The sequence below is a fragment of the Gymnogyps californianus genome, chromosome 29 (genome assembly GCF_018139145.2).
Source record: "Gymnogyps californianus isolate 813 chromosome 29, ASM1813914v2, whole genome shotgun sequence".
NCBI classification, from domain to species: Eukaryota; Metazoa; Chordata; class Aves; order Accipitriformes; family Cathartidae; genus Gymnogyps; species Gymnogyps californianus.
The window spans coordinates 1,809,706-1,881,117 of record NC_059499.1 but is presented as its reverse complement, the minus strand read 5'-3'; the positions used below and the strand labels follow the sequence as shown (position 1 = coordinate 1,881,117).

The window sequence follows — 71,412 nt, the reverse complement described above, 5'->3', positions numbered from 1 at the left end:
AGGGACACCGGTCTGAGTTTCCCCTGTTTCAAGAGACATTTTGTTCTCATTTGTATTCTGACACTATATATATTTAGAGGTTAAAAGTCCTTTTACGAGGCCATTTTTCAGGAAGACATCCAGGCAGCTCTGTCCTGAGGTGTGCACATCAGGAGCTGGGAGGACACACGAAGAAAACAAAGCTATCATGCAGAAGCAAATGAATTCCTTGTGTTAGTGCTCACTGCAGCGGCATCCCAGGAAGGTTCCTTTATTTGCTGTGCAGAGGGAGATGGGGCTGAGGGACTCTCTCAAACCGAAGTGTTGGTGAAGAGGTTTTGGAGCAAATCAACACATTGCTCAGGCCGACCACAGTCGGAGAAGCGCAGTAGTGAAGCTGTTCACCTACTAACAGGCTTGTGCTTTAATGCCTAAACCAGTCTTTGAGGGATGCAGGAGTGTGATGTCAATGACTGAATGGAGTCCTGGACTGATTTAGGAACCAGAGTTAGTGTTCAAACAGCCTCAAATTGTTAGAAACAACAATGTAGAATAGTTTTATTAGATGCTTGAATGAATACACTATATTGGGGAAGAGTTTTATTTGGCTCTTCGAGAAGGAAGTCAAAGCTCAGAAGCATATCCAAGCTCTCTGAAGGTGTAAGCGAGCTGGTGGGCCAGGGTGATGTACAGTTAGTACACTTGTACATGGGGCTTCGCATGTTTTGAGCGAGTTCCCGCAGCAGTGACCTACAAGAAAACTAACTTTTCAAGGGGTGAAGAGGCAGACCCGTAGATTAATAACTGTTTACAGGAGTATTGAGCCCATTTTCACAGTGGTGGTGGGTGCCGGTGGGTGCCAGTGGCAGTGTACAGAGGTCCATGCTGGTATTCATACCGATTAGTGCATTCATAGAGGATGCAGAGAAGACTGTGAATAGTGAGCTGGCAAATTTGTAGGGAAAAAAATGATTCAGGAGAGCCAAATCTAGGGCTGAATGCAAGAAGCTGAAGAGGGTCCCATGATGCTCATGTATAAAATGGCAGATTACATTCAATTCAAATAAATGCAAAGCCGAATTCAGAGGAAAAAGAGTGGTGTGTACAGGGTGTCGATAGTATCTGTGGCAGCTGGCAGTAGAGCTGACTGGAGGAGGTACAGCAGTTCTGGCAAGGAGGCCAGAGCTGGCTTCTCTATAAAGGACGGCTTACGGGGTAGTGCCCAGCTTGGGATGGAGTGAATTGAACGAGTATAGCAGACATCTGTGGTAGAGAGAGAGAGGAAATGTTTTGCCATTTGCCACTGCGTGAGAAGTGGGTGCATGAATGGATGTGATCCATTCACATCTCTTTATGAATCCACCTTCACATGATGCTGAGGGTTGAAAGCAGAGTGTGTTCAAAATGGGATTAGATGAGTTCATGGCAAAAATCACAGTCCAGAAAGTTCAATCCAGGATGGAGACTTCTACATTGCCAGTGATGAGTGAGTCAGAACAGCCTGGTGTGTCCTGTCCATGGGCGAAGGACCGGCACGAATTCAGTTATGCGAAATCATTGACATGAATTCAGGCAAGATGTGGCGTAGTGGGACTGGAGGGGACATAGAAAGGTTGCTTAGTATGTCCGCATGGAAGGCTCACTGCTGCCAGCACAGGTAGTCCCTGAAGCTGTATCTCATTGGGATTGGTGATAATGCTGGTTGCTTTGCTTGGTTTTCTGTGTTTCGCAGCTTCTCTCGGCTTTGGCCCCCGAAGGGGATGGTGGCATTTCCTACATGAGTAGGAAATCACTCCTTGCGTGTGAGGGCAGGAACCCTCTCTGCAGTGCCTGGGCTCATGCCTGTAGGCTAGTGACAAAGGGGCAGGTAACAGGAATATGACATGTTTTTTCCTGAATGACTGAGTCTGTGACACAAGACAAACGTCAAGCCACTGAACGGGCAAATCTGTATCTTGGTTTTGTTTTCCTGTGAAATGAGGTGGTTTTTTTACATGCCAGCTCTGCTTGTTGTAACATCTTCTGCGTGGTTAAAGCAGTTATGTCCCCAGCAGCGTGGTTACACAGGGTCCTCAGCAACCTTGCCAGAAAATAAGACAACAGAGAGCTATCTGGGAACAAACGTTCTCAGAGTTCTCCACTTTTATGGGTCTAAATGACCAACTGCCCCAGTCCTGGTGATGCTGGTGGCCAGAGTGCTGTCTTGCCAGAGGACGGTACTGTCTCAGCTGCACTGCAGAGAAATGGCACGTGCGCTGAAGCACGCTGTAGTACTGGGTGCGGAGCTCTGCCCTGTATCTGAGCTGTTGACCTAAGGTTGCCTCCTGCCCAAGTCATATGCTGGAGCTCTGGAAACAGTAGATCGTAGCAGATTACAGATTGCTAGCATGATTAATGTCTGCCAGTTCTGCTCTGTGGAAAATAAGTTCTGCCCTGCAAACCTGAGTGGTATCTCTTGGCCAGATTACAAACTTTGCTGTTGAAAATATATAAATTTGAGTTCCTTTGCTGCAGAGTCTGATTACAGAGTTAGCCTCAGTCGCACAGCCTAGGAGAAAGTTGTGCACTGGATTCAAATTCAGGTATATTCTAGATCTCCAAGAGCCTTTGGAAATAAGGGAGTGGATTGGCAGGTCCTAAATGAAGACATGAACACAACAGGCATATTGGAAACCTGAGCAAGGCGGACAATCCCTGGGGCACCGTAAGCCGAGTGACGTTGTTTGACAGAGGGTTGTAAACTGAAGGAAGTGGGCAGGCTCACTATCCCAGTAAAAACCAGAGAAACCCTGTGGAAAGAAAGGCCAGACCTAGATAGGACGATGGTAGTACTGCATTGCTGTATCGGGTATGCATCACTGAGCTCCTGGCCCAAGTGGCATGCTGAAAGAATCTGAGAAACAGCTAAAGAAGAAGAGAGTAGATTTTCCTCAAATATATCAGAAACAAGAAGTGTGCCAAGCAGTTGACAGAGCCAGCACATCATCAGAGTATAAAAGGAGCAATTAGAAAAGATGAGCCCATTGCAGAGAAGCTGAAGCAATTATTTGCATTATTGTTGATTGTAGAAGAAAACATGGAGATTCCCATGCTGTAATTAACTGTCGTGGGGACTCATCAGAGGATATGTTCAAAACTGAAAAGCCTGGAGCAGAGATTATGGATCCAGTTGATGAAATGGACAGTGATAAACCATCCAGGCTGGTTGTCTTGCTTCAGACTTCTTAAGAAAGCCAAGAATGAGACTGCTGAATTAGAAATGGTGGTGTGCAAGTGCTTTCTCAAACCGTCTTTGCATCTAAAGGCTGAAGCATGGAAAATTTGAAAAAGAGCTCCAGAAAAGATCTGGTTGATTTTCATTTACCCCATAATACCACAGAATGATATTTGTAGGCAAATGGATGTACATGATTTATGGGGGAAGAGGAAGTGGAGTTCTCTGATGTGGCAGACGAGCAATTTATTTAATAGACTGTATTGGGATTCCCAAAATGCTTTCAACAGTGTCCTTCACCAAAGGCTATAAGGAAAATAAGCAGCCATACGATAAGAAGAAAAGTGCTGGAAAGTATAAATAATTGGTTGAAAGGTCAGAAATAAGATGGGAGTAAATAGTCAGTCCTTCTGAGTGCTGGAGACCTGCAGAGATTGTGAGTTCAAGAGGAGACTGGACAAGTTAATGCAGGAGAGGTGAGCTGAGAGTTGCAAATACACAGAAAACACGTCTGGCTCGAGGTACTGGGAAGGTATCAGGAAAGGTGTCACACATGCCTGCCTCATTCTCACCGTTCCTGTGCATTTGCCTGTGACCACAGCTGGAAGGAGACTGGTAAGTCAGAGAGACTTCTGGTCTGATGCAGTACAGCTACTCCTGCCTCGTTTTGATGCCCTAATTATCAATGACCACAAGTGTTGATATAGAGGGTGATTGCTGCAGGGCTATTTTCTCGTGTATCATATAGAGAGAAAACAGTGGATTAGTGAAAAAGAAAATAGTAGCAACTACTCAGTTGTATGGAGTCATCTGGGCTGGTTGGTGAATTGGATTTGCTGAGCATGATGTGTTCATTTTAGTATGGGTAGTTGCAAAATGACATACAGAAAAACAGCGCTCACATTTACACGGTGGGGACTATTGTTTGGAAGAAGACACAGAAGAAAGCTAAGGATCCTGAAGTATAAATGACAAATATGAGCTTGAGATGTGAGCTGGTGGCCGAGGATAGAAGGATATTTACGCAAGGAAACCCTGAATAAGAGCAGAAAGAGGAACTGTCTTTTCATTCATCCCTATCATATGGATGCTGCATCTAGCTACAGTACTTCCACGTTTAAAAAGTCTGTTTGGAAATGGCAGAGAAAACAGCAACAAGTAAAATTTAGAGGCTAGAAAGTCTGCTTTTGAGAGAAAGTTCCAAGAGCTCGAAGCTCTTTACAAAAATGACCAAAAAATGATCTGATTTTCATCTGCAGTTCACTGCAAGGGCGGAAGATTTCTCACAGTGGAAGACTGAATAATCCCAGCTAGAGACTGAGTGAGGTCAAGTGGCTGAAGTGAAGCATAGATTCAAACAAGAAAGAGGGTGCAAAATATTGGCTATGCAGAGAATTAACCATTTGGATGCTGTGAAGGCTTCTCTGCCATTTGGAGTCTTTGTTCCTAAAAGATGTGTGGCCTTCCAGCTAGGAGGCGTGGGCTGTGCTTGGGGAATCCCTGGCTGAAGTCCATGAAGACTTGGGGCTAAATGATGAGCTTGGTCCTTTGGAGCTCTAGTATCCAGGAACACATCAGTAACTCTTGCTGGTGGTCCCAGTTTTACTCTCCTATCATGAATGCAGGCTTTACTTAGCAGATACCCAGCTGTCCTGAAATTGGTGGGATTAGGATGGCTCTCTCTCCCTTAGCCTTGGGTTGATCTCATCCTTGGCCATCAGGAATTGCTCTCCAAGAGTGATAAATGCCAAGCTGTTTGCAGAGAAGACATTTCTTGGAACAGAAACCCTCTCTTCTCTCTCTCCTCTCTCTCCTCTCTCCTCTCTCCTCTCTCTCATCCCTCCTCTCTTCTCCTTTCAGCTCACATTTTGCCAAAATTCTGCTCTGGCCACAGATAACGTGTGTGAAATTCCAACGCAAAGAATTTTTTTGAGAAATATAGGCTGTGAAATCGGGCTTATAAATGAGCACAAACTACACCCTTAACTGTGGAGTCCTTAGCCTGGCTTAGAAGGCTGCTAATCCCCATCTGCCATAGAGGTAAATGGCCTGAGGAGGCTTGGACTGTTCCCGTTACAGCTGGGTTTTGTGCTTCCATGTGTGGTATTGCTGAAATAATTTGCTTCTCATGTGATTAATTACTCTTGTGTCTACCCAACATGTCTTATCTGCTCCTTCATGTGAAAAATCCCCCTTGTCCTTGACCACCCCAGGTCTTTCTGGAAACATGGAACCGTGTTTTCATGCTCACCTGGAACCAGACCTAGGTCCAGGGTGGTAGACTTTAGCCTGGGCAACAAGGTGCTTTTCTCTTACCCCCTGTGCTTGCTAGACCCTTAGCTCAGGAAGCCGGAGACCTGCAGGGCAGGGGGCTGCATTAGGAACATGCTCTGTTTTCAAGTGGTTTCACTGTTCTCCACTCCAGCGTACAACTCCTTTGGGAAGTCTCTGCTCCAGGAGGCAGCCACAGCAGGTTGCACCAACCATTCCTCTGTTTAACTCCCTCCAAACTCTGCTGCATGATGCTGAATTTGAAACTGGCATGTACAGCTCAGGAAAGAGCCCTTGGAGCCATCAGTGGTTCTCTGAAATCATCAGCTCTGTGTGCAGCAGCAGCAGCCAAAAAGCCAACAGCGTGTTGGGCATCCTCACGGAGACACCAGGCATCATTTTGCAGCTTTCTTGCACCTTGTGTAGCTCTGGTTTCTGCATCTCAAGTTAGAGAGGTACAGAGAAGCAGCTAAAATGATCAAGGGGATGAAACAGCTGCCTTACGAGACTGAAAAGACCTGGACTCCAGTTTGCAGAGGAGAAGGTGGTAAGAGGGGGAATGTGGCTGAGGTTTATAACATCATGGAGGTGGTGAGTAAGATGAAGGCAGCGCTGTCATTCACCAAATCCTGTAGTACTAGAACTATGTGCACTTGATGAATCTAGAAGGAGAGCAGTTTAAAGCAGATGAAAGAAAGTTCATCTTTACACAGCAGGAAGTGAAAGCAAGGAACTTGCTGCTGGAGGAGGCAGAGGAAAGGCAGTAACAGCAGGGTCAAAAAAGGATCAGAAAACTTCACAGGCAACAGGTCCATTGGCAGAGACTGAAGGCAGCAGGCAGGGACATCTCCTCTAACATCCCTGATACAACAACTGTGGATGCTGAGGAAGAGCAAGGAGGATGCCTGCAGAGCGGCCAGGCTTGTGCGCATCCTAAAGAGCAACTCCTTTTGCTTCTGCCAGAGACAGAGCCCTAGGCTGGGTGAACATCTCTGATGCACGTGGGGGAGCTCCTATGGTTGGAGCTGTAAGAGCCACAAGGGCTGGTTCGCTTTCAGGGTTGTGCTAACCTCAGCCAGAGGATCAGGCAGAGCACGTGCTTCTTGGAGGGTGTCGTGAGCAGCATCGCAGCTGGCAGCCTGAAAAAGGGGATCTCTGTGGCTGCTGCAGCACTGCCCTGGAAAGCCACTTCTCCTTTTGTACCAAAGAACTTGCAAGTGTTTCTGTCATGAGACCACTCAGCCACTCTCACAGAGGAAAAGCAAGATTTGTTTGAAATACTGTGCTTTTAAGAAAATACCCTGACCCCAAGATGAGGACAAACATTGTTTTCTCGTAGGAGCAGACACATTTGGAAAGCTAGAGCCAAAATATTTATCAGTGACTAAAACTTTGGATTCTCGCTTTTTGAAAGTTGATTTTAAAACTACCTTTTTAGATGTTAAACTTCTGTGGGAAAATAAAATCATTTGGGAGAGCTACAGCAGTTTTCTGTACTGCGTTTCAGTATGAGCTGTGCTGTGCTGGAGGGAAAGCCTTACCCATTCAGCCCTGAGCAGCATCCTCGCTCTGGTCTTCTGGGACCTCACAGCACTGATGGGGATTTGGCCCTTATCCAGAGCTGAAATCAGCCATGTAGGCAGCAAGTGTGCGTGTGTGTGCATTTGAGTGGGATGTTCTCTGACTCCCACATTTGGCTTCTCTCTTTGGATAAATTCAAGCTGCAAAATTTTGCTTGAATAGGTTTGCCAAGCACATCCCCAGATGGTAGATCATTACCTGCAGCCTTACCCCGTGTGCGCAACAACAGCCAGCAAGAAAAAGCCTTTTCACCATGGCTCACGGTGTTTGAGATGGCTCCTTCACTGTGCTAGCAGCAGCTCTCCACTGCTAACGTAACGGCCTTGTCTGGGATTTTGCTGGAATAACCCATCACTCCTCTGTGGGCATCGCTACGGAGAGAGGCTGAAAGCGAAGCGAGAGGACACAGAGAGGAGGAAGTACATCAGGAACGGCATTTACTTTGTAGATTTTACTGCTTTTTGATGTGTCCCGGCAAGTAGGAGTTTCTGCCCCTCCCTGCCCCTCCTTCCTACCCTGCGGTCCTGCTGTCCTCAGAAGCTGGCACAAGTGGGTTTGTGGTCGTAAGGTGACATGGTCTGAGAAGTTACTCCTACTGCAAAATCACTATTTGTTTGCCACTTATTTTTCATCTGTGCCAGTAGCCCACAGGGGAATGTCTTTGTGGCCTGTCCACCACTGTTCACAGGGCAGTGCAGGACCAACTCTTTCATTCACAGCACTGGCTTTTCTGGCCTCAGATATTTGCCCAGCTCGAGCACCAGTGCCTACAGTATTTGCTCACTCTCCATCTTCGTCCGTACGTATCACCATTGTTCACTGCGTTCTTCCTGGGAAGATGCTCTCTAAAGCACATGGTATGAATCAGCCTTTACAGCTTGCTACCACCTGGCAGTCTGCAAGGGGTGCAGGGTCTGGGAAGAGGACTGGACTCTCTGTTGGCTCATTCTCTGACACTGCTGAGTGCAAGAGCTTTTATTCTGTGTTGTGATCCCCGCTGTCTACGTGGCCTATGGCAGCAGGTTTGGTCATCATTAATGTTGCTATTGTCACTACCTGAGCTATGTATAACTTGCATTTTAAATGGTATCTCATAGCTGCTACATTCTGCATTGAACTGCAAATCAGGCATTGTGTAAAACCAAGGGCGAATGTATGTGCGTGTGCATGTGTGTGCCTGTGCGGTCTACAGAAACCTGAGGTGGAAATGCGATGCAGAAGCCCATCATGATAACATGCCCTCTATGTGGGATGGAGCAAGAGGGAGTGTGTTTGATTGCCTAAGTAGAAAGGCTGCATGGGCAGCCTTTGTTTCAGAAGTTATGTAAGGAGATTTTGAGTGCTGCTTAAGTGCTTTGCTGACTGGTTTGTCCTGACAGAAGTGGCTGCGCGTTCTCCCATGGCGCGAGCTCTCAGGAGATGCCTGGGAGTTTGGGATGCAGTGCCGAGCTGGAGTGTGTAGGCCTGCTATTGACCCTGATGACAGTGAAAAGACAGGGTTCCCATTTGCACATGAATCCTTGCTGTGCAAGTGTGCTGGCCCAGCACTGGGAGCTCCTGGGGATGGACCCTTCTGCTCGAGATCAGATGTTCCTGGGATAATTCAGGTGGGCAGGGACCTCAGGAGGTCATCTGGTCCATAGCTATAGCTATGCGTGTCAGGGTAAATTCATCAAAGATTGTGCTTTTACTCAATACCCATCTCTGGAGCTCCTGAGGCTTCGGACAAGTGCCCCTCCTCCCTGAAGGATGCCCGTTAACTGCTTTTCTTTCCTAAGCTGTCATCCCTGCACTGTCCGCAATCTAGCCATTGCTGCTGAACACATCAAGGACAAAAGCAGAGTTATGAATCCACTCTAGCACAGAGATAAGACTCAGTATAATTAGAAACTTTTTATATGGAGAAATGAATCAAAGGTTCTTCTACTCCTGGGACATTTTAACTCTTCACAGCTTCTATTATTAGTTGTAGAACCATTTTTTTCTCAGTTTCAGGCTAGGAAGACCTGCAATAAGAAAGAAGTCCACACTGAACTGACCCTGCTGAGCTGCTTGGCCCCATGGACAAATGAGTGACGATGGAGCATGGCACACATCTAGGGACATCTCTGGGCTGACACATGGAGCACTGGAGAGCAACTGTAAGACTGCAAAGCAAATATGTCATTTGGCCTTGTGGGTGGGCAGGGCTTTCAGTCCTGGTAAGCAGCTACAGCACTTCCACAGTCAGGGACCAAACTGGGAGCGTTGGATTTTATTAGTTTCCCAATAATATTCCTATTGTCTTTATTGCAGAAGGCCAAGGGGTTTGCATTGACCAGACAGCATGGAGTCTCAGGTCTTGTTTGGGCTTCAGCTGGTTTTAGCTGCATTTAACAGTTGCCTGTTGGTCAGTAACTATTACCTGACTTGTCGTAGCTTGAGCTCTTTGAACACGTGCTAAAGGGCTGGTGAACCCAGGCATTGCAGTGTAGCAAACAACAGCCCTTTATGTTAAGTGAAGCTGGAGGAGGCTACTGGGCAACTTCCAAACTTCAGCTGGGAACCAGTGAGAAGGCAGTGTTAGCAAAACACATGAAAATGAATCCAAGCGTGTGCAAGACTGAGGAGGAAGAAATCACTACCGTGAATGGCAGACTCTTCTTGGCAATGACTTCAGGGTGCTGATGACTTGTCGTAACCCTCTTCTGCTTGGGGAAGACCTGACCTTTCTCCAGTGTGGAGTTACCAGCGGCAAATTGTGCCTGACCAATTTCATTGCCTTGTGTGAGGAGACAACAGATGAGAGCAATGGATGTTGTATACCTTGGCTTTAGCAAGGTGTTTAACATGGTCTCTCAATTCACAAGATACAGATGACTCCAGTGGAAAACTGGCTGGACCACCAACTCACAGAGTTGCAATCAGCAGTACGAAGTCCAACTGGTGGCCAGCTACTAGTGGCTTCCTTTTGGGACCCTGCGTCCCTCTACTCCAGCACTGGTGAGGCCACATCTAGTGTCCCATTTTGGGCTCCCCAGTTCAAGAGATAGATCAACATACTGGAGCAAGTCCAGAGGAGGGCCACAAAGATGGTCAGGGGTTTAAGCATACAGCGAATGAGGAGAGGCTATGAAAAGGTGAAGGGGGATCTAATTGTTGTGTTCTGCTACCTAATGAATAGTCATAGAGAGGAAGCCAGACTCTTGAAAGACAACAGATAACGGTCACAATTTGGAACAGCAGAACTTCTGGTTGGCCATAAGGGAACAGTCTTCCCCATTAGGGTAGTGAAACAGTAGGATGGGGCCAAAGAGGTGGTGGGATCTCCATCTTAGGAGGTATTCCATACTTGACTGCACAAGGCCTTGAGTGATGTAATTTAGCTAGGAAGTCAGTTCTGCTCTGATCAGTGGTTGGATGAGAGACCTCCAGGCTCCACACCAACCAAAATCTTTTTGTGATTATTGTATTGGTGCACTTCAGTGGAGAGTATAGCAGGACATGACACATCCCTCTTGTTTTTGAAAGCTAAGATATTTGATAAGAACCTTACCCTGTTACGAGCACCTTGAGAGGGTTAAGACAAGAACTGAGATCTTAGGAAATACCAGAAATAAGATGACTTCGTCTTTGCCTGTGGCAAACAAACTGTACTATTCATGCTCTAATTTCGTGGACAACTTGGTTTTCTTCTGAGAACACCTGCTGCACTCAGAGCACCATGTAGCGAGCGAAGAGGGTCTAGCTGGGCAGGACCACAACTGCATTAGCAGCATGAGTGCTGAACAAAGTTCAGTGCTGCTGGATGTTCAAGGACTGCCTTTGAGAGAGGCACATCTGGGAGCCAGGTTGAAGGGGGAGAATATGTCTCCTCATGTCATAGAGCACTGTGAGAATTCATAACCTACGTGATATTTCTGAGACTTACTTCTCCGGGTGATGAGCACAACAGATAAATGCAAGACGAAGCAGAAGATTCCCTATTCAGAGCAGGGTTTGATGTGTAGTAAACAAGCCCTGAGGCTGTACGCTGAATGATAAAGATACAAACTGCACTGAACAGTGCAGGAACACAGCACAAAACAATGTAATGTGTAGCTGTCCAGAAAAGACTGGTTAATCTGTCTGGAAATAAAGGTGTGGAGCACAGACAATGCACCATGTCAGCGTGAAATTGGTGAGCGCTGCAGGTACTGAGCTCCATGAAGGAGACAGTGCAGTTGAATGGGAGGTGTGCAGAGCAGAATGGACCGAGACTGCTCAGAGCAAACTGGCTGCAAAGTCCTGACTCAGGAGGCAGGCTCAGGACCTGGGAAGGAGTGGGGTCAGTGAGATAGGCCCACCCAGGACACTGCAACTGCTGAGCACTTCGTTGGCAGGAGGGTACTCAGAAATGCTGCAAATTGAGAGAGCAGGCAGGAGTGGTTCCTCCAATGTGAGCTGCAAGCATCAAGGAGTTCTGATGCGTTATCAAAGGAATCTGTTGTGCCTGGGAATGCAGCAGTGGTGTTTTTGGTGTGATCCTGCCTTGAAAGAAGTCTGGGATGGATGGTCATCCCTTATATGCTGTGTTCAAACCTAGAAAAACAAGGGAACAAACACTAATAGCAACATATGGGCCCAGTCTGGCCGCTGCAACAGAGGTTATACCCATCTGGAGCTCTTCCTTCTCTGCAGGACCATGTGAGACTCCGCTGTGCCCCGGAGCTGACTGGAGAGCACTGACTCTCCTTGGAAAATGCAAATCACCCTCGTTGTTTCTACGTCTTGTCAGGTTGTATAAAGATGCTTCAAGGTCATGCCAGGGCACCGTGTGAGTTGCTCTCTGTATCTGCTCTGCCCTCCCCACCACTGTTCCCCTTCTGCATCAGGGATGAACACAGGAGAGCATTAGACCAAGAACAGACCCACTGAGTTTCCTTATTCATTTGATAAGGCCTGTTAGTACACCTGTACTGATTGGCATTAATTAGCTGTTAATCTTTGCTAGTTCTCCTGTATCAGCCCTCTCAGGACTTCTGGATACGGCCTCAGACGATGGGACCGTCTGCCTGAGCTGCACAGCTCCACTGATACTCTGAGCGATGCCAAAGGTTTGTACCAGCAGCAGGCGCCGACCATCCAGGCACAGGTTATTGTTTATATCAGCTAAATTACCCACTGACCCAGGCCTGCTTCCTGCTGCACTGCTCAGCAGTCCTGCCTATTTACCATTTAGCTCTGAAATTGCAATAACGAGATTACTTGATATAAAGCAAAGCTCCACCAGCTTTCCTGCTCTGGCTCTCCTCCTCCTGTTCTGCACAGAGTGCTCTCTCTCAGGAGGAGTCAGCAGTGGATTTGCTGCTAGAGATTGCGCTCGCTCTGGCTTTGCCTATATCCTTCAAAGAGAATCACTGCAAGGAAGGAAGAGCTGTTAGTTTAATCAGACTGTTTATCCCTTCAAAGCGAGCAGTTCACTTCAAGTAAGTAGGGGAGCTCAGTGGGCTCAGCTAACAGCAGGTTATCCCACCAATTTGTGCTTCCGGAGATGGCTTCTCCCTTCTCCTGAAGGTGCAGGGGAAGTGGTGGGTGAGAGGTACGCTTGGTCCAGACATACAGAGCAGGGATATAGCTGTTGTTGGTGCAAAAAAATGCAGTTATAAAGGAGCCTGGAGCTGTGAGAACATTTGGGAGAAATGTATTAATAGACTGCGCTAGGCAATGAGCATCTGTGGGATTGACAGCAATCAAGTTTTATGGATTGGGACTTGTGGGTCCTTGCAGGGAGGGGGCTGGACATTGTAAGGGTTAGCAGCAGTGAGACAAGCAGTAGTGGGCAAGCTGGGTCTGGTGCCTCTGGTCTGAAAGCAGGTGGTTGTGGAGAAGGGCTGGTGGCTCCATCATGCACAAGGACAAATTACACTCAAATTTACTCTCCCAACAAGAGATTGTCTGATCCTGCTTGGGAACAGGGTGTAAGTGGCACTTCTGATGGAGAAAGGAGAGCTTTTAAAAAAACCTCTGCTATATTTAATTCCCAGACTGAGAAACAAACCCTCAAAGCGGGTGTGATGGCAAAATGGGGGGTTTTGCCCAATTTGTGGCAAAGTGAAGCCCTAACTTGTTGCAAATGTGATGCCTTCACAGGTGGATATGTTCTTCTGTTCAAACATTGGAGGATGGGGCTTCATTTTGCACATAAGACTGTCTGTGGAGGGGGCTGAGGCAGGAAGGGAACAGCTGTAGAGTAAACAGGACTGCATGCGAGAGTGCGGGTAACGTGTCCAGCCTCATTCGCAGCAGCACCACTTCATCCTGCACCAGCAGAGTCCTGGTCACCCCCTGCCCAATTCCTGTCTGCATGAATCTGAGAAAAAAAACTTTTGGTGGACAGTGATTTGGCTGCGGCTGGATTTACCCAGGGTTTTGGGAACACGAAAATGGATCTGCATGCCAACCCCACCCTGCCCCAAGTACCGCTGAGGAGTACAGAGGTGGCAGATCTTGTTAGAGCAGAAGCGTGTAATAGAGCTTGTGCCTTCTTGTGCTGCTCTTTAAGCCATAGCCACAGAGAGTGAGGCACAGCTTTCTCTGGATATGTCCTAATGCATGGATAAAACAGGATTTTAAATCTTACCTGCCCCCAGTTACTCAAGGCCCATGAGGGAGGTTATTCTGTTGCATTAGAGCAGATGGACAGAGTAGCTAGGGACACATCCAGACAAGAGCTGCCACATGGTAGAGGAGAAAAATGTGGAAATTTGAGAATTGAGGATAAGGTTGGGGAAGGCAGTAGGACCTGCCTTAAGGGAGGCACTTGGTCAGCCTGTCTTCCTTGCCCTGTGGTGATGGAGTCAAGGTGCTGCAGTTAAGTCGCTGATGCTGGCACTTGCACAGGATCTTGTATATTAACCGCACTGTTGTTCTGTTGCAGACGTGTGAAAAATTACCCTGCTGAAACTACACTAATCGCAGCATGCAGTATGTATACTTGCAAGCACAGTATGCAAAGTCTGACCCTGCCAGGTAAGGATATGCTACAGTTCTCTCACACTTGCTTATGATTAGTATCTGCACAGTAGCAGCACCAGTGAACCCTGTTTATATTATGCTGGGACTTTATTATATTAGGTGCTGCACAAAGAAATAAAAATGATCCTTTTCCCAAAAGCAGCTCAGAGGGCAAGTGTGGGATTGGAGCTCTGGGCACCCGTAGTCTGTAACATCATCTTCTCTGCGTCTCTTTGGATTTCATGCAATTTGCACTGTACAGATCATTAACACAAATGTGTTGATCAAATCTCTGTGACTAACTAGAAATTGAGATTTTATTCCTCCCTTCTCTCCAGTAAGAGGTAATAGACCCCATGCCCAAAGCTTATTAGGGATCCAGATCGCACCTGTATAACCCTTGGTGAGTTCCTGAAGTGTGTGTGTGTTGATGATGAACTTCTGATTTATAAACCTCCTATTTACAAATTAATTTTCAAGCACAGACACTTAGGCTGACCTGAGAAACCAGCACTGACAAATACCTTTCAAGCCTGTTATATTCTCACTAAATCTACTGCTTTCTCTGGCCTCTGCATTGGGAAAGAGCTCCATGTTAGAAAACATATCAACGGTAAAATTAAAAGGGATAACAGTTTAATTGCTTATTATCTGAGATTGTTTGCAGTTACTACCATCCTTTTAACTTGAGATCTGAGCTAGCAGCCAAGCTGGAGGGCAGGTATTTACCCCAGTTCCTGGTGCCACCACCTTCCTTGCTGAATGTCTTATTGCATGGTTGTGGAGGAGTTACGACAGAAGTGAGGCATGTCTCATGGGAGGGTCAGCTGGTGAGCGCTGGGTGCAGCTCTTGGGGTAGACTCTAGAGGGGGAGAGCTTTGCCGGTGGCTGTCGGATTTGTCATTCATCTGCCATCAACCAACAGCTTTTGAAGACCATAGCAGGAACCTGGGCAGGGGATGGTGTGGTAATCTAGCACCTGCTCTTGCTAGCAGTGGTGCCCTTGTGTTTTCTTTGCTGTGCCTGGGCTTGCTGAGAAGCCAGGACAGGGTCTCATCTGGCTAAGTGATAGTCCCTTCGTTGTGTCTCTATGATGTGAATTACCCACTGCCTGCAGTCGCAGGATCCTGGAGTTTCATCTGGCTGTATTCCCTGGCACCTTGACTTTCAGGAGAATAAATTTTCACCGGTGCCTGTAACTGCATTAATTACTGAGCATGCCTGGGGGAGCTTGCGTAAGCTGACCACTTCTTCCCTGAGGCCATCTGGGAACCGGAAAAAAGGCTGCCTGGAGCCCCTGTGCCCTGAAAAGCTGGATTCCCTAGGAGCATGCCTAATCACAGCAACAGGAAGCCAAGATAAATGTGTGCAATGTCCCAGAGCTTTGAGTATCTGCCCAGGAAATGGGATACCTGCAGGCCTCTTTCTGCCTACAGGAGATAGGAACATCCATCTGGCACTGCATTATGACATTTGAACATACCTGCAGGTAACTGTGCAGCTTGTTCAATCCCTGCTCAAAACGTGCCTGGCCCAGACATGGATGCCATTGTGCTGACGGGCAATGTGCAGTGCTGAATGCTCCAGCATCAATCCAAGCCCTGCGTACTGATGTATACAGCTGGAGCAACCCATGGCCGGCCCTGCTAGATGACACTGCAGGGCTGTTAGCAACTGTTTTTTCCTGTAAAACTCAGAGCCTGCAAGACGAGGCACCTGGTTGAACTACTGAAAGCAGCAGCAGCATATCACATTCTCACAGGCCCCTGCAACTCACTACTTGTGAAGCTGACACAAGAAGACACTTCAAAGCTACGCCGGTGCAGCTCCCAGTAACCTGGTGTGGGATGTCTGTATGGGGTAAGGTGGAGTTTGCTTGCCCAGACAGGGATGTCCAGGGATGTGAGAGGTCCTGGAGCATATAAGAAGTCACCCCAGGGATGGAAGTTGTGACACAGGACCTACTGGAGTCCCATGCCCTTTTGGAATGACAGCTGGAGGCAAAGCTGTGTCTCCAGGGCATCTCAAACGGCACCAGACGTCTGTCTGGGCAACTGAATCCATATTCTGGTTGCAGAGCAGACACTGGCTTCACTTGAATCTCTCTCCAGACCTTGCCAACTAGAGCTCCAGGGCTTGGTTTGGTTACCTTAATACCAATCTCTAAGTACTATCTTAGATTCCCCAGGGTGCCCCACCTGAACATGAGTCTCCTGTAGACCCTGTGTTTGATCTCTCAGCACTGTGTGGATGTCTAGGATACCCCAAGGCATCCAAAGCAGCACTACGAGTCAACACGTACGCAGCTGAATCCCAGTTCCATTGACCGCGGTAGGAAGCTGTACATCCTGCTCCCTTGTAGATGTCCAAATTTGAGCTGAACCCCTCAATTGGCTCTCCCTGGCTGAATGTGATCTCCGTTTCTAAACGGAGTCTGAGGTGGCAGCTGAGATGGTGATGCTGGCACTGGGTATATCCATGATTAGGTGAGATGAATCTTGCAGATGGGATTTAGGATTGTGTCTGTTTTACTTGTTCGTATCTGTCCAAGAGCTGTGTTTTGCAGGATGCTTTGGAGACCTCCCGCTGGTGGTGCGTTTTCCGTGCAGGTTGAGACTTGTGGGTTGTGATGCTTTCAGTCCATTTTATAGGGGTGATGTTGATTTTACCATTTGAGTTTCACAGTCATAATGTCGTATGGGACCAAATGAAATGCTCTTCACATTTAATTATCATTAAATTATTAATTTACCTTTATCACCCAGATTTATCATTCCATCAAGATAACAGGTTATGCTGATGAAGTCTGTTTTCTGTGAAGTCCCGTAGAACAGCCAGCTATTCCCTGACCGACTGACAGGCCTGTAATTACCCAAGTCTTCTCATTTACCTTTCTAAATATTGACCCAGAATTACCTTTTTTCCCTTCTGCTGGACCTCCTGGCTCTGTTCTCACTTCCTCACTTCTACCCATAGATCTGCCTTGGCCGACTCTCATACTGGCAGACCCAGGCAGCCTGCACAGGTTTTTGCCTTTGGTCAGGAGAGGAGCTTTCAGTTATCTCCAAGATTTCTTCCCGTAAGGGAGTCACATTTCTGCCCATCCTGAAAGGTGGGAAGTCACCCCTGGATTTGTTCTTCCTTTTCTGTGAAGCAAGGTGTGACTTCCTTACTGAAAGCAATATTTGTAGGGAAATCTGGGTCACTAGATCAGTCTAAAGGGAATTTGCAATGATTTTGTGGCATCTTTTGTGGAGGAGAAAACAGGTCTTTGGTCTCACAACGATCTTGTGACGGCCGAGAAGTTTTCCAACCCTCCACACAGACAGAACGTGGTGTCCATCCATGCTGATGATGTGATGCTCTCTGGTTGGTGCTCACACATCAGTCCTCCTGGCAAGCCTACCTCAGTTTCTCTTGTGCATCACGCATGGCCACTCCTCATGTTGTGGTCTGGTCAGCTCCTTGGCTGTTTTCTCAGTTATAATCTTCTTGGGAAGCAAGAAGGCTGGAGTTGGGAACTTGGGAATCCAGCTAAGAGGCTCTCTTGGATCAAATTTTTCTCCCTGCAAGCTTAGTAAACCCTTTGCTAGGATTAATAAGCAAACCCAGGTCGGCGCCCAAGTCCCAACCCACATGTATCTTTGGCTGCTGACTCTTCTCACCTCACTTACTGTGTGAGTGATCCTCTCACCTGCCTCTTTCCCAAGTAGCTCCATACAGATCTGCTGCTGAATGGAGACCCTCTCTGTGCCTGCCTTTGCTGGACAGGCAACCAAGGAATTAGAGCAGCACAAATGGCAAGTTTAACCAACTCATTACCCTTCAGTGTACAGTAAATAAAATAATTGGCTTTAGACCCCTCTCAAAACCTCTGCTGTCTTCCCAACAGAAGGGTCACAGTGTTTGAACGCTGTGCACACAAGCATTAGGCAGCACTGGGGAACTGGAAACCACAAATACTTTCTTCTCGGGCAAACATGATAAATGTGTATTTACATAAAAATGGAATCAGGAAAAGCTAACGAGTGTTAAATACCAACTCTGGAGGCTCTGATACGAAGGGAAGCACAGAGTATCAGGAACAGATGGATTTGAAAGCTTGCAGAAAGACTCATCAGAGCAGTTCCAGCTGCCTGAACTCATATATAAGGCAAAAAGGAAAAGGTGGCCAGAAAACATCACCAGCCTTAAGACATGGGCAGTTGTGGTGTTGGCAGGGATTTTACCTGACATGCTTCTGCAGTGTCCTAGAAGGTATTAGCAGCTATTTGACTAACAGGGTCCAGGTGATAGTGGATATTTGGATTTACAAAAAGTGTGGGGAAAGCCCTTCTGTGAGAGCTCTGAAGGAAATTGTGGTCACAGATTAAGGGGAGAGTACTTGCAGGGACTAATAGCATGTTGAAGGATGGAGACCAAAGACTAGAATGTGTGTTTGGTTTTCATGGGGAAGGGGAATTAAGTGTCAAGTGGTGTGAAGATCTGTGCTGGAGCTGGCAGTGCTCAACATATTCACAAGGAAAGGAGATAATTGTGAGTGGCAGTATTTTTCATTGGGGCGGTATTGTTTAGGGTAGACAAATCTAAAGCTGTCTGTGCAGCCCTGCACCAGCTCCCATGTCCTTGGGCTGCATCCTAAGCTCTAAAAGAGATCCTACAGGTCTTATGGCTGTTTGTTGTTCTTGGCCTCACTCGATGCCCTGGCATCCAGCACCCCAAATTTAGCATCACAGGACAAAAAGTCACTGCAAGGAGATCTGTAAGGAGACAAGGACCTGTAGGAAACTGAGTCCTCACCACGTGTATTGGGCTCTGCCAGGGCTCCTCATGTTTGCTCTGGAGAAGATTTGCCAGGACCAATATTCAGCAATAGCTGCAGAATTGGCTCGAGGTGTCTTTAAATACACTGATATGCACTGGATGCTCAACTTAAAAAAAATAATCTTTAAGGCTATTTAAATTTGTGCTGAGGGTAGGATTCAGTACCTGGGGCCACTGGTCTGTGAACACACCCAGAGCTGGCCCTGTAGTCTTGAATAGGCCTCCTGCACTGCCACCATAACCATAAATGCTTACAATTCTCCCTCTCTAGGGCACAGAGTCACTTTTTTTCTATTGCATTTCATATTTAATACACCTTAAAGGCCAACAAGTATGTCAGCACCTTACTACTGCAATGTACTCTAGGAGCAAATGTGATGTATAGATACAACGAATGATACTTGGACTGCATCCCAGTTTCCCCATCCTGCACCTTTTCCCTCTGTATTTTAGGGAATTGATTCCCAGGATCTTAAAGATGAAGGATTTCTCTTCTTCGTGGTATTGCAAGAGGCACAAGAAAGTCTTTGAAATGGGTTGCAGGTTTAATGCTTAGGAGGAATGCTTAATTTGGACTCCCTAGGATATCCTTGATCAGATAAATGATGGACTGCAGCAAGAAGGGACACAAATACTTCGTCAAAAGTTTGAGAAAGCTTAAAAAAAAAATAATCCTCAAAACAGCAAAATAGACAAATTTGAGGAAAAAAAAAAGTCGTCAAGAAACCAAACAAGAGGGTCCCGTTCAGTGACATATGAATTTGCCAAAACTGCAATAAATAGACAGGCAGAGCTGAAGTGTGAAGTGTGGAGGTGTACTCCCGCTTGTAATTATAGAGAAACAAACACACTTTGTCATCGTTGTGGGAGAAAGCATCCTTATGAAATGCCTAGCATCCACCTTGTTGCTGAGATTAATACGCTGGATATTTACATGTTAATGCAACACATCTTTGCTCAGACCATCATAATGCCATTAAAAATAAGTAAATGCATTCAAAGGATTGTTCAAAGGAAAATTACTAGTAGTGGATAAAAAGAAGCCCTGAAAAAAGATACCCAGGAAAAATGGAGAAGGTGAGAGGTGACGGGCACAAGCTGCATTAAGGGAAGATTGGACTAGAAATAAGGAAAAAAACTTGCTATGCAGGGGAGCAGTCAGGGGCCCAGGAGAAGATCATTCCTCCCAGATGTTTGTTCAACCCCATCTTATAAGCAAGTTTATACACTCCAGCATGGCCTAGTTGTATTGGTATGGTATCCACCTTCATCCATATTATTTTAGAGCTGTTATCAAGCTATTTGTTCCCTAATCCGTGTTTCTGAAATGGGCTGTTCTTATGTAGGCTCTGGGCACATATCCTCCCTAAATTGTAGCCTATTTTTTTGCAGCCTATTTCTCCCAATTTGCCAAGGTTATTTTGAATTCTAATCCTGGCTTCTACGTTGATCCACCTGCAGATTTAATAAGAAAATTCTTTATGCCATCATGAAAGTCAGGTATGAAACACTGAATAATGCTAGGCCTTGGCCAGATTTCCTCTTGATATATTTTCCCATTTTGAGCTAAAACCATCTCCCAAGTAGATTTTTTAGTAGTAGATGGTTTTGCACTTGTTTTAGAGAAGTTTAACTTAGATGACTTTCTCTACCTCATCTGTAGGAATCTCATACAAGATGGTGTCATAAGCTGTGTGGAAATCCCTGTACATGGCATCTTCTCTGGAATGTTGGGAGGATTCTTGGAGAAAACTGCTGAATGCTCTGGACCTCCAAGTCTAGAAGCCCTCCGTGATGAAAGTCATCAAGCCCAGCTAATACAAAAATTAACTTCCTAATCTGTTATCTCCTTCCCTTGTATCACTGAAGATTTCACACTTCTGCCACTGGAGTGAACTGGAATAGCTCCCTTTTGAGTAAAGGCTGTAGCAAAAAGAGCCTCGTGCTTGTGACTGTCACCTCTTGACAGCATTTCTGCGTGGTGAAGTGCTGGACCACCCCTTGCGTCACCCTCTGCGTACTGCCAGTGCCTTACAGAGTGGTCGTGGGTGCCTCTCAAGTCCTCTGAGGTTGTGTCTCGTTTGGAGCCCGGACTCTCTGACTTTGGGCTGAATTCCCTGTGCTGTTCTTAACTGTCCATCCCAAGTCACCTGAAGTATTCTTCCTTTCTTTTCACTTCTGTCCTGTGCTTGACGTCAACACAAAGTTTCTAGTTTTGAAAAGTTGGTCTTTTACTAAATTACTCCTGCTGCTTCCTCATCAGAATAGTTTTCAGTTGTTGCTGTTGTTTCTCTAAGTAACCACAAGTTCTCTTTAGCATCTGTGTAGATTTCCCTTTCATGGGCTCTTCCTCACCAATTTTACCAGTTTATGAAGCAGCTGGTGTTTTTCTTGTTTTTCTTCACTTTTGGCCAGAATCAAATCTAGAAAAACTTCAGCTTTAGGGTTTTTGCTTGTCTGTTTTACCTTTTGGATAAGAGCTGTTCTGCCAATGTAGTCATAAAACTTGCCAAGCAATCAGTGATTTACAGGATCCCTGTCAAGCAACTCTGAGTAGCTAAAATCCCTTGCTACCACCAAATACGTTTTTTTGGATGATATTGTGAACCACTCGTTAAAATGGCTAGTCTGTTTTCTCTTTCTAGCTGAATTTCTGTATGCCTCTGCTCTAGTAGCACCCATTTTTCCTTGTTTAATTCTTACTCAGAGACTATTTCCTCCTGCAGTATCATACTCAGTGAATGTACCTCTGCTCTTGAAATCCTCCTTTTTCTCCTTGTTCGCCCTTCCTGAACAAGCTATACAGTTGGATATTAATATTCCAGACATAAGTTATCCCAACAAGCTTGTTATGCCAATTAAATCAGAATTTTGCTTTGTATGAAGAATTTGAGCTCCTCCTGTTTGTTCTGTTTCTAATGTTTGTATACACAGATTTCTAAGACCTTAAACGCGTTGTCCACTGTTGTCCTTGTCCTCTTATGAACTACAAATGGTTCAAAAGCCATCCTGAAATCAGAATGGTTTCTTGCTTGTCAAAAGGTTATTTCAGAACATTACTTCTCTGATGGTTAAAATCCTATTAATTTTCAGCCTACGTTCATGGCAAATTTATATTTATTTATTCTTGTGCCAATTTGTGCTTTGGATGAAATAGGTCTTCTCCTTCCATGGTGTTTACTTCGCTGTCGTATTTATAGCAAGCGTTTCCACCTCTCCTTAGCCTTTGCTTTGTTGCATTGAACAAACTGAGTTCTGTCATTTCTGATGGACTCCCATTTTTGAGCAGAAATCCTTAGGATCAGCGCCTAAGCATGCGCCTGTTCCTTTCCTCTGCTAAATTGCATTGGAGTGATGTTAGTCCAGACCTCAAGATCAGGCAGCCCTTCTTGTGCAATAACCTTCCTCCCCTTTGTATTGACGATGCTTCAACTTTAGGCCAGCTACAAATTTTGTGATAATTCCTGCTGGAATTGCTCGATGAAATATAAACTCCTAGATGGCTGTTTGTTAGCTGATCCATTGCCTACTGATAGAAATTAGTGTCAGGCTCTGGACACCTCGAGGCAGGAGGTCCTTGATTTGCCATCAGCAAGGGCTCCAGGAGACGGGATCGTGCTCGGGGCTCTCTGTTTGCTGTGAAAAGGGGCGCTGCTGGACACTACACTGGGCTGCAGGTTGGGGATGGGATGTGGGTAGCATGCTCATTTGCAGCTCCCTGGAGCAGGAGCTCAGCTGGGCTTGGTCTGTTCCTGAGGCAGTGGCTTGAGGTGGCAGAAACCAAGTGGTAATTCCAGAAAAGGATCCTTTTAAATAAGGCAATTTTAGCTGTAAAACTCGTCAGATGCTGAAGATGAGAAGTCTGGCTTGTCCAAACACAAGTGTTTACTGCTGTCATCCTGGGGCTGCTCTAACAACCAGGAGGAGTGTTAGAAATTAACAGGCTGAAACTGTGTCAGAAACTAGGCAAAGTGGATTAGTGTGGCGATGAACAAGAAGGCTGCTCTCCTGTCCTGGCAGAGCACACCTCTGACAGTGCAGAGTGGTCCTGCTGGTGTGATGGGCATGCCAGGCTTGGGCTGCACTGCAGTGTCACTCCCTGTCCTCCTCTTTCCAGCCCCTCTGATGGGTCTGGCCCCACACGCTGTGCCCACCGCTGCGGGCTGTGCCTGGGATGTGGAACACGTGGTCTTGCATCCCGTCCTCCAGCAGTGGGTCTCGAGTGCCACAGGGCATCTCGAGTGGCCCTGGGTGCTGATGTTTAGGCACTGCAGCCACCCAGAAGGTCTGACCCATGACTGGTCAGCTTTGGGTTAAGCTGCCTGTGTGTAGGTGTGCAGGGATAGGCATCTCCATGGGTGCTGAATGTGATATCTTGACTTCTTTTACAGTCGCTGGAGACTGAGAAGTGTTTCAGCTTGCTCTGGGCACCTCTTATTTGACAGGTGAATTGCTCTGGTTCAAATAAATGTGAAGGCAGAGCTCGCCAGAGCTTTGTAGTGATCTGTCTTGATCTGCTCTTGCAGCCAGCTTTCTTAAGGAACCAAGAGGCTTTTAAAGTCAAACAAGCCAGGTTTTATTGTAATACGAGCTAAAATACTTAACAGAGATATCTCAAAGAGACAGATCAGATCGAATAGGACTAAAAAGGGTTTATTTAACTCTCCCCTGCCCACTTGCAGAAAAGAGTGTTGCCTCCAGGCTTGTCTTTAGTCATCTGACTTTGAGGTGCAGAAAACTCTGCACGGTCCCCTTTGAGTCCAGGGACATTTCTTCCTCTTCCAATAGTGTTTCCTCGCTGCGTGCTCTCGTGGTGCAGATGTCCCAGCACCTCCTGCCACGTCTGCTGAGCCTAGTCAGCTCTGAATTCCCTGTGTCAGTGTGGACAGAACCTCAATGAAGATTTGTTGTGAGGATGGTGGTGAAGGATGCTTCATCCCTGCAGCCTACTTACAATTGGTAAGCATACTCACAATTGGCGACACATGGTCTGCTGCAAAATGTTCCTGGTTCCCAAAGGGAGAGACCAGAGACGCTGCAGGAAAAAAGGTGTAGACTTCTTCGGGGTACCCGTGCATGGAGGGGAGAGGAAGGGGCTTTCATGGGCCTGCGGCGAGGTTCAGCGGCTCTCCCTTGTACTCCTCATGCATGCAGAGTGTCTGCTTCCCCCAGGCGATCCAGCCAGACGTTGCTTTCCCAGATCCATCATTCAAGAAGGGCAAGGTCTGGGGAGCTACAGGCTAGTCAGCTTCACCTCCTGGAGGAAGTTTTCAGGCACATAAAGGACACAAAATGTCTGAGAACAGCCAGCAGGGATTTACCAAGCATGCCTGACCAACGCAATTACCTCCTATGATGTGATGTCAGGCTGTATGGAAAAAGGGGGAGCAGTGCATGTTGTTTATATTGATTTTTAGCAAGGCTTCTGACATCATGAAGCATCCTTATAGCCATACTGGGTAGCTATAGACAGGCTGAATGTATGGTAAGATAGGTGGAAATTTGTCTAGCTGTTGTGTTTAAGGAATACTAGTCAACACTGCTCCTTCTGTCAGTCCCGGCATGGGTACCTGTAAGCCACCTGCTGATGCTGGCATTCCCTCTTTCCGAGAAAGGACTTATGCTCTTCATGTGAGGGTTGCCTTTGCCAAACAGCTCTGACTCACCAGCATCCATGCTAGCCTGCTGGGAGCCCCTTTAAGAGGCCCAGCCCTGCCTCAGGTACCTCTTCTCCATGGCTGTTCTCAGAGCTGGTGGTGGCTCTTTGCCAAGGACACTTGGACATCCCACCTCCAGGCCATGCCCAGCTCCTCCAGGTAGTGAGCTCCAGCCCTTTATTTCCTCTGTGGGCTTTTCCCTCTCCCCATAGGCAATGGTGCATCTCCCCAGAGTCTGTTGTTTCTGTCAAGGGTATCCAGACTGACTCACTCAGGGGTGCAGCTCCCCAGAAAACCATGGCAGAGCAGCCTGCGGTGTACTTGAGGTCTGGTCCTGCTGTCTGGAGAGCCCAGGAGCACCCTTGGCTGTCTTCTCAGCACCACAGCCTGGCTTCTTCTTGATGCCTCTGCCAGATGATGGAAGGAGGATGACTGGAAGCAGGGAAGAGCTAGAGGAAGAGGCCCTCCAGGAGTGTGCAGAAGATCCAGGGGCTGCGGTAACTCGAGGTGACCAAAGTGTCGCTGTGAATGCATTTGCACTGTGCCAAGCTGTCTGTGCAAATAAGGTCCTCTCATGGTGGGAGGGAGAAGCCCTGCGGTGTTTGGCGGACGATGAGCCAGCAGTGAAGAGGCTGCACAGTTTTCTGCTGTGTGAAGAGTTATGTAAGCTCTGAGTAATAACAGAGCTGTTAAATATGACTTCTCAGGGTTGAACGCAAAAAAATAACAAAGCGATCATCCTGGCAGGCACAACAGGAGCTGGAGGGAAACAAAGTGCTGTGAAGGAAGGATCTTCTTGGTGACTCGAGCTCTTGTCTTCCCCACCAGCGGTCAGAGGCAAAGCTGTGTTGAGAATCTGTGAGCTGCAACCTTCCCCAAAGGCCACAGCTCATGTCAGGCCTCTGGTCTGTCTCCACTTTGCTGTGCTTTAGGGAATTGCAAACTGTTACCACCAAACTGCTGTTGGAAAGGGGAGCTCAGCAATGGCCCTGTCCTGCTTTCAGTGTGTGCAAAGGGGTGGGAGGCAAATGAGGGTCTGCAAGGCACCAGGGCTGTTGGGAAGATGGAAGAGAGGCAAGCCAAGGCGACTGGTACTCCTTGTGGTATACTCCTCTAGGACACAGCAAGCGGTTTTTCCTCAAATGCGTAATATATAAAAGCACAACTCCTCCTTGAGAAGAACCTGCTAAAGACCTCTGCGGGTGTGCAACTCTTGCCCAACAAGGCGGTAAACACAACCTTTCTGCTTCCAACTCGCTGAGCCACCGGTCCCCAACACCCTGGGTGCGTCCCCTGTCCCTGGAGGTATGTACGCAGTCTGCCTCCCCTGCCAGGCCGTGCAGGAGGCATTGCTGAGGCTCACCAGGACACATAGCTCAGCACTCTCCCTTCCACCCTGGGGGAAAACTCTGCCGTCTCCCTGCAGATATGGAGGCCAAATGCCTGCTCTAGTGAGTTAGACAGTGTGAAGGGATTGTCACTGGATGGCCATCATGTCTAGATGGGTTTGGTTCAGGCTGAATCATGCTCTCCCAAACTGTTCCTGGATGAGCACAAGGAGGTTTTGCTGGGCAGGGACTGTGCTCAGGAGCAATTTGTGTGTTGAGCTCACTTGTGGAGGTTGAAGAGTTTGATAGCCTGGATATGGGCTGACATTAGTGCTGGAGAACAGTCCTGGTGGCATTTAATTTACTAGTACAAAGAGACATCCTGGCTGGACAAGCTGTGGAGCTGGGCTGGTGAAGGGCTTGGTGCCAGGTGTGGGAACGGTGCCTGCTGCACGGAGCAAGGTGTGTTCGCAGCCAGAGGACTCATGGGAGAAGTGTGTGGACAGCACAGGCTCCTCCATAGGGAAGCGGGCAGCTGACAGATTCACAGCAATGGTTTGTGCAGAGGGATGCACAAAAGGGTAGGGTCTTGTCATGTATGTGGCTTCAAGCATTTGTGTCCCCTAGGACACAAGTCCAGTGTCCTTGGCTGTGCCTGATGGGAGCGTGCGATCTCATGCTTGGCTCAGCTCCGGGTCCGAACTCGCCATGGACATGCTGCCTGGAGAGCGCTGCTGTCTCCAGGCTGAGCAGAGACAAGCAGGGGACCGGTTTGGTCCAGAGACGGCCCATGAGCTCAGCTTTGCTGGCTCGAGGGCAGCAGTTCTGGTGCTTGGCTGTTTCTCTGCAATGGGCTGAAGCCATGTATGCTCCTCCCTGATTCCGGGAAGAGGATGGTGCCTTTGCAGCTGTTTGTTCTTGGGAACTGACAGTCCCAGGAAAGCTGCCAAATCTCCGGCTGATGGATGAGCCCCTCTCAGAGCCTGAAAACCTTTCAGACAAACAGAGCGGAGCTCTTTAGGGAGCTGCATTTGGGGATAATTCAGAGTGAGGGGGCAGAACCGAAAATGGGAGCACTGTAAAGGATGGTGACAAAAATGCTTCTTCACGTGCATGGGAGTCCCCAAAGCTGTGCTGGAAAGAGAGTGTGGGAAACTGGAATTACTGGCCTGAGACAGGGAGAATATGAAAGGAGTTAAGACACAGTGAAGATGTGAGCTCCTGACATGATGGGGAAGCAATGTGCCTTAAGAACAGGCATTAAAATGAGCAAATTTGGAACAAAGAGAATGAAATGATTCCTGTCACAGCTGGAGATCTGGGGAACTCCTGGCCACAGTGTGCCATTAAACTAAGTGACTTGGGAGTTAAACATCATCTTCTCTGGCACTGTTTGTGGGTCAGTACTTCCAGCGAGCCCTTCTTTGTTGAAAGGCGCCTTAAAGGGAAGCCAAATTACCCCAGGGCCTATGTGGATTGGCTTTTCTTGGATATCATGCTTATAGAGAGAGCAACAGGAGAGCAGAAAACAAATGCAAAAATCAGATTGCAGAGGCTGCTGGCCAAGATTACCAAACGCAGGCAAGTCATTCTCTGCCTCACAGTGCTCACATATGGGTCTCTTGTGGTCCTTGGAAATGTTTCCTGGCCATCTCCAGCCAGCAGCAAAGCAAGCAGCTCTTGGTGACCTGTTGGTCTCTCAATCAGGCTGATGCTCTGGTGTGTTATCCCACGTGTGTGCTCTGTCAGTTATCCCACGTGCAGGGAAGTGTCACCGTCCAGCACCGCTGAACCAGGCAATATCCATCCAGGAATGGGAGCACAAGCGGCGCAAGGCATTAGAAAGCATGTCGAGGGCTCCAGTGCAAGGCACAGGGGCTCTTCCAAGCCTTCTGGACTGCAGATTCCTGCAGACAAAGGAGACACCTGCCATTTTTGAAAGTCTGGGCATCACACGTGGGGTATTTTTGGCTTTTTATCCAGACGCTAGGGCGGAGCCCTTTGCCATAGCCAACAAAGTGGTCCACAGGCTGCAGTCAGGTCAGGCTGCTTAGCACAGGGAATTTTCTTAGTCTCTACGCAAGTTTGCTGACAGTTTACTGGGGGAGCAGTACAGCATGGCTTTCCCTCAGTGTCCTTAACTGTGCTGCTACTTTACCCCACCAGGCAATCAGCCTGCAGCTGTTTGCACGTCCCTGTGAGGTCCTCCTCCACCAAAGTCTTTGTGCTATCAAACGGTGCCGGTGAGGGGCCTGCTCTCCTCCAGCCTCAGCTTCCATCTCTCTCTTCCCCTCCAGTGGTCCCTGCAGGATGGGGAGCAGCTTGGCATGATGTCCTGCAGATGTCTGGCCCAGGTTAGCTCTCCCCATGTTCAGCCAGCCGGCATGCAAACTGCTTAGCTGGGCTCATGTTCCCTCGCTTACTCTGCTAAGTAGCTTCTGGAGCAGCTCTGGGAAATTAAAGCCTTAACAGAAGCTGTAGTGGCAGGTCCTGCCTGAACACGTGCATTTTCATCCTCCCTCAGTGATTCTTGACTCAAGTGATGTTCCTGTGGGGTGATGGGAGCGATTTCATCCTGGTTGTCATGGAGGAGACCTGTGGGTCTGCTGGGAGCCCCTGCAGAGCCCCCCTTTGCAGAGCCCTGAGCCTGCCAGCGTGAATCACTCAGCTAGCTGGCCCCACCAGGCCAGGCCAGTGCTTGCAGTGCTCCCGGGAAGCAGCAGCTGGGGAACAGCAGGGAAGGGGGCAGAGCAATCTGTTGCTCAGTGCAAGTACAGGGGCCAGAACTGGGAGCACACAGGCAGGGGGTGGCTGGAACAGGCGGACGGAAACCGGAGCGTAGCGCTGGGTGGTGGGTGGGCTGGCAGAGACCCAGGGCTCAGGGAGCCTCCATGCTGGGGCTTCACACCTGCCTGATGCATCTCCAGGGAGCAAATCATACCTGCTTGCCTGAGCAGTGTTGCATGCATCCTGGGTTTTCTTGAGGACCATAATTGCACTAATGAAATGGCTGTAAAGAGCAAGACGCAAACGTGTCTGTCCTCTGTCATTTATGCCCTGATGGCCTCAGAGCTGGTGCCCATTTTGGAAGGACGAGTGGGTGGGTTGTGCAGCTGAGCTGGCTAGGGAGCACGAAAGGGACACTGCTAATGGCACCAGGAGGTCTTTGGGTTGGGGCCTGTCCTGGGGTTAAACCACAATAGGGCCATATGGCCCATGTGGGACTGGGGCCATGCCCCTTCCAGAGAGGAGTCTGAGTCACACAGGAACCCAGTTCCACTGCCAATCTGGTAGGCAAACGTGTACATCTACTGCAGCCCAGCAGAGCGAGCCCAGCGCCCCAGGCACAGCCAGGCTCTTGTGTACTGCCTGGCTAGGGCTGGCACATGCAGGCTGGGGGGTGGGTGACTGCTTATGGGGCTGCTCCTGCTCCCAGGCAGGTGGTCTCAGCTTCAGAGCAATCTTAAAACTCCTCCAATTGCTCCTGCCTGCCCATGCTGTGCTAAGGTGTGACATATCCTTCTCTTTCAGGCACCACCTCAGGATGAGATGAAGGCACAAGGGGAGCCTGCTCTTCCCCAGCTGTTGTGAAAGCTGCAGGATGAATTCAGCCCTTGTGTGCGGACAGCAACACGTAAGCGCGGATAGCAAACGTGTCTACACGAGACCTGAGCTACCCTAGGACTTACTGGGGCTGGAGAGCAGATCACTCCCCAGGGTTTGTACTGTCCTCACTGGAGATGCCTGCTCAGTTGTAGGCACCTAAAAGGAGATGTCCACAACCTGGGGCTGAGCAGATGAAGCAGATGTGGACAGTCCCACACTCTGTGGCTGGGAGCAGGCATGGTTTTTGGCTGTGGGGCAACCTAGCAAGGTGTGAAGGCAAAGTGACTGTAGGAACAAGGATGGGGTGGCAGCTCCTGGCGAGGAGCAAACTGTTGGTCCCAGCTGGTACTACCTGCATGTCCCATCCTGACAGCACTGCTGCAGGGCATGGGACATGTCCTGGCAATGCTGGGCATAGGATACACTGTGCTCAGATATCCCTTCTTGCTTGGGACAGCATAGCAGCTTGTAGGGATCACTGTCTGGTGATCATCAGTCAGGCGAGGACTTTTGTTCCCTGCAGGCACAAATTATAATCACCAGCCCGCTGTAGGCATGGGCCCAGAGTCAGAGGGTCCTGGGTCACAGTAGAGCAGCTGGCTTTTTAGCTGGAAATGATGCATTGGGTCAAAAACTGACAAGCAAAATAGTTCTCCAGCCCATGGAAATGGATGGACGTGGTGGTGAAAGTGGACCTAATCTGACATCTAGCCAGAGATATACGTTCAGGCTCTGTGCACTGTGTTCCTCCTTGCTTGGCTTTTGCTGTGTGCTCCCCTTGGGATCCATCGGGGACACGAGGCTTGTTCTTGCTCCCTGGCAGTACTCTAAAATTGCTCAGAGCCCATGGCCTTGTGGGGCATGGACTATGGCTTGGGTACCTCAGTCCTAGTGTTTCCAGTTCTTGTTTACATGCTTTCCTATTTAACAAATAGTTCTGCAGCTAATTACTGATGGGACTATTTATAGCAGCCTAGTTCTCCCTAATAGGTCTGTTTGCTGCTCCCTGCCTGCACACTCCTTTGATATAAATAGAGAGCCAGGGAGGTTGTAAAGCTGAAGATACAGTGTATAATGGGAAATACCAGGGAAGGGGATGAATCCTTCTCGCCCCAGGGTCTTGCTGTCCTCTGCTATGTTATACCCTCTCTTGCAGACTCAGCCAAGCCTGTTATGGGAAGAGGAGTGACTCTCGGAGCCATGCCAGACCTGACCATGCCTTGCTATGGGACAAAATCACTGGAGAGACGATCAGCTTGGGGCCCTAGCGTGGCCAGAAGAGGAGTCTGGACCATTGCCAGCAGCAAAACCAAGAGCTCCAGGGATGCATGTGAGTCTGTAGTAACGAGACCTTGGTGGGATATAGGGAAGTCTGTGTGGGTCAGAGAAGGGAGGCGAGTGGATGAGCTGTGTGAGAGGGCAGCACACCTCGGGACATGCAGCATGAGCGGCATTGCTGGAGAGCCAGGCAATCTCGCCTCCAAGGGAGCTCTGTAGCAGCAGGGGATCGAAGCTGAGGATAGGGGCAACGGTGAGTATTTCTGCAATCACTTTGCATTTCTCTGGCTATTAAAGCAGCAGCATTTCCTTGCGTTGCCTCTGCTTAGCCAGGGGCTGGCTCCCATCACTTGTGCATCCCTTTTGCTATCAAACTGGAATCCAGAGCCGCACTGTGGCTCTGCTCCAGGGTGTCTAAGGAGAGATTGGAGCTTTGGTTTCCAAAGTTTTCCTGGTTTTGTAAACAACCAGAAGGAAATACTTGACTTAGCATGGGGGTTAGTTGAGGACACTGTGGATGCTACCAGTCTGCGTGGATTCAAAAAGCAGCTGGACAAATTAATGGATGAAAAATGCATCAAGGGCCATTAAACCTGAAGATACCATCTCGGGCTTGGGAAATCCCTGAGCCACAGGTCACTGGGGGATGAGAAAGCATGCCAGGGACGCTTACCCTGTTCTTACAGCCTTCCCTTGCTGTCTGCTGTTGGAAATGGTGATAGGCAGACTAGAGCTGGCTGTTTTTAAATTCTTCAAGTCAGCTACTAATCCCCATGAGCCACCACTTCTTCAAAACCAGAATTTTGTCTCTGCGGGAGCCCCTGTCGTGCTCAGTTCACGTCTAGCCTGCTTCTTCCAGTGTTGCTGTGAGCCTCTTTCTCCCCTATCAGATTAAAAACAGGAATGAGCCCGAGTGTTTGAGAGAAGAGAGCATGTTATCTGGGCTTGTATGGACACACAGATCTGCATTTCCAAGTGGCCTCTGACAAGAGGCACAAATTTCAACAGACGGGTGGGTTTCCAGAGAGTTTGTCTCTGTTCCCACTGCCTGCTGCAAGTCAACCCCTTGTGCATAACAGTTGCAAACTTATACCCCACTTCGCTGGAGGTGGGCAACCAAAATTATTGACCCCATTTGAAAATGGGCAAGTTAGTAAAGGAAGTGTGACTCAAACGATGTACTTTAAGATATTCTAGCATGTTCCTCTTTACCATGTTTAAAGAGCTGGAACAGCAGATTTATTTCATCCCTGAAGAAGATGCTTGTTTCTGAAGTTATTTCCACAAATTAAGAGCATGTGATGCTTTATCAGTAATGATAATTAAGTGTTCTCATATCGAATAGCAAACTTAGCTGTTCCATGGAACTACTTGTAGGAGAGGGAATTACAGAGCACAGTAAAAGTCAGTGGCTCTGGCTCATTAGTGACAGAAGATTAAATAGTGAATGTACTTGAAGCGTTTGGTACTGTTTCCTGAAAGACAAATCGTTAGCATAATCTGATTCAGCTCAAAAATAACGCCAGGCCTGGCTGAGGTCTGTCTGCGGGCTGCAAACCCATGTGCAATGAACTGGAGCTGTGCGGAAAACTGTGCGGGGACAAAGCTCATTGCAGCTCAGGAAAGTGGGAGCAGAGCAGGATGGTGTCAGCTAGTGGATGTCCCTGAGCAGGGGTCTGTGCACGGAAGGCAATGGGAGGGAGAGTCCTGGAAATCTTCCTCACACAGACAGCTCACTTGTGCCCGCAGTAGCTGCGAGTTAGCCAGATTTGCTCAGATGGTGGTTTCCCAGCTTGCCCTGAGTGCACAGAGACTTTTTGCCTCTCCGCCTTCCCCTGGCTGGGAATGATGCCTCCAGATACCAAGAGTCAAGAAGATTACTGCTGAAAGGTAAATGCTGTTGGTCTTGGGGCAGCCAGTGCTGAGAATAAGGCTGTCCAAACAATGATGAAACCAAATCTCTCTTCACCCCCAAAATGGCAGAGCTTTTGAAACTTGACTCTGGGTTTGATGCTCAGGTCTGTGGTTGCTGAAGATTGGGCTGGACAGAGCCCTGGGGAAAAAGTGCTGCTCTTCACACTGCTCTGGTTTCTGAACACAGGCTCTACACCAATCCAGTGTCGACAAGATAGCAGCCAGATCATTAAGGAGCTCTGCTGGTGTAACCTGCCTCTCTCCAGTTGTCCTGCGTGTTTCTTCCTTGTTCCATATTCCCATGCCAAATTTTTAGAAGTTCTGCAAAGATGGGGTGATGCTTGCAAGGCCATTATTGTCAGCACTGGAGTAAATGAGCAGGTGGAAGCTGTAAGAGTTGCCGGAGAAGCGTGGTGGTGCAGGGACTGTGCAGCCTCGTTGGACTGGACAGCAGTCCAAGCGACTGAATCACTTTGGCGCGGGCTGTCACAGCCCCGAGACCAGTCCTGGAGCTGGGCATCTGTTGCATGCACAGCAGGGGATCCCCAGTTTGCCACTGCTGCCCCTTTCCTCCACTTTTACCTCCAGACCCTGGGCATCCCCCATGGTTGGGGTCTGGATGGCACTGAACTGGGCAGCCTCTTCGCCCCCTCCTTGGGGCTGGGCCATCTGTACTGTGCTGGGTCTGACTGCAGGGAAAACAGCTCAGTTGTGAGAAAAAGCTGCAAGAAACTTTTGGTAGGTAGCTTTCCCCCCGTGCACCTGTTGGACCTGCATTTAAGCTCAAGCCCTTGCCCTTGGTCCTTGACTGAGCTACATGGCAGGTTTGCCTGTGTCTAGCCCCATACCCAGCCTGTCCTGACCCTAACCTGCTTGATTTGCCCTTCTTGTTTGGGCTGTTATGGGAGCATGCCCTTTGCTAGTGTGGCTGCTGCCCTCACTTGCCTTGTCCTCACCTTTGGCTCCCGGCCCACCTTCTGTTGTGGAGCTGCCCTGCTCTGCTGCCCGCCTGCAGCCCATGTCATGCAGGCTCAACAGCCACAGCCCAGCCCAGGAGATGACGGTGCAGCTCTGCTCTGGACCTCTGGGTGTGCAAAGCATCAGATGAGCTCACCCAGACTTTTGAGAGAATTGTCTATTCCGTGAGCTGTTTTCCCCCACCCCTACTATGGCACATCCTATAGGGCAAGGAGAAGCCTGGGCTTATGAGCGCACCTCGAGGGGTAGTGGGCTGGAAGTGACCAGGACAGTGGTGGGGAGGGGAGCAGGGCTGGGCTGAGCGTGGCAGGATGAGAGAGGGACATGCTTCCCCCACGTTTCTGGTGCTTCCCTTCAGGAAGAAGGATGCTGTATGAGGTAGCTGTGAGCTCGCCGCATCCCTTCCCGCTGGCTCCTGCCCAGTCCCTGCTCCTCCATCATCTCTAATTCCCCTGCCTAGCTGCAGGCAGTCTGCAGTATTTCTGCTGGATGTGTGCAGGGCCAGTGGCTGGGCTTGTGCCAGCAGCCTCGCCCTGCTCAGACCAGACAGCATCAAGGCTCTGCACCGTCATTTAAGTCAGGGTCTGATGAGAATGTGACTCAGTTGGCATCAGAGCTGCAGCATCAGGCAAAGCCATACAGATGAGGGTGACTGCAGCTCCACTGGCTCCAAGGTGTGATGCTGGGGTGAGATGTGAGCATTGCCCTCCCCTGCTGTTCCCAGGAGCCCGTGGAAAGGACTGTGATTTGTCCTGCAGTGATAAAGCATTGCATCTTTTCTGCGTGTCCAGGGAAAGGCCAAGAATAATCTACTTTGTGCAGCTCCTCTTGGCCCGACATCTCTCGCAGCTGTTTGCTCTGCAGCGCTTGCGGTGTGGCAGCAGGAAGGAGGGACCAAACACTACCTGTTCATCTCCTGATATAGATAAACAGATATCCAAGGCTCCTACTATGGGCTAGGATATTGTGGATAGCCTGGTCGGTGCCACGCATACTGTGGACTTTCAGCACAGCTCTGAGCGGTGTTTCTTACTGGTGAAATCTCTTTTGGGGTAAGGAAGGGCAGGCTCCCTGGGATGAGTTTGCTCTGCTGCTCTATCCTCTCATTGAGCAATGTCTCAAGTACTGCCCTGCTTTTCCACAGCTGTCCAGGGAACAGCTTAGGGCAGAGTCTTGTCTTGGCTCCAGACTCCTGCACGTGCTGTTCTAGTTAGACACAGATTCACTGGAGTCAGCTCTGTGATGACAGAATTTGCTCTGGATTCAAGTCCCAACTTGGTTTCAGTACAAGCCTTGGGTTCATAACTGACCTCATGCCCTAGCTGCTGTGCAAAGAAACTGAAGGCCACAAATCTGTGGAGCACCCCAGTGCACTTCAGCTCACCCCATGGTCTGGGCATCCTCTGCCAGGATGCACGGCCCCTTGGGGCCTTGCTTGCACCAGGCAACACTGCTGGAGAGGGGCTGGTTCTTCTGGAGGTGTCATCACCTACATCCAGACCTCCCGCTTGTGACAGGAGGGAAGCCAGAGCATCTGAGGACAGGATGGGAGAGGGAGAGACATCAGTGGAGAAGCAGCAGGGCACAAGATGAAGCTGTGATGGCATCCAGCTGTGCTGACCCTGCTGCTGCCCAACACCCAGTGCTGCTCTGCTCCGCTGGAGCCTTGCTCCCCATGTCTGTCCACCTTGGACAGGAAACGAAATGGGTTTGCATGATGAACATTACCACATTATCAAATCATCCCAGCCTAAAATTAGCCCTTAATGCAGGAAGGGGAAGGGCTTTGCAATGTGGAGCTGAATCAATAACAGCTTTTCTCCATCTCGCCATACCTCCCTGTGGCTGTCCCCAGCAGCAGGAGTGACACGCTGTGCCTGTGCTCCCCTTTGTTTAAGCAATGTCAGTATTTGGCTGATGATGTTGAAGCTGAGATCGATACTTACTAGGTTTTATAGTCTTTCGTATGCCAGGGAAAAGAATGCCATTCCTTCTGTCCAGAAACAGACAGAAAGACTTGGTGGTGAGGGAGAGGAGAGAAAATATAGCACTGAATCAGGTGATAATAAACTAATGATAATTGTGAGATGCTGTAAGGGAACAAGGAGAGGCGCAGGCTCTGGCTCACTTCAGTTACCCCTCTTGCTTTCTGGGCTCTGTTGTCCCAGCAGTTTGAACAACAAAGTAGGATGGGGCTGAGGAAATAATCTTCCCGCAGCCTCACTGCCCGTTTAACTCTCAGCTCGCTGGGCGTTGCTCGGTGTGTTCATGAACCCTCATCAAAGATTTATGCCCCTCTTTAGAAATGCTCTCCCTAAGCAACTCCTATTAACACAAGAGGTAAAGCCCTTCAAGGAGTGTGAGCTTTCTCCTATAAGCAGGAGAGGAATTATTGCTGTAGCCTGCAAAGAAATGAATCCTGCAATGTGAGTGCTGGGACAGGGCTCCATCCCTTGCAGTCAGGCTCCTGTCTGAGGGAGCTCTGGCTTCTCCCACCACTGGCATGAGGTCTTCAGGGCAGCGGAGACACGCCAGAGCCTTGCACTACAGGAGGGAGACGAATGAAGTAGTAAATGGAAAAAGATAAGCAGATGGTGATGGTGGGGAGGAAACCCCAGTGTGAAATCACCAGCTCAGCCACAGAACAGCTCATTGGGCCAGAGGGTGCAATGCTTTCCCAGGTCTCCCCTACCAAGACTGAGTCTGGAGCCAGCAAAGGAAATAGATGCTAATGGCTGGAGAAGTGCCAAGCCCTGATTCATGGTGTGCTCGCCTGCCCTGCAGCCATCATTTGAAGCACAGAGGTTTGCTATTTGTAATGAAATGCAACATGTACAGGAGGGTTTTCTCACCTTCTTCCTTCTTTGCTTCTACCCTGCGCAGGTTTGTGAGGACTGGACTTCAGCCAGGATATCCTGGAGACAGATGCAAGGCTTCCTGCATCCTTTCTGATAGGTAGCAATTGCAGAGGGCAGGAGGGGCAGCTAAGCAGGCAGGTCACCAGTGCCCGTGGGGTTGGGAAGTCCAGCATTGCCAGGCAGGGTTGTCTGGGGGTCTTGCCAGCATGCTTGGGAATGTATGTTGGATATCATATCTGTCCTCAGCTGTGTGTGCCCTGTGCAAGCAGCTCTGATTTAGTCCCGTCCAATTCATTCCTGTACAAGTTGTATGTAAATGCGTGGTCTGTGCTATTTAAATGGTGGGAAGAGGGAAAGTCTCTTTGAATATTTACGTTAGAGACTTATGAAATTTAATCAGCAATATTAACAAGTGAAGAACCCTGCTGAGATTCCCAGTGAATAAAAAGGTTTTGACAGAGAAAATGAACAACCTGACAGTAGCCAAGAGGGAACCTAGAGTAAAATTGCTTCAAAGGCAGTTAGTCCAAAGAGATGCGGCAGAGAGCTCTTCCTTTATGGTGCCTTTAAACAAAAGACTCCTGGGAATAGCAGTAGCTGGTTTCACAGTCCTGACTCCCTTGTAGGAAGAGTGCACGTGTGGAGGTGTGTACTGTGTGTCGTGGGCGTGCGGAGTGCCTCTGCCCTGTGGCTTGGATGCCAGTGTGTTTTGCTGGATGCTGTACTTCAGCCTCTGCACCGCAGGTGCCAGGATTTTCAGAGCTGTACAGCATGTCACTGTACCACTTGCTGCCATGTTTGACTTTCTCCACACGCTCTGTGTGCTTCGGGTGTGCATGGGGTATTTGTAGGTGCAATTTTTCATGAGCCATGTGGAGGATGAAGAGTGTGTGTGGCTCAAGTATTGTACAACTGGGCATTATTGTGTGGAGCTGGGTGCATTGCCTGCAGACCTAAGCCTGCTGTTAGCTTTGAGGTGGAGAGCTGTGCATGGGTTGGGAGTTGTTGACTTCTGGTATGCTTTTGCCATGGTGAAACAGTAGATGAGGCTGGACTGTGCCCGCATATGTGAGTAACAGAGAGACTAGGGCCCATGGTGCAAACATCAGAGGGTTGATGGTGTCTGCCACAGCCATGGTTTCAATAGCAAAGGTACTAACCTCCTGGGGGAGCGTGCAGATTTTCAGGTGCTTGTTGTCCATCACTGCCGGTGCTTGAGGGAACAACACAGCACATGTATAGGCTATGCTCCCAGGCCTATGTGGAATTAATTTTCCTAGGTGCTTTCCAAGGGTAGCCACAGAAAGCCTTTAAGGTTACAAAACAGCTGATGCAGGTTGACATGCTGGAGATACAGACATCTCCAAACTCATCCGAATGGAGCTGCCTCCTGGCTAGAAGATCTCTCCTTGTGCAATTACCAGGACAGGTACATAATAGCTCCTGACATCTCCATTTAGTCAGGGAATTGCATCCTGTGCAAGACACCAAGCAGAAATTTTCATCTCAGATCTTGCAAGATGGAACCTGAGCCCAGGCTTTCCCTGTGCGCAGTCAGTGTAGGGAAGAATCACTCTTCTTCACTGATGCTCATCCCATTCTCAGTGTCTCCATAAAATGTTTCTGCTTCAGCAGAACAGCAGGTTTGCCTGAATTTTCACAGCATTAACACTGCCATGATGATGTTTTTACCCTTGTGCAGGATATGCACTTGCTCTGCGTGTCAGGAGCAGGATCTCAGAGTATCTCAACAGTGACAGCATAATCCAGGAGTACCAAATTGGCTTCTTCTCCAAGTAGTGAACCACGGGCTTTACCTTTACCCTGGAGATGCTTATTAACAAATATGTAAAAGAACAAAAATTGGGCAGAATCCTTGTCTGCATCACAGACTTTTAAATAGCCTTTAACTCAATCTGCTGCTCAGAGCTGAACATTAAATGGCTACAAATGGAACTGGTGGGAAAACACGACCTCATTAAATCCATGCACCATCCATCTCAGGCTGAATGCAAACAAACCACATGCAGATAGGACTTCAAGCAAAAAAAAAAAAAGGAATAACAGAGAGGTGCAGTCTCAGCCCAACAAAGGTCATCATCTCTGGTACATCAATTACTCCCTATCCCTACTGCAGCAGTCTGACTCAACCACATGGGATTCTTGGGTCAGCCTGGAAAAAACAAAAGTTATGGTATTTTAGAAAAAGCCCCAAACCAACCAAAACAGTAAATTTTTTATTACAGAGGGAGAGAGATTAAACATATCCTAAATTATACATACATGGGGCTCATTACAAACACGTCAGGGAGCATTGGGCTGGCTGTAAAAACATTACAAGGGAAAGCTTTGCAAGTTTATATGCAGTAAAGAAACCACTGGATACATAAAAAACCCAGTAAAACTGTTGCTAAAACTCCTGAGCGATAGAACTCTACTCCTTCTCCTATTTGAGACTGAAGGCTGATGTCCAATTTTAGCAGCAGCCAGACTGAGTGAACTAAAACCTGAGAGAAACATTGCCTATACCAGCCTGTGAGAAGTCCCTCTCTGGGCTCAGAGACACTGGGGTCGAGTAAAAGCTCAGTAGTTCAAACTCCTCCATCCCTCCTCCTGTTGAATTCAGCCAGCAAAGCAAACAGCTCTGTAAAAAAGGATAAAAAATCTTTGATATACTAAAATGCAGATAAAACAGAGCACTGGAAAAGGCAGTCCCACAGTGCTACGACACAGAACTGTCTCAAATATCTGCCTAGATCTGGCTAGCAGACACTGAGTCACCACGACTTGCAAAACTAAAGCAGATCACCAAATACAGAATTAGATTGGATTTAACATGAAGATGTATCTTTCTTACACTCTTTGTATATGGTTTTACTATTTTATGTAATCTAGTGTGATTTCATGTCTGGACACTCATTTAGCAAAAGGTGAATACCTACAGGCAGCTATTATTTGTTGCATCCCAAACAATACACACAATTTCTGCATGGATCTAGCTGAGGATCGGGAATACAGGTGAAACACTCAGACCCTTGCATCGTGGTTTAACCCCAGCCAGCAACTAAGCACCACGCAGCCGCTGGCTTACTCCCCCCACCCAGTGGGATGGGGGAGAGAATTGAAAGAAAAGTAAAATTCATGGGTTGAGATAAATAGTTTGAGTTTAATAGGACAGAAAGGAAGAAAACAATAATAATGATAATAATAAAATGACAATAATAATACTAAAAGAATTAGAATATACAAAACAAGTGATTCACAATGCAATTGCTCACCACTTGCCGACCAATGCCCAGTTAGTTCCCGAGCAGCAATCCGCCCCCCCGGCCAACTCCCCCCAGTTTATATACTGGGCATGATGTCATATGGTATGGAATATTCCTTTGGCCAGTTGGGGTCAGCTGTCCTGGCTGTGTCCCCTCCCAACTTCTTGTGCCCCTCCAGCCTTCTTGCTGGCTGGGCATGAGAAGCTGAAAAATCCTTGACTTAGCATAAACACTACTTAGCAACAACTAAAAACATCAGTGTGTTATCAACATTATTCTCACACTAAATCCAAAACATAACACTATACCAGCTACTAGGAAGAAAATTAACTCTGTCCCAGCCGAAACCAGGACACCTTGGAAGGGCTGAATGTATTGAAAGCCTGATAAAGATATCAGTAAGCAAATCCCGAATAGCTGAGAGCTGTTTTCAGCAACCATAGAGGATATCTCTGCAGAAAGAAATAATTACCAGCTTTGGGGCAGAAGGGTGGAGTCAGGAGAGCTTCATAGCGTGGAGCATCCTACTGCTGGGCCAGCAGAGGATGCTGCAGAGGTTCATCCATGCATCTTTGCTGGGTGAAGGTCATAAATACCTTTGACACTGGCTTATGTTGCTGGCTGCTTTTTTTTTGACATTGCCATGCCAGTAACTAAGCTGAATAACATGCATCTCCCTGCTCGTGTGTTACTGTTACAGGAAGAAGTTTCTTCATGACTCGTTCCCATTTTATTCCTCTGACTGTTTGTGGAAAATACAGCAGATACGTGCAGAGAGGTGAAGGCTCTTGCATTTTGCATTGGAGGAGGGATTCATCTTGCTAAGAGTAGACAACGTAAATGTAGATGCCTTAAATTTCCTTCAGAATTGGGAGCTCTGCAGAGATGTTCAGTTTGCAGATGAGGAAACCTATAATCACTCACCCAGCTGAGGTTGTCTGTGTGTGTGCTGGGTGTTCAAACACCCTACTGCAGTCAATGGAGACATAGTCAATGCAGCTGCTGGAGTCTGGCGAGTGATTCAGCCCAACAAATGCAATGTCCGGTTTGGCCTGACTTGATTTTTGTCCCCTGGTGAGGGGTGAGGATTCAGGGCCTGACTGAGTTTCATTAGCTGAGGCATTTAGAGCCATTTGAAATAATCTTGGGTATCCAAGACATCCCCAAGGTCGGTATGGACAGGACTTCCCAGAGACCTTCTGGACAAGCTGCTGGAAAGAGGTAGCATTGCTCACAGTGCCAGACCCTAGACAGACATATCTTTTGCACCTATGTTACATGCAATGCTCCCTCTTCTGTGCTGTCTTGGGCCTTGACTCAGTTGTGCAGTCCATTAAGTGGAAGGCTCTGGAGTCTGCAGCTGATGCCAACCCCTTGTCAATATTACGAATAGACCTCGGGGTGCGATTTGTTCATAGTAACGTTGACGTCTGGGGCTCAACTGCTCACACTAAAGCTTTTGGTGCTGAGATGCTCTGGAGTATCCTGCCTGGCCTGCAGTGATCTCAGAAGGTGTACAGTGCATCTCCTGTGGTATCCCAGCACTTCTAACAAAAGCCCAAGTGGGCTGTTACTACACTGGCCTCAGGTGATATTTATGCCTGGCCCTGAACACAGTGTGTTCTGCTGAAACCCCAGTAGCAGAGCAATAACCACAACAACCTGCTTTGTTGACTTGAATCTCATGCTTCAGAGTCCATTAGAAATTCTGGAGAACATGGACTTGTGGTACTGCAACAGCATCAGCAACAAATTGTGTCCAAAATGAAAGAAAGGGGTTTATTTCAAAATTAATGCTCCAAGGTAGTGGAGCTAGCTACCATCTGCCATGGTACATCTGAGCTTGAGATACTGTGAAAGATAAGGATTGATTCCTCCTCTCAGAGTGTCTTGGTCAATCACAACTGCCACCAAACCTCTGAAGGGGGGCACACCATCTCTTTCTGCTTTCCCAGCAGTGCAGCTCCCACCCTTGGGTGGGAGTCAATCCATCCAGAAAGGGTTTTTTCTTTCTTTTTAGTGGTTTCCCTTGCCACTTGAAAGAGGCTGGATTAGTATGAGCTGCATGTTGCCTTGGTCCACAGGACCGGTAAACTCTCCCCTTAAACCCCAGAGCTAATGAGTTACTAATTCCTCCTCCTGAGTCATTTTTTGGATCCTGTTTCCTTTCTCTTTTCTGAAGCTGCTTTCTAAAGGACTTCGCCAACTGCGGAAAATCCACCAAACCTGATGTCTGACCCCATTCAGATCACACGTTGGAGCGGACACGGGACTGACGTGAGTGTGCATCGCCCCGAGAGTGCGCTGGTTACCATGCCCTCTGAGCAGTGCCTAGGGCCTTGGCTTCATTGCATTAGCAATCCAGGTCAGTTGTAAAGTGAATGCTGATTCCGCTGCCCTATAAAACATCTGAGTATGTGTGTGCGCGTGCCTGGGAGTCATCCTGCTGCGCAGAGCGTCTCCCACGCTTTTTTCTCCAATGTGTTAAACACTGTCTCATTTCCTAATAGCCTGGTGCCTCGGGTCAACAGACGCTACTCATCTGCTCCCTTCCCTGCTTTTCATCAGGTTCCCCAAGAGCATTGCAAACAGATGCCAAGGTGCAAAGTCTATTAGCAGAGGATCATGCAAGGAGAACCGAGACATACAGTTTGACTATTTATGACTCTTTCTTTTGCAGAGGTCAAGTGCTTCTTGAGTGGATGTTGTGTAGTGAACCAACACACACACACACATACCCCTCCACAAGCTCCTACTGTCATGGTGCAGTGGCAGTAAAGGGGTGGAGATACACACAATGGTTGCATGGGAAAGAGGTCAGTCATGGTCCATGTAGGCTCCAGTTCTCACTGTGAACCTTCTTCCTGCACAGACTTCCTTGTAGCACTACATGTCACTAATATATCATAATTTAAGCCCAGGGCTGTAGAAAGGACAAAGGATTTCCATGGGGAGCATCCCTGTCTCTGGCCTGGGAGCCCAGACTAGCTGGCTAGACAGTGCTGTTTGGCCTCAAGAATGTATCAGGGGCTGCATGTAGCCACTTGACATTGTCCCTTTTGGAAGCCTCTGCTGAGAGTGACAGCTTGACAGTTCTGTGAAGCAGTTGTCTGTCTGGAGGAATTAAGGGAGATTATTTATTTATTTATTTCTACCAGGAATAACAGGAATACAAGCACTGGCACAGACTCACTCCCACATGGAAGCAGTTAACTTGGCAGTCTCAGTGGAGGAAAGCCAGGCATTGTAATTGGTATTCCTGTTCTGCATTTTAAAAGCAGCAGGAAGATGTTTCTTGATAACAGAGATAATGAAATACTTTCTCCTCCTCAGGTAAGGAGGCAGGATGTGAAGTGGCAATTGTTGAAAATGAACTTCTCTAACCGCCCCCCTCCATTAGATAGCTTAAATCCAGCACTAGTAAAAGGATCAGCTGGGGAGTTCTCCCAACAATTAACACTGAACTGCTTTAAAGATCTGTCCCAGTCCATCTGCATTCCTGCACACCTCCAGTCCTCGCCTTCCTCGTACTCGTCAGCCGTTAGCAGTCTCTCTGGTGTATAGATGTGATTACATTTCTGTAACTAATTTGGCAGTATGTGTTCAAACTCTCAGTCTGCTGGAGCGCTGAGAGCACCACAGTCCCACATTCACGTAGCAGCAGGTGGCACTGATTCATGGCCACTGTGGTGACACAGGGACCTCCACTCTGGTCTCAACCCTAAGCAGTCCGAGCAGTTTTCCTTCTGGATGGTGGCATAGGTCCAGGTATCCAGATGAACAGAGGGTTTAAGGTTCAGATACTTGCTGCCATCAGCTCTCACCCCATTTCACACCACTACCAGGGAGAGCCGCTAATTCCTGTTGCGGATATGGCAGGGGAATGCATTCACTGGGAAGTCCCCACGAGACCTGTGAAGATTGGGCAGGGAGCCTCGTGACTCCATCTGGGCTCTTTTTACTGGATCTATTCCTCAGTGGCCTCTGCCTAGCACAGCACTGCCCAAATAACGTGATAGAGCTGGGTCCTCCCAGAAACGCTGCGTGACCATGGGTGCCTGTGGAGCTGTTCAGTGTGGGCAGCAGCTGTCCTGGCACTCGGGATGAGCTGGCAGAGCTGCCATGCAGCCCTCTTTGGAGTTGCCGTTTCAGCCCTGAAGGATCAACACCCAAGTTTCCTGCTGGTCTCCAAAATGGGGGATACCTTGCAGGCAGGGGCACTGCAGTGTTGATATGTTCCACAGTCCAGCAGGTGTGGAGCATTTTTAATTGGAAACAAGTCAGAAGGAGCCCTGTAGGCTGCATGATGCTTGTGGTAGGCGAAACTGCCTCCCTGGCTATGATCTGTGAGTGGCAGGACAGTGCAGGAGGTTGGTGTCAGATTGGGGCTGCTGATTTACAGAGCGGGTTTGAAATTGCGTGTGGTAGTGATACACTAATTTTATTTTCACATGCAGATCTAGCTGCAGTGTCAGAGCCCTGAGTGCACCAAAGGTGCTGCAACACCCTCACCCCCACCCCAGGGGCTTGGCTGCCTGGGTTCAAGGCAAGCTCTAATACAACATAGCTGTGTAACCTTGGGTCAACTTGCTGGGAAAATAGATAAGCTGTGAGAAAGAGCTCCTGCCCTTTGCTGAGGAGCTGCAGTGAGGTTCAGACGCTTGCCCTTGGTTCATACCTGAGCTCTGCTGCAGGTATACCTCTGTCTGGCCATGCACCTTGCTGATCTTCCTTCTCTGACTTCTTGAACTGAGCTGGACTTGTCTGGTGATCCCTGGGCTGCGGCTGACCCTGGAAATGTGCTCCAGGTCTGCTCTGATATTCTCATTCGGAATTGCACCCCCAGGCCATGAGGACACTGTCCTGGTGGCCCCCTCTATCTGTGGGGGCAGCCTCTATGGGCAGAAGATCAGATACATTTTTGTATCTGTGGGTGGGCATGAGGGTGGCTGACCTGCGAGCGTGGGAGGAGGTGGGGGAAGAGAGGCCATGGGCTTCCCTCCTGCTTTAGGTTTTCCTGGTTGAGCTTTGCATGAATGTCCCTTAGCAACCAAATCGGTTCCTAAGTGTGCTTATATTCTGATTTTCTTCACTAAAACTCTCCAGGAGAGGTCTGTTTCTGGGAGAGTGTCTCTTATAGCCAGGTGACCGAGCTGGGCTCTTGCGTCCCAACTGGAGATGTGTGTAGCGAGGCAAGGTCACCAGGATGTGCATCTGGGAGAGGGGGGAGCCAGCCCCCATGAGGAGCCCCATAAAATGCCCTGGTGCACATGGGTGAGGTGTGCAGGACTGAGCCTAATTTGGGGTACCTGAGGCCCTAAAGTGTGCAGGTAACCTCACAGTGCAGCGGCTGAGTCATATCCAAGGAACATTTGTGCTTGGAACACCTTGCTCTGGCAGGTCACTGCATCGTGTTCATGTGCTTTGTGCCAACAGCCTTACAATAACTTTTCTGTACATGATGGCCTCTGAGGATTGCTCCTCTGTAGGTAACAGTCATCAACCAGCGATGTCCTTTTAGAAACCTTAAAAGCCCCTGTGGTTTTGCTGCCCAGGGCAATAGCCTGTTTCCCTAAACAGTGTGAATCCTCTGTGTCATGGGGGATCTTTGAACTTTCTACACTGGGTCACTTTGTAAAAAACAAACAAACAAACCCCCCATCTGCCTAGCTATTTGAGATAATTTGAACCCTGTGATTTGAAAAGTACGGAATTCCCCAGCCCAGGAGTGCTTTAGAAAATTTAAATGGATTTAGGCTTATCAGCTCAACCTCTGAGAATATACTCAGCGCGGCACAGAAATGAACAATTGTCGTGATTCCTTGCAAGGCGATCCCAGGGCTGCTCTAACATCGTCACCTCTGTGATGCTGCATGGCATTAACATCTTATCCATGGTGCAAACAGCACTGGCACCGCGGCTTTTGTTATAGCCAAGGGGAAACAAGCCATAGCAATCTCACCAGTTGGCTCCTGGCACCTTGCGCTTTCAGAGCAGTGCTGAGGTCAGGTTAGTGTTAAAGTTTTCTGAAACCCTGGGAGAGATTTTCACCGGCTTGAGGGAGGAAAAGGCTTTGGATTAAGCTCATCTAGTGTACCTGTGGGGAAGCACAAATGCCTCTAGGCACTGCATTTCTTATTTGTTTATCTGAGCCTTGCATTTACTCACCCTTATTTGTTTAGATAAGTGTAGCTGTGCCCAGAGGAAGCAGTCTTTGGAAAACTTGTGAGATGCTGACAACTAATTATTTGTCCTTCATCAATAGATATTCTTATACTGATTCCAAAATTATCCAATTCACTAATTAATTAATGTACTGTGCTTTGCTGGGCATACAGCAGAGAGCACTTGAGTGCTCGGAGAACTGCTTTTGGCCTCTCTTCCACCATTTCCCTCTCAAGGGACTCCCCAGCTTGGTTCTTTGTGCTTTGCTGAAGTTGTCCCAGAGTGCCCCACTTGGCCCTTCCAAGGTGGTGGTTTTTAACAGTTTCCACCAAGAAAAGCAGCTCTCCTTTCTCCTGGTTGCATTTTTTTTCCTGCCTGTGCTCTTCTGCTTTCTCCTGGTAGTGGCTGCTGTCTGGGTACCTGATGTGGTCTGGCTGGTGAAAACCTGTGGAGCAGGACCCCTGAATCGCTGCTGCTGCTTGTGAGGACCAATGTACCCATCAGGACCTGAAAGACGTGCCTGGCACAAGTGGCAGAGAGACAAATCAGCGTAAATCTGAACAGCTCCTGGGGGTGCTGTCACCAGGGGCCGTTCGAAATAAAATGCTCATCTACAGACAGGGATTTCTTCTGTTTGTTTCAATTTTACGGGTTGAGGAAATACAGCAAAGAGCCTTCAGTCTCCTCACCAGTACAGTTCAGCTTATCCAGGCCAGGAGACTGTTGCATTTTATGTATAGTGTTTTTCTGAATCAAATTGTACACTCATCAGAAAATGGACCTTGCTGTTCGATGTATGGTGAAAAGTGCCACGTATGTTTATTGTGCTATATAAAATAAAATATAATAATGCTGAGACTCAAGGACTCCCATGGAGTCATTCAGAAGAGAGGCAGAGGGCCAGTGAATGAATTTGGACAAGATTCAGAAAAGGGAAAGAGATTTTTTTTTAAACAGAAAAAAACAAGAAAGAGCCTTTCCTGCCACAGAAACAGGTCCTGAGCTGCTAAAAGACTGGACTAAGCGATAAACCAGATCCTGTGGTTGATGAACAGGAAGAGGTATGTACTGAATGGGATTTTTCTACCTAAAAATGCATCTCTGTGTGGGTGGCCCAGGGCTGCTTTTGGAGTTGAGGGTGCAGGTTTATTTGTGCCTGAAGCTGACCTCTATATTGGGAGGGGAGGAGGAGGACTGGCTCACACTGGCCTCAGCCACTAACAGTGAGCTGTTTCCAGTTAGTGATGGTTTAAAGGTATTGAGAGCTCAGCTGAGGGGGTGTGTGTGTGTGTGTGTTTCCATCCAAGAGCACAGTATCCCTCATGCCATGTGGCCATCAGCAGAGGGACAGAGACCATAAACAGTAGTGAGATGCTCTGGTGATCCTCCCACTCTAGCACTGGAAACAGTTCAACCGTGCCTGAGCTTGCGGCACAGCGCCTTCTGCCATGGGTGGCTGTGCCCTGTGACAGCCCTGGTGATGTGCTGGGAGCAAGAACGACTCCAGTTGTCTGGAGACGACTGGGTTTGTGTGTTACTGTAGGGACTAGAGCAGAAACAGGTATCAGGGGTCAGAGAGATAAAGAGAGAGGAGGGGAGTGAGTGAGCAGATGGCAGCTCTAACCCTTGTATGGGGAGCACACGTTCAGATGGAAGGTGAAGAGCTGCAGGCAGTGTGCCAGGAAGGAAGTGGTCAGTGGTAACACGTAAAGCTCCCAGTGACCCTGCTATAGCAGAGAAAGCTCTCAAAGTCATGCCATTAAGGACCAGGCTTTCAATACGGCACAGCATTTTTTGGGAGCCTGGTGATGTCTTCTGAGAGTCTGACATCAACTCTCTATGCTGAAGGTTTGCATTTTCAGCACCGAGCTGTTTTCACGCTTGGGCCCTAGCTGCCCTCTCACTTCAGATGAGCCCCTTTCTCCAGCTTAGATGCAGTAACAGTGAAATCTATGCCGATGGGGCATGTTAATGTAAAACTTCCCTGCCTGTTTGCACCTTTTCCTGGAGCAAATCCAAGGCTGCTGCAAACACAAAGGGATTCATCACTCTCCAGCTGTCTGCAGACAGCAAACCAAGAGCAATGTTTGACAGTGAGGAATAATTACCTTGCCAGCTTTGCTTTATCCACATTTCAAATTCAGAAAGGAGATAAAGCCACACTACCAATGGCTCAGGCAAGGAGCCCATCAAGAAAAGCATCTAGTGCAGCTGGAAGCTCCCTCATCCTAGGAGAGATGTGCCTGTGGCAGCCTGATGAGAGGCACTGCAAATGCCATCTCCCCCCCATCCTCCCAAGGTGTCTTCTGCATCTGGTCCTTCATCTCCCTCTCCAGGGGCCAGCTTTGGTTACAAATGGCCCTGTGATGCTTGAGATGCCCAACCAAAGCCTGGCATCGTGAATCCTGCCCAGCCTTAGGAACAGCATCCCAATGTGAAGTCTGTGCCAATTTATTGTGCTCATCCTTCCTACCTCTTTAATTAAATTAGCTTGAATGTGAAGGGTTGCCTGACCTTTATTGGGTTAAACGAGCCAGTCTCCATGGCAACTTGCTTCTCAGAAGGTCTGACATCTTGCTGTCTCTTCTCCAAACCCTTTCACATTCCTCACGTCTGATCCCTCTTTGCACATGGTTTTTAAAGGCACAAAGTTAGGTTTGCATCTGGGCTGGGCTGCTATTTCAGTGCTATTTCCTAATGCTGCAGGAGCTGTACCACACTTTGGAGGGAGGCAGCTTTTCTCAGGCTGGTGGCATGACTTGAGATCGCTAATCTTGCAGCAACCTCAGGGTCTGCTTCCTCCAAAGCTGCACAATGGCTTCTGTTCAGATAATTTTTTGGTGTGGATCAAAACTTACAGAAAGTATTGCTCTGTGGTAATCCTCCTGGAGGAAAAAAAAAGAAAAAGAAAAAAAAAAGCTGTTTAGAACTTTGAACAGGAACAGTCCAGCTGTTTCCAGGTGTCATAAATAAACAGCATGATTTGTCTCTGAATGTACATGCCTTGAAGTTGAAATTTAAAGTGCTGACCCAGACCAAGCCAAGGGCAGAGACCATAAAATCTGAAAGTGTCACCAGACTTATGGGCGTACAAAGTGCCTGGAGATGCTGAGGTGAGATGGGACAGAAGACTTTATGCTTGCTTAGAGTGTAGACCTGTGCTTGCGCAAGAAGTCCCCTTATGCCTCCCCTGCTTCATATCCACTATCAAATCCTTTTCTTGCACAAAGAAAGATGTTGTCTGGCCTTCTGCCTGTGCCCTTGGGGCAGGTTTTTTCTTTTGGTGGCCAATCAATTCAAATGCTAGTGGCTAGCAAAATTTCCAAGTAGTGGAGACCAGAGCTCCTTCTTTTACATGTCCAATGTTGGCTTTTCCAAAGAAAACAAATACAAAGCTAAGAAATGTCATATTAGAAGAACAGCTTCCAGGCACTGTTGCCTCTGTAGGATTTAGCACGAAAAGGAAAGGAGGCAATGCAAGGGAAAGGTTGGGAAGTTACTTGACTGCATGCACTATTTATGTACCTAGCAAAGAATGTGAGTGGAGGAATATTTAATATAACAGGCAGAGATGTAATAAGACTCAGGGATGAAAGATTTTCAGCAATGTCAAGCTCAAAATATGATTCAGACATTTAACAAGGAGTAGAATCTATCAGGAGAACATATCCTAAAGGAAGCAATACATTTGCTATCTTTTTGCATCTTTAAATTACATTTGGGAATGGAGTTCATTTAAGATTCATCTAAGCTATTTTAGATGCCTACTTTAGGATGACATGACCTGCACCCATTACCTCCACTGACAGCAAAGGGAGCTTTGGGTGCCTGGATGAAATGCAGGTGGCTGTATTTTAAGCATCTATAAACAGCCAATTGAATCCCTCCCTGGGGTGTCTCTCTAAAATAACTGCTTCAGATGAACCATGATAAATACCTGATTTAAGAGCGACTTGGGAAGCTTCTTTAGGTCTGGGTTATGTAGCCAGCCCCAGAACAGGGATGAAAATTGCCTGGGTTTAAAATTACAAATTTAGGGGCAAAATGAAATGTGCATGCCCAGCCTCAGTTTCAGTCCTGTCATACACACAGGCATAGATATCTGAACATTTTCTCCAGTTTGCATGCTGTTTCTCAGACAAGCCAATCTGTGATTAAATGTTTCAATAGGCTTAAGCAGATACATCCTGCCTTTCATTACAGTGAATGCCAGACAGGGCTTTTGAAAATTGTCTACATGTAAAGTGTTTGATGAGCTATGCTTTCACAATACATTGCAAAAAAAGATATAATGATGCAGAAAAACATTAGCCACATGTAGAAGGGACATGCATGTTTGCCATTGCCTGCCTTTGAGCAGCATTTATGTGTGACCGTCCCTTTTGAAAAGCATGTGTCTGTGCCAGGGCCCTGACAGCACCAATGGGCTTTAATGGCCCTGACCAGCCTCACCTGGGGGTGCCCCAAACCCTGCACCTGGGCTCAGGAGCCTGTTTCACCTCAATATTGCAAGCCGATAAAGGGACAAAATGGGTTTGTACGTTGGGGTGTTGCTGAAAAATGGTGTGTGATGGTGTATATAAAAAGCATGATTGCACCCTCTTGCACATGTGAGGACATTTGAAGTCATCGTTGTGTGGCCAGCGAGGTCAGGAAGGCAATCTCTACCTTAGCTCATATTGTATTTAGTGTGTAAATTGTGGCATAGTGTCTCTGTTTCAGGACCTTGGCAGTCTTATGTCATTATTTTTCCAGAATAAAGATGAGGACCTCTCTCTTTCCCCATCAAAGCCAGGGTGGGCTGCACCTGTTTTATTTAGTCTGGATGGATGAAGCCATTGTACAAGGTTTAGGGCAGCAAAGGTCCACAATAAATTGTCTCATCTGCACCACGTGGGAAAACTTCACAAAGGCTGCACGCTCCACGGCTCATCTTTGATGATAGCGTAGTTGTCCTTCGACATCCACCGCATATTCTCTTTTCTTGTTGAAATTGCAGTCTTGAATGATAAAAGCTTTAGTGTGATTTGATGAATTTTCGTAAGGCACTTGCCCGGGCATCACATGACTGAGCAACTGGAGCACCAGCAATACGACTGTAAGCCCAGTGAACTGCTAGGTCTCAGTGTAATTATAAATGAGGAATCACAATGAGATGAATACACTTCTAGTGGAGGACCTTGGTGAAATCTACAGTTCTGAGCTCTCACGCTCCAGCCCCCCTCTCACTGCATCACCTTTGTGCCTGAGGAAAGGCACAGCCTGGCTTCTGCTCCAACGCTCATGTCTTCCAATTGTCAGGGGTCTCTGGCAGCGACCATCTCAGCCACGGAGCTGAAGGACGAGTGGTTGGTGGAGAGAGGTGCTTGTGAGAGGGTAAGGGACGCCCTTTCCTCAGCTTTCCACTACTTCTGCGCAGAGAAAGGCTGCTATGTGTCCCATGAAGGTGAGCATCTGGGGGGAGATCTCTGTATGCAGGAGGAGAGTGTGGAAGGACACAGGGTCTGAGGAGGGATGGCAATAGAGAGAGGAAGAAATGCACACGAAAGCATGGGAGGAGCAGGGAGACTGCAGAAGAGGATGGTGGAAATTGGGTGAACCTGGCAAAGGACGGGGGAATGGGGGGACGTGAGAAACTTGGGGAAGTGCCCAGTAAAGTGAGCGTGGGTAGCAGAGCAGCAGTAAGAGGTGGGGGCTAGACTCCCCCCAGCCCCTTCCAAAGCCCTTTCCGGGGGTGCAAAGGTGGAGTCACCCCTCCAGGCTGTGACCCTCATAATGACTTTGCTCATAATTGAGATGGGTGTTTGAAGGGGATGGGCAAAAGCAACATCGGGTGCGACAAGGCAAAAACAAGAGGAAAAAATGTAAGGTGAAGAAAGCACTGATGATGCAATTTAGCAGGAAATAGAGATTTGGAAACGGCCAGTGCAGAGAAGATACTGTCCATACAGCTCTTACCCAGCTACTGCAATACAGAAAACAGCTTGAGGAAGCAGAAGATGGAGAAGAGCACTGGACTCAGCAAAGGTCAGTATTTCTCAGTTCTGTATTTCCACGTGTTATTTCTGAGCCCAGCCCACGCTTTTGTTTGACCACAGCTGTTCAAATACAGGATTCCCTTTGTGCAAACTTTCAAGATGCGTTGAATAAAGCTTTCATCTTTCTTTCCTCCTCCCCACTCCCCAGAGAAGAACACAAGAAACGGGACACACAGAAAGTGGTCCTACCTGGCTGTCTTCTCCACCTTCCAGTGTTCTCCTGTGGTGTCACAGTTACTTATTTGAATCGTGCACCATAACTTTGAGCTGGCCTCACATGGGGGCATTGGTGATGGTAGCATGCTCCTTTTATCATTGCTACATGTGTGTTCCTCCAGTTCCCTTGTGTCAGGTCGAAGCATCCCATGCCATGGTGTACAATGTCAATGTGGTGCTTGTGGCCCTCAGAAGGCATCTGTGTGGTCTCTGTCTGCTGCGGGGCTCTGAAACGGGGAAACTGCCTTAGCACTTGCACTTCCGTGTTGGGTTTTAATTAGTTCACGTCACAGAAATACAGCTCTATGGCCATTTCTCCAGCCCTGCTCTGGGGATGACATCTAAACAAATTCAAGCTTTTCATCTTCTTCATGGTGGGTTTTGATCTCCTGAAGACCATCTCCTCGGTTCTCCAAACAAAACCCCCACAACTCGCCCTTTTTCTTTGACTCACAGCTTTTGCCGTGTGGGTTTTTTTTAGTGGTTTTTTTCATATTGTCAGTGTGGCTGAGTCACGAGTGAGTAACACCAGCCTGGTCCACCCCTGCCCCTCTTCTCACTGGAGGCTGGACTCCTTCCCTGCTCCTTTCCCAGGCATCATTCAGCTGGGAGAAGACTTTCCCCTGTTGTCCTTGTCCACAGCTGGGGAAGATGCCCTGTTAAATCCCCCTCGACACATCCCTTCATCTTCATATGGCATATTTACTTCCTCATTTCAATTAATTATTATAGACTAGGATAATTAGAAGCCTCTGGTCATTGTCTCTGGATATTTTGCTGCTGCCTTGCAACAGAGCTATTTCTTGCATTCCTGAGGGAGATGCCATATTTCTTATATTTCTGTTAATCTTTGTGGAGCAGCTGCAGTTCGTGTCACGGATCTTAATGGAAGAGCAGAGCTGATGCCACTGAACTTACCCTGACAGGTTAACCTTGTTACAAGCATCCAGAAGACCTCGTAAAATGGTGTTGCCTTTGGCTGGATCTTGTTCCTTTAGTTTGCTCATGAGGACATCATGTGTGGCAGTGACAGAGACCTCACTGAAGCAGTGATTTATCACAGCAGTGTCTCCCTCTCTATCTATTTCTTGTCAGAGGAGAAATTAGACTGGGAGTTTTTGCCCATGTGTCCAGAGGGCACAAGACGCTGTTTGAGGGAGTTACATGCATGTCAGAAACTGCTCTAAAAGACATTTCTCTCCAAGCGCGGGGCCTGTTCTCAGGTGTTTTATCAGCATGCCTGGCCTTTGGTAAATGCAGAGCTGCCCCCACACCAAGCTTATGTCTCATACCAGTGTGAAAGGGTACTTGGTTTCCTGAAGGCAGCAAAATGTTCTCCTTTCCTTAGGTCTTTTCTGAGGTAGGCTAAATTAAAACTTTCGGTACACAAATAAGAGACATACTATCTGCTTAGTAGAAGATACCCAGTTGCACAGGTTCTCATCGTCAAAAGGTGCTGTAGGTAGGTACTCAAAATGAGGTCCTTTGCATATACTAAGTACAGTGCCTCATTAGTCATGTTGTTATATACTGTTAGTTCCCTCAAAAGTCATTACTGAAGCCTGAACCTGAGGCTTAAACAGCTCGTAATTACGCTAAAGCTCTGGCTGATGATCGAGTTAGGCTTATCTTTGCATAGATGACTTGCAGGTGTTGTGTACACAGCTCAAGATGATGGAGCATGCAGAAAGAGCGGGTTTATGTCTCCACTTGCAGTTGTCCACTGAAGAGGCATCCCCATCTGTGCCCTGCACATCTGTGACAGTCAACAGAAGTATGTTGGAGGCATTGAGTCCTGCCATCCCAAAGTGAAATGCAATACAATGAAGGGACTCCAGCAGTGGGGCCAGATGTGAACATCTGCTCTGTTGATTACTGATGTTAGGTTGTGTGAGCCCCATGCTGGTAACTACATGTCCTAGCTGCTAGTTAGGAAGATAGTGATGGCTTACAGCATTCGGTGTTGAGCTCTGCCTAGAGGGTATGATCCAATGTTTAAACTTATGCTGGTTTTCAGTGGTCTGTCTGTGAGCAGCATGGCTGTGCTGGAGCTTCATCTCTGCTGTAACTTCTGGCAGAAGCACTGGTTGGTTCTTCTCGAGACTTCTCCAGAGGGCTGTAGTCTCTGTGTCTTGTCCTTTTTCTGAGCTCAATGCTCAGGAAAAGCCAGTTGCCACTTGGGCTGCAGGGATGCTGTGTACTTCTAGGTAAGAAGCTGTGTGTGTGTGTGTTGGAGGTTGTTCAGAGGACGGGGAGGGTTGATGAGGTACCCTGGACCCCAGTGACTCCAGTCAGAGCCATGTGTCCCTTGGTCTGCATGCGTCTCATCATCCCTCTGTGTGTCTTCCAGTCGCCTCTTTCCTAAGACAGACATTGACGCATTGGTGGTTTCTGCTCATCTGTCTCTCCATCTTTTTTGGCATTTATTTGCCTTCACAAAAGATGTAAGCAGAAATATGGGTAAAAATGAGCAGACTCAAGACTCACTCCATAGCTCAGAGAGCCCTGAGGTTATGTGGACGTGGTGGGTACGTTTTGCTGGTGTCCCCTGTGAGGGTGGGAGGGACTATTCTGTTCTGTCTATCAGCTGCGTGTTCCTTCTGAGCTTGCAGTGTAAATTGGATAGCAGGAGTCTGGCAGAAGCAGAGAGAACGGTGCAGCTCAGACCTCCAGCTGCTGTCGTGGTGGGGATGTCTCGGGTACTCTTAGGCATTTGGAGTGAGGCCAGCCGCTGATGTTTCAGCAACTGAATCTAGCTCTGCATGTCTAAATGAAGGTATATCCAAGGGTGCTGGCTGTCAGACAGTGGGACCTGTTGAGCCATCTCACTTGGTAGTCAGACACATCCATCTGATCAACTGAACCACACCTAAAGTTATACAAGCTAAATCCCACTCCAAGCTAGACTTAGTGAACAGTTGCTCCCACTGAAGGGTGTGTGAGCGATGTCAGCAGAGTCCTAGGGAAAAAGACTGAGATATTTGGTCCATGCACTATTCACAAAAAAGCCCAACCTTCAGTGTTCAAATTCTCCTCCCTCTTCCTCACCCAGTCCTTGTCCCCCCACCCTCCCTGTCCTACACTTCCACATCCCCTCTTCCAACCTCACATGCCCCCTCCTTGGCTGGTTGTATCCACAGGTGCCCTAAAGTATCTGCGCTCCCGTATGCAGTGTAGTATATGGCACATCCTGAACAGACCCATCTCTCCTGGTATGAGATTTGTCTGCTCTCAGGAACTGAGACAGGGACTCTACATATGAATCTTTATTGCTTCAAGGACAGAGGCAGATCCCTTGCTCCTCTCTGCTCCTCTCTCACCAGGGCATAGCAAAAGAAGCACAGCCCACCAGAACCTACCAGTGCCGTTTGCTCCTTGAAGACCAAACCCACAGCCACACACCCTGGGCTGACAGAAGTCTCCTCTAAGCAGGCGTGATGGTTTGAACCATGAAGCCCAGAGTCTATGCCTGTCAGAGCCACCCTCGGTGCAGCAGTACAGCAGAGGGCTGAAAGGGCCAAGTGCAACCGCAAGATCTGGTGAGGACCCAAGAACTGGAGACAGACAAAGAACTTGGACCCATCTGCTAACATGAAGTCATCTTATCACCTGATTGCAAAGCCAGAGAGCTAGGAGAGCATTTGAATGGCTGCTGCTGCTGCCGCAGTGATAAATTAGATCACTTTGAGAGCACTTTAGAACTGGACGGAAAATTCAGTTGCTCTCCTGCCAATTTCATCACGTAAGTGGAATTAACGCTTGCTTTAGCTGCACTCTCCAGCCACGAGCAAGTGTCCCTTGTGCACCGTCTCCAAGGGATTTTGCTCTCTGGGAACTGTGTGTATCTGAACGAGCAGAAAGCAGGCAGAGGAGAGACCTTGCTGCGTGCACAGCACCAAGGGGAGCACCACAGGAACAGGAGCCCATTTGGGCCTTAGTGCCTCAGACAACTTGGACCTGGGTCTGAAAAGCAAGGTCTGAGACCACCTGTGAGGCAGTGGCTTGTGTTTGTTTTTTCTCCTAGGAGGTGGGTGAAGAGAAGCTGCCTGGAAAGGAGGTTTGGAAAGTTGAAGGGGAGATCAGGCATTGGAAGCAGCAGCCATGCTCCATCAGAAGAGAGGTAAGTGAGTGTTCCCCACCACGGTGGGATTTTTAAAGCCCAAGTTGGCACTTAATGAAAAAAACTCCCTTGCTCTGCCTCCAAATGACACAAGATCTGGACGTGATTCGATTTGCTGGCTCGCAATGTGCAGGAGACTTGATGTTGGAAAGAGGCCTCCAGCTTTGACATCTATGAAACAGAGCAGCAGGAGAACTCCAGGGAGATGGCACACACCAGGCAGTCCCTGACACCCTCCCTCCTGTCACATGCCACCTGTGTTGGGGCACTCAGGCCAGGTTTTGTGCCTGAAATGATGAAGGAGGCAGAATCAGAGAAGGGGGACAGGTCAAAATAGCTGGGGTTCCCAGGCATGGGGACAGTTTTGCAAGGAGTGAGGACACCATTGGCTTGAGCTGGAGCACAAGAAATACATCTCCATCCTGAGACTGGAAAAAGAAAGTGCAGAAAGGGACACAGAGCTCCTAAAGTATGAAGCACTGGAAGCCAGTGTAGATTTATGAGGCTGAGTGTGCAAGTGTAATGCCTGTCCCTCTGTCCAGGGGATGTGCTGTTCCTTGCAAGATGGAAGACCAGAAGTTCCCAGATGAATTACAAAATGTATGGGAAATTGTTTTAAGAAGTAACCTGAACAGCTCGCAGTCTGTTTAAATCAACCCTTTTTTTCTTTCAAATGTTTCACAGAGCTGGACTGGCCCAAGTGCAGATGGTCATTTCTGGTAGTCTGGAGTAACAGAGCTGAGTGGGAGAACAGAGGGTGGAGAATGGGAGAAGTCCCCTTTTTTGGCAGAGGATTCCTATCTAGCGCTGGGCAAAGCTTTCAGGAAGAATCCTGCTTGCCTTCAGTATTGCAGGCTCAGAAGCTGTTCTGTGAGAAGGCTGGTGAGGGACAAGGACAAGGTGGTGCTGTGGCCCCTCTGCAAGGGATCTGCCTGACCCCTCTTTCTGGTGGTGAGGTGTACAAGACTTGGCATGTAATGGAGCTGCAAGGAGTTTTGTAAAGCTGTTTCCTGCTTTGTATCCAGGAACATGTCTTTGTTTTCCTGGAATACATCAGTTTTTGTTCTCGGCTTGTCCCTGGGAGCAATGTCAGCCTTGTCTCTGAAAAGCATGGCGTGGATCTGTGGCACATGAAGGCTTGCTATTCTCCATCCAGGTGCTGGGATTTCTCCCATCAGCGGAGAGGGTCAGACTCTCTTTTGGGAATGCCAAACAGATGAACAGCACCTAAGCAAGCCTGCTTTCCCACTGGCTTTGAAAGGATTGCAGGGGATTTGCTCGGAGCTTCTCTACCAAGTTTGATCCCACCCTACGTATCAAGCCGAAGGGAGTGTGTCCCTTCATCAGTAAACACTGACAAGACAGCCTGTGGCTCTTACAGCTGAGACAAGTTTAGGGGTCTCAGGAATTGGTGTGTTTTCCACTGCCCAGTGAGAGACAGCAAGCAGCACCAATGACCAGGACAAGGTAAGACACCTCTGGTGGCTTCAGCCTTGGCCCATCCACTCCATTGAAGTGAAGTGGGTTTGGGCAACCCCACTGGTACGAGCAGGACTCTGGTATCTCAAGGTCAGTGGCTTCTGGCTGGGGCATTTCCCAAACACGGTACAGGCAGAAGCTGGTCCTCTCTACCACAGGACAGGGTGTGCAGTCTCCCGTGTTAACCTATGAAGCTGTCCCCCTGCAGATGCTAATGCAATGTGAAGCCTGTTCCAGGCTTTTGCTAAAAACCTCTGCCTAATTTATAGCCTAAATGTATTCATCAGCTTATTTGGTTTTGCTCTGAAACATTTTTCACATTTGATATTTGAAGGATCCTGTGTATAAGGCACCTGCTTAACTTCAGGCAGTGTAAGAAGCACCAATACATTTGATAATTAAATGTTTGCTGCCACCTAATTGTCCCTTATTACACATATTCTTTGAGCCGAAAGCCTGTCTACTGGCATTCTCCCCGGAGTGCTGAGCTTCAAAGAGAGCTGGAGAAGAGTTTCTTTTCTTAAAGCACAGTATATATTTAAAATGGAGCCATCTCCAAAACTATCAGGAAACAGCTAAGGAAACTGAGAGAATAGCAAACCCAGCAGGCTAATTATAAACAGTCAAATATAGGAAAAAAGCAGATTGCAGCAAGCCGATAAAATGACAACAGCAATAACACAGAAAGAGCTAGCACTTACCTACAAACACCAGGGCACTCAGATGAGCGTGGTCTCAGCTCTAATCATAATTTTCATCTGCAGATCTGAAAATCTGGCCTTTTTGTGCTGGCAGGATGATATGGATCGGTATCCAGAGATCAGCTGCAGTCATCAGCTTGACTTCAGCCTAAAACCAGAGGAGATCTGGCCTCATGAATGAGTTTCCAACCACCTCTGTGCCTCAGGCTGGCTTTTCCCTGGATTTGAAAGTCCACCTCTGGGCTCTTCGCTGTTTTGAGTGCTGTCCCCTGTAGGGCTGGATACAACCCACGCGCCTTTGCTGCTGCTCAGCTCTGCATCTTGCCCGCTTGCAGAAATCCCAGGAGGAGTGTGGAGGGTTGAATGAACTCTACGTGCTGGCAACGCTGCAGCCACCTGGTGGGTTCGCGCTTCTCCATCACACGTACTGAGCAAACAGTTGCATTTACACAGGCTTTCGGCAAGGGAAGCAGTGTTTTCTCAGCTATAAATACAAATACATTCAAGGCAGTTAAGATTTTTTTAAAGCACGAGCAGCCTGTGTGTGCAAGCAACTCTATTTTCAGCTGCACAAACTAAGAAAGGTTTTGTAGTACTTTTATTTGAACTTTCTGGTTGTTATATTTTCTCCTTAGTTTTTAGCCTGTCTTGAGAAAATGAGGTTTATGCACAAATATGGGGTGTGTGATTGGGGAAGCTCATCCGAGCGGGTCATAGAGGGCAAATTAAGCCCTGGTTATGGGGTCAATGGGGTGTCTGTAGGACTGTTCCTGAGACTCCACAGAAAGGATGTGAGCAGTCAGCAATCCTGGGACATGTTGCTCCAGGGAATGGGATACATCTGCTTGAATTTCAGCATCCAAACCTTGGAGATCAGTGTCTGAGCAGTGCAGGGCGATAGAGAGCAAGGGGCACCTCCTGAAGGTGAGTCAGCTCGTGCTGGGACAGGTGTCTACTGCTGTGTGAGTCATTCCTGTTTCTTGCCACTGGCTATAAAGGGACCAAAAACTGATGAGCTCATTGGAGACATCTACTTTGCGGTTGTCTAAATTTGGATAGATGACTCTCACCAGTGGGCTTGACAGCCCTAGTGATGAGGGCTCAGCAGAGCTTCTGCATCCCTACAGGAGCGATGGCAAGAGGCATTGAGGCTCTGAAATTGGCTCTACGCAGACTGGGAATCACAATGCTCCTGAGGATGAGTGCTGGGATGCAGTGGGATTAGCACATCTGTACTGGAAAATTAAACGTGCCTGGGACCACTCTCAGGTATGGAGGCTAAACTGTAATTGTGGGGTTTGTATCTACGCCATTGAACTCTCTTCAGAGTAGGATGTCCCCAACCAGAGCCTCTTGGGAACAGTCCCTCCCCTGTGCCTGGAAATTATTTGAGAGAGCGCTGGCTTGCATGGCATGGCATGGCTTGGCCAAAAATGTGCTGGAAACTGTTCAAATGATGTAGTACTGAGGATGACAGAGTCCCTGTGCCAAGGAACACCTGACACTCCTTAATTTACTAGTGGAGATGGAAGCACAAGGCTGCACTTCAAGTAGGGGACTGGTATTTGCCAGGCTGGGAGCTGTGGACTCCCTCTGGCACCTGAAACATGAGTGTCATCTGCATCGCATCTTTTAAAAGGCCCAACTTTTGGGAGTACCTGGTGGGAGCAGATTCACAGTTTGGGGCTCTGCTCCAAACATTTTGGTTGCAGTAAGCCCTTCTTGTAAGAGCAACAGAAATTGATTCTGGCTTAAATTTTTCACAGCAAACAGCAAAACATCCCCAAATGGAGACCTCACGCTCTTCTTCCTACCTGCTTTCCCTTCCTTCGAAGGGAGCATTTTGCTGCCCTCTCCTGTCCAAAGGCAGGCAGAAAAGGCGCCGGACCGTTTGTAAATACGCTTTCAGGTCTCTGGGTGGAGAGGGAAAAATCGCAGTGTAATGGTAGTTTGAGGGCTCCACCGGCCCCCACAGCAGCCAGGAGAGTGCCCAGGGCATTTTTACCTTTGCCTCGATGCATCCCCCTTGCAGGCATCCCCAGGCTGGCTGGCTGGGCTGACATCCTCAGACTACCTGGAGCGGTGGGCACACCACAAAGCTAAAACCTGGCAGTGACAACATGCAGCCAGGACACGACTGCACCTACCAAACCCACCTTTGGGTGGAAAAATCCAGCTTCCTCTGGCTGTAGTGAATGATGTGATAAAGCTGTTCCCTAGATGCCTGCCCCTGCTGTGCTCTGAGAATGAGACTGAAGCATCGTATTGATTTGAGAAAAGGCCAGATAAGGGCTTTATCTGGGATGTCTCAGTCTGAGAAGAGAAATTGAAGCATGCTTCTGTCTGGACATCCCACCCTGGTCTTCAGGGGCTGCCTGCCTGGATCCTCAACCAGCTTTCACTGTTATCGGCCCTGCCTTGCTATCATGTTCCTTAGGTGACAATCTCCTCCAACCGCAAGAGAAGAAGAGAGCAATCGCTTATCAGTTCAAATCTGTTGCATCACACCTCTGTTCAAGGGACTTTCCGTTGGTTTGGTGATTCCAGTAGTAAGGGACGTTGCAATGACGCATCCTGAGGATATTCAACTTGTATTAAATGCTAGGTGGTGAATGGCTGGGAGACTGATATTCTCCAAAAGGTCTTTAGGAAAAGCAGGTGGATTTTTCTAGGCACTGACAGACACTGCTGCACCTCTGACATCTGGACTCTCGCAGCAAAATGAGAAACTCCAGGGAAGGTGGACAAATGCAGGAACATGAACTTGTTATAAGAGCCAAACTACTGCCCTCCAGCACTGGAGATGAGCTGGGTGCCTGCAGAGACATCAGGTATTAAACACAAGATCATGTGGTCTGGCCACAAGTATAAAACAAGCCATAGAATTTTACAGTTATTAATAAGCCCGTGTATTGGCTTTATGTGGCAAGGTTTTGGTAGTGGGGGAGCTGCAGGGGTGGCTTCTGTGACAAGATGCCAGAAGCTGCCCCCATGTTGGATGGAGTCAATTCTAGCTAGCTCCAAGACCAACCCACCGCTGGCCAAAGCTGAGCCCATCAGCGATGTTGGTAGCACCTCTGTGATAACATATTTAAGAAGGGGAAAAAAAACCTGCTGCGCAACAGCAGCCAGAAGAGAGGAGTGAGAATATGTGAGAGAAACAACTCTGCAGACACCCAGGTCAGTGAAGAAGGAGGGGGAGGAGGTGCTCCAGGCACTGGAGCAGAGATTCCCCTGCAGCCCATGGTGAAGACCATGGTGAGGCAGGTTGGCCCCCTGCAGCTCATGGAGGTCCACGGTGGAGCAGCCCGTGGAGGACCCCACTCCAGAGCAGGTGCATGTGCCCGAAGGAGGCTGTGACCCCATGGAGACCCCATGCAGGAGCAGGCTCCTGGCAGGACCTGCGGCCCCATGGAGAGGAGCCCACGGTGGAGCAGGTTTTTGTGGCAGGACCTGTGGCCCCATGGGGGACCCATGCTGGAGCAGTCTGTTCCTGAAGGACTGCACCCTGTGGAAAGGACCCACACTGGAGCAGTTCGTGAAGAACTGCAGCCCCTGGGAAGGACGCACATTGGAGAAGTTTGTGGAGGACTGTCTCCCGTGGGCAGTACCCCACCACGCTGGAGCAGGGGAAGAATGTGAGGAGGAAGGAGCAGCAGAGACAAAGCATTATGAACTGACTGCAACCCCCATTCCCTGTCCCCCTGCACTGCTCAGAGGGAGGAGGTAGAGAAGTTGGGAGTGAAGTTAAGCCTGGGAATAAGGGATGCACCGATGGTGCAGGATTATTCAGACATTAGACTTTGATCTGATACCTTTCAAAGATGCCAGAAAAGATGACTTTTCATGTGTCAAGTTGCCAGAAAACTCCATCACATTGCTCATGGGCTGGGATGTAGCTTGTTGGTATCTGCTATCAGGACAACGTTATCTTTCATTCCAACTCCAAAACAGAAATAGATTATTCGGCAGTAACTAAAACATCCCTGTGTTATCAACACTGTTTTGGTCACAAATCCAAAATATAGCACCATACCAACTACTGTGAAGAACATTAACTCTATCCCAGCCAAAACCAGTACACTGGAAAAAGCCTGAAGAAACAAGATCTAACTTCTTAGTAAGTATCCATAAGTTACTGTCATTTCATTGCTTTGCAATACTGGCAGCAGTTTAGGCCAGAAACATCTTTTCCCTACACAAGAAATTCTTCAGACTCCACCCTTGAATCTTTTCTGAGAGAGGCAGTGGAGAAAGAAGAGATCCTTTTGCCTAAAAATAACCTTTGTTCTTCTGTTTTGTCTCAGATCTCTGAAAAACGACTGCATTTGTGAATGCTCCCTGATAAGGTATTGTGGTGGGTTGACCCTGGCCAGATGCCAGGTGCCCACCAAAGCCGCTCTATCACTCCCCCTCCTCAACTGGACAGGGGAGAGAAAATAAAACGAAAGGCTCGTGGGTCGAGATAAGGACAGGGAGATCATTCACCAATTACCGTCACGGGCAAAACAGACTCGACTTGGGGAAAAATTAGTTTAATTTATTGCTAGTCAAATTAGAGCAGGATAATGAGAAATAAAACCAAATCTTAAAAACACCTTCCCCCCACCCCTCCCTTCTTCCTGGGCTGAACTTTACTCCCCATTTTCTCTACCTCCTCTCCCCCCAAGCAGCACAGGGGGATGGGGAAGAGGGGTTTGGGTCAGTTCATCACACGTTGTTTCTGCCGCTCCTTCCTCCCCAGGGGGAGGACTCCTCACACTCTTCCCCGGCTCCAGCGTGGGGTCCCTCCCACGGCAGACAGTCCTCCACAAACTTCTCCAACGTGAGTCCTTCCCACGGGCTGCAGTTCTTCATGAACTGCTCCAGCGTGGGTCCCTTCCACAGGGCGCAGTCCTTCAGGAACAGACTGCTCCAGCGTGGGTCCCCCACGGGGTCACAAGCCCTGCCAGCAAACCTGCTCCAGAGTGGACTCCTCTCTCCACGGGGCCACAGGTCCTGCCAGGAGCCTGCACCACCGCCGGCTTCCCACGGGGTCACAGCCTCCTTTGGGCATCCATCTGCTCCAGCGTGGGGTCCTCCACGGGCTGCAGGTGGAGATCGGCTCCACCGTGGACCTCCATGGGCTGCAGGGGGACAGCCTGCCTCACCATGGTCTTCACCACGGGCTGCAGGGGAATCTCTGCTCCGGCACCTGGAGCACCTCCTGCCCCTCCTTCTTCACTGACCTTGGTGTCTGCAGAGTTGTTCCTCTCACATCTTCTCACTCCTCTCTCCGGCTGCAGTTGCTGCTGCACAGTAACTTTTTCCCTTTCTTAAATACGTTATCCCAGAGGCGCTACCACCATTGCTGAAGGGCTTGGCCTTGGCCAGCAGCAGGTCCATCTTGGAGCCGGCTGGCATTAACTTTATCGGACATAGGGGAACCTTCTAGCAGCTTCTCACAGAAGCCACCCCTGTAGCCCCCCCGCTACCAAAACCTTGCTGTGCAAACCCAATACAGCGTGCCTAAGATTTGGCAGTGGGAGGGTGTCAGGAGGGGTCAGATATGCCTTTTTTCACCTTGGCACTAGAAGCCCCTTGAATTCAGCCCCTGGCTGCTCAGTCCAGCAGGTTCCTGTGTTTCTCCGCTGTGCCTATAGCTAAAGTAAATCTCAAATACACCAATGGGGACTCACACAATAAAAGGGTGAGCAGCAGATGAGGAAGGGAGATGGATGCATGTGTCTACCACTAGCAGCAGCCAGCTCTGAAATGGGTTCACACGCGGCTGTGCCTTGCAGTGCACAATCCTTGCCCAGAGCGCATGCATACAACACAGGTTCCTGCCTTATTAAAAATAATAACCCACATCAATTAACTCTTCTAGTGCCTGTTCCCTGTATACCCACAATCATCAGCCAAGACAACATATAACAGCTTGATATCAGGCTCTCAATAGATCGGTGAGCTGAGCCAAGACAGAAATAGCCTTTTCTGCCACATCCCTTTGACTCTAATCCCCATGTGCTTAATCCACATTGGTACCATGGCAGGTCTACGCAAGGTACTGTAGGGAGCGATGGGAGCTGGGATTCTGTGAGATATTATAAATCAGTGCAGAATTGGTGAACTCCTACAAAATCACCAGAAGGAGCCAGCCAGTTAAATCTGACCCACATGCCAGAGACTCATGTCTTGAGATGGTTGATTACTGCTCTGTCTCTGAGGGAATAAATCTCTTAGAAGGCAAAGGGCTGGCTGTTACTGGATGATGCAGAACCATGCTGCCTGGCAGGGAACTGCAGAGCTTTATTATAAATGATGGGCATGGGGGTTTCTGATGGGAATTTTCTCTCAAAAGCATGAACAAAAAATCCAAGCAAATCCACTGCTGTGCACGTCGCCCCAGAGAGGACCAGGAACCTATGTAAAGAAGGAGTTTTGCAGTCATGAAGATCCAGGGACGGCATCAGTCAGGTGTAAAACATACCAAGGGAGGTCTCAGGCAAAGGCCAGCTGAAAATCCTTGTTGTGCCTTGCACAGATTCCATCAGCTCTGGCAAACTGCCAGAGAGCAGAGAGTGAGAACAGCCAGAGCTGAGCACAGCATGTCAAATCAGCAACAGAGGAACTGATAAACCCCATAATAATGGACAAATTAGCCAGTACTTTGAACAATTAAGATATAACAAGGGAGAACCAAGCGGCTTCAGAGGACAATGTCATAACTCACAGTTATAACAACATTATCGGCAGTAAGGTTATTATGGGCAGAAAGAGTTGATTGGGCTAGGGAGCTTATGCCCTAGGATGACGTGGAGGCTAGACACACACCCAGCTGTGCATGGTAGATCTAGAAGGATCTTCCACTGGAGCAAGTACCATTTTCCCAGGAGCAATGGAGGTGTTTCTGACTGAGCTGAAACTTGAGGGATCCAAAATGTATAATGGCAATGCCCAATTACTCCTTTAACTCATGGCAAGGTCCCTGTGGCTGCTGGCTGCCCCCCCACTCTGGCCTCATGGGTTCCTCCTTAACCTTCTTGGGTGGCAAGCCCTTATCTCATCTCAGACGAATTTGTAGCATGAGCAGCTCTAGGTCTGCCAACTGCTCTGGGATCCTGAAAACTTGCAAGCCATTCCTGTCTGCTTTGTCCTCCAGGAATATGAAGGTGCTCTGAACACACTCATCACTTCCAAGGCATTAACCGTCTCTTGGAGACAGACGATTTTGGTCAGAATGGATTAAAAGGATAAAGTCTGACAGTAACATGGGCTGCACCATCTCTTTCAGAGACTCTTACACCATACTCAGTCATCAAAAATTAAATCAGAGCACTTCCCGAAAGACAGTGAACTCTTATCTCCAGATGATGGAGAACTCACTCAATCCATAAGGTCATTTTTCAAGTAGCTCATTAGCTTCCCCGGTAAAGCTGTGCACCTTTTTGCCAATCTTGCTTCAGCTTCCAGCTGTTGAAGTGGGACAGTGTCTCCATTGCAGCCAGCACCCATCAAAAAGCACTTCTGGCCAGACAGACTCTGATTCTGGCTTCACTGAGAGTATGAGATAGTAGCTTTTTCTGTATGTGATTGGCACCTGAAACAGAGCTCTCCTCAAAGTTTGCCAGAAAAAGTTGTTGCATAGAGGCTGGAGTTTCTGAAATGAGTGTGTTAGGATATGGGAATCTCACTTGTCCATCTATATCCCTGTCACAGGGAAACCGGATGTTAGTGCAACTTCACCAAAAGTTTCTTCTTAACGGGCTGTGTAACCCCTTTTATGTCTGTACAAGGCATCGATCTGAAAGGGATGGAGCACAAGGAAAGCCTCACAGGAGCAGGAGGCACAGCTGTCTCCAACATCACTCCTGTCTTGGTATAAAAATGCCTCTAATCCAGAGAAAATGAAGTGAAGGGAGCACACCTCTCTCAGCCCTTTCAGTGCCGGGATCAGAGGGGCTCCCCAAGGACCCAAAGAGTAGCTGTTGCTTAATTTAGAAACACCTGGAGGGACAAGACTCCTTTATCCTGGTCAGCATGTGAACTTTAACTGCTAAAAGCTAACAGACATAAGAACAGATTTCAAAATGTCAAAGAAAAGATACCTGTATTGGGTTTGCACAGCAAGGTTTTGGTAGCGGGGGGGCTACAGGGGTGGCTTCTGTGAGAAGCTGCTAGAAGGTTCCCCTATGTCCGATAAAGTTAATGCCAGCCGGCTCCAAGATGGACCTGCTGCTGGCCAAGGCCAAGCCCTTCAGCAATGGTGGTAGCGCCTCTGGGATAACGTATTTAAGAAAGGGAAAAAGTTACTGTGCAGCAGCAACTGCAGCCGGAGAGAGGAGTGAGAAGATGTGAGAGGAACAACTCTGCAGACACCAAGGTCAGTGAAGAAGGAGGGGGAGGAGGTGCTCCAGGCGCCGGAGCAGAGATTCCCCTGCAGCCCGTGGTGAAGACCATGGTGAGGCAGGCTGTCCTCCGGCAGCCCATGGAGGTCCACGGTGGAGCAGATCTCCACCTGCAGCCCGTGGAGGACCCCACGCTGGAGCAGATGGATGCCCAAAGGAGGCTGTGACCCCGTGGGAAGCCGGCGGTGGTGCAGGCTCCTGGCAGGACCTGTGGCCCCGTGGAGAGAGGAGCCCAGGCTGGAGCAGGTTTGCTGGCAGGACTTGTGACCCCGCGGGGGACCCACGCTGGAGCAGTCTGTTCCTGAAGGACTGCGCCCCGTGGAAGGGACCCACGCTGGAGCAGTTCGTGAAGAACTGTAGCCCGTGGGAAGGACTCACGTTGGAGAAGTTTGTGGAGGACTGTCTGCCGTGAGAGGGACCCCACGCTGGAGCAGGGGAAGAGTGTGAGGAGTCCTCCCCCTGGGGAGGAAGGAGCGGCAGAAATAGCTGTGATGTGTGATGAACTGACACTGATATGCAGTCAGTGTGATGAACCGACCGCAACCCCCATTCCCACCCCCCTGCACTGCTTGGAGGGAACAGGTAGAGAAAATGGGGAGTAAAGTTCAGCCTGGGAAGAAGGGAGGGGTGGGGGGAAGGGGTTTTTAAGATTCCATTTTATTTCTCATTATCCTACTCTGATTTGAGTTGTAATAATTTTTTTTCCCCCCCAAGTCGAGTCTGTTTTGCCCGTGATGGTAATTGCTGAGTGATCTCCCTGTCCTTATCTCGACCCATGAGCCTTTCCTTATATTTTCTCTCCCCTGTCCAGCTTAGGAGGAGAATGATAGAGCGGCTTTGGTGGGCACCTGGCATCCAGCTAGGGTCAACCCACCACACACACTCAAGTTCTCAGGACACCATGGGCAAGCCAAAAACCTCTTAAGCCTTTGCCACAGTGGGGAAAAAATGCAAATGCTTCATGGCACTGAGCTCCGGGACTTGGCCTGAAGGTGCAGCATCCTGGCAGCATTAGCACAAGCCCCTGATGTACAGCATCAGTCACAGCCCCAGGAGGGACTGGGGTTTCTTCTCAGCTCTTGATCCTGTGGTGCCTCCTCTTGCCCTCGTCTCCTAGGACAGGGCAGGCTTTCACCATGCAGGCCACAGATGGTACTCAGTATCTTTCTGCCTTTGTACTTTCCCTCACAGCTGCTCCCTCGTTTACTGAGCAAAGTCTTTTGAAGTGGCAGAAGGACACTATTTTGCCCTAATGCCATCATTAAGGGCTTGGCAAAAGTGCTCAGTCATGCACTACCAAGGAAAGATGTGATGCTGGGCTGTCCATGAGGATTGAGGAGAATGGGAACCTGCTTCCTAGAAGATGCCCTGATATTTCTACTAAAGAGGACTGTGAGTGGACTGTGAGGCTTGTGAGATCTCTACTCACACCACAGAGGTGGAGCATTGCCTCCTCTCTGAAACGGCCAAGCCCTGCTGCTTCAGGAGAGCAAAGGTCAGCTCTGCATGCACTAGAAATGATGACAAATGTGGCACAGAGGGAATTGGGTCAATAAAACCAGAATGTGCCAAAAGGAATGACAAAGACACTGGGTGAGCTGCACGCACCCCACCCTACCGGGCAGCAGGCTCCTCTTTCTGCACTTTGATATCTGGCCTCAAGATGCCACAAAAACATCTGGTTCTTCTAATTAGCACCAAAAATTGTGTGACTGAGGAGAGCAAAATGGTGGTGCCCTTGTGATCAGCCACCAATAGCAGATGTTGATAGAAATGCTGCAGTCTCAACCCAGAATTTGCTTTCCTACTACAGCGCAGAACGACTGTTTTCCTCTGGAGTTTGGTCAAGGCTAGCCCAAACAGTGCTGCTGCTCCCCGTGAACAGACTGTCGATCTCCAGTAAATTTTAAAACTTTCCAAAATTTACAATTTCCAGTACAATACTCTTATCAGGTCTTTCTGCTAATGATAAATAGGAAAAAAAGAAAAAAGAAAGGAAAAAAAAAGGAGAAAAAAAAGAAAAAAAGGATTTAGAGAGGAACTTGAAGTAAAAAGCTATGAAGTTGCCTCATTTCAAAGACTGGATAATTCTTTGAATCTTGGAGACAGAAAGGCTGGAGACATGTAAGGCTAGAAAGCTTTGGTTTGCAGAATAAACCCACCCTCAGAAGTCAGGGCACTGCCATTTAAACAACAAACATCTCACTTGCAATCCCATGCTCTCCACATCAATAGTGGCCATGGGCTTGCAAGGGCTGCCTCTCTTCCTCTGTGCTGTCAGTGCAGAACAGTATCAGCCTTGAAATGCCATTGCTGGAAAGGCAAAACTGTAGAAAAATATAAAAATGAACTTGGAGGAGCCTTGCTGTATGCTGTCCCCAGGCTATTAGAAATGTAGCAAGCAACCTGTCAGAAGATGACACAGAAAGGAAGGCTGCCAAGGCAGCCTGGAAGGCGAATACGGAAGCTGAGGGCACAGTCAGGGCTGATGGATGGTGGCATTGAAGGATTTGGATGGTGGCAGAGAGCTGCACCTTTGTGATGGGCTGATGCCCCCGGTCAGAGGTGTGAACGCAGCTGCTGAGCATGCTACAGCCTTGCGGGGGAACAGGTTTCAGACTCGTCCATCTTTGTGACGCACGGTCCTGACGGCGGGGAGAACTCATAGGTCTGTCCTGTGGGCTGGGACTCTGCTTGCAAATGGAGACGTCCAAACGCAGGTGTCTCCACGCACAGGAAACACGGCTATTTTCTATCAAAGGCCATGTCTCTCAGGCAGCATCCACCCGCGATCCTGCTCTGAGGGATCTGCACCGCCGTGACAGCCTGCATTTCTCTTTGAGGGATGTTCTCCCTTCCCCCTGCCGCATTAGCAATTTCAGGTGCCCGCTCAGCCGCCGAAGCGAGCAGCTCCGCTGCCGCCGCGATGCGCGGCGGGGCGCTCCAGCGCGGTGCACGGGGCATTCCCGAACCGGGGAAAGCCCCGGGGCGCGGAGGGAGCCGCTGGGAGTCTGCAGCTCTCGCGAGAGCGGCTGACGAGACCTGGGCGGGGCCAAGAGCAACGGCGGGAGATTTAAACGCGGTGCAACCAGTGCTAGCGCTCGGTCGCCGAGGCGGGCAGCTCTGGCGCGATCCGCAGCGGAGCGCTCCAGCGCGGTGTACGGGTGGGAGGGTCTGTCTCCTGTAACTCTGCCGACTGGATCGGGGAGCAATGGCCTCTACCCGGCGGAAGGCTATGTCCGCGACTGACGCAGCTTTGCAGAGCTCGGGAGGGAACATGCTGCTACCCGGGTGTCAGGCTGCAGACTGTGCCCTACTCCTACGCCGGCACGGGCTGGCAGCAGTGAGCACACCCGTGGGAGGTGCGCCCAAGGAGAGGAACTCCAGGTTAGTGGCAGAGCTCCAGGAGGAAGTGAGTAGGTCGAGGGGTACCTGGGAGTCTGAGAAGGAGGGTAACTCGTAGAACCGCACCCTACTTCCCCTGGGACAGGCCAGTTGGGCAGACAGGACACGTGATACGAAGGATTCCCTATCCTCTCTCCACCCGGCAGAATGCGTTGAATTAAGGGATAGGGGGGAACGGCAGCAAGTTCCTGTGTGGTGCAGCAGGCACATCTCTGTGACTACCCTACCTTCCCAGGTGCCTTTGTGCAATAGGTATGAGGCTCTGGAAGTGGAACCAAACAACGATGAGGACGATGGTCCATCGAGGTTGGAGGTGTTGCTGAGGTTAAGTTGGCCTATGCCCTGCATGAAAATGACTTCCATTAAGAAAAAAAATGATGAGTTATTGTCATAGGAGATTCTCCTCTGAGGGGAACAGAAGGCCCAATATGCTTGTCTGAGAACACTGCTCCCCTGCAGTATGTGATTTCTCCTCAGATATTTGTAGGTGGTTAATAACTGTTGACTTTCCACTTTTGAAGTTACAAAACAGGTGGTTTATTTCATAAGGTTCATTTAAACACTATTTCTTGAAGGGAGTGAGAAAATGCCCTTTAAGAAGGAAAGAAAGGAAAGGAGGAACTGACTGGAAGAGAATTTGGATGAGGAAGAAGATGAAGAAAGGAAGACAGCTGAGTATGTGATCCAGGAGAGTCTAAGTATAAAATGACCACAGCAATTAGCACAGACAAGAAGGAGCTACAGGGACAGTGACAGCCAGTCCTAGAAAAAAAAGCATAAAAGTATTTGGTGTGTTCGATCTCACAAACTGTAGGGTATAACAGTGTCCGATTGCTTCCCAAAAAGAAGTTGGGGTGGGAAACACCAGAGGAAGGTGCTTAAGCTGGAGGATTATGCTCCCAAATGTGGACATATTACAAAGCAGTCAGGGTTCATTTGTACTGAAAATTGAATTCACTTTTCTAGTATCAGAAGTAGGATGCTGTGAAGCAGCTTCTGGTCGGCAGAGAGGGTATAGGACATGTGGCTGATGTGAAGGCAAAGGCTGACAAGTTTATGAAATGAATTATTTGATGTGGAGTCTGTGATGGCCAAGGACTCAACACACTGGGTGGGAGATGGGTATCCAGAATGGTGCATCCTCATCTGAGCTCATGTTCCCAAAA

At 48.6% G+C, this 71,412-nt stretch overlaps 1 long non-coding RNA gene across 1 annotated transcript; it reads left to right on the top strand.

The window, feature by feature from the left end:
- Positions 1-13,957: 13,957 nt before the first annotated feature.
- On the top strand, positions 13,958-30,752 carry LOC127026875 (uncharacterized). The gene is made up of 3 exons (XR_007767768.1): positions 13,958-14,035; positions 29,361-29,463; positions 30,592-30,752. It is a non-coding gene; the product is annotated as an uncharacterized LOC127026875 (long non-coding RNA).
- The last annotated feature ends 40,660 nt before the right edge of the window (positions 30,753-71,412 follow it).